This window comes from Serinus canaria, chromosome 2 (genome assembly GCF_022539315.1).
Source record: "Serinus canaria isolate serCan28SL12 chromosome 2, serCan2020, whole genome shotgun sequence".
In the NCBI taxonomy this organism is placed as follows: domain Eukaryota; kingdom Metazoa; phylum Chordata; class Aves; order Passeriformes; family Fringillidae; genus Serinus; species Serinus canaria.
Genome location: NC_066315.1, coordinates 6,299,583 through 6,354,541, shown reverse-complemented (window position 1 = coordinate 6,354,541; position 54,959 = coordinate 6,299,583). Strand labels below are relative to the sequence as shown.

Here is a 54,959-nt window from a genome sequence, read left to right as displayed (position 1 = left end):
TTTCATTTTCTTTTAATTAGATGCAGCTTATGAAAGATTTTAGGAGTCCTTCCAGGATTAGCATTGCTCTTGCCTCATGAAGGCTGCAATTGGCTCCTGAGCAAAATGCACTCTATTAAAAGTTAATATTCAGTCATATGCAGTGCTCTCTGTTGTGACCTCCTGGACATTAATCTGTTAAAAAAACCCCAAAATGGTCCCAGAGAAAGACAAGCATTGAATTGTGATGAGCTTTAAAGGAGGCTTTTCATTCATCTGAAACACATTCAATGCCACAGTGCAGCATGAAGGATAAAGAAACAAAGGCTTTAAAATACACAACAACTAGAGTCCTAGATGTTCCAAGTATTTGGGGGACAAAAGAAAAGAAAATAGAGAACAACCATCCACCCACATTCCCTTGGGAACAACAGCATAAGCCCAGACACCCCCATATCTGGGTTTGTCAACACTCAGTGCACACACAGCCAGGGTAGGTGACTGTCCCACTGGTGTTGGGGTCAGAGCTGTGACATCACAGACACTCTGCTTTCAGTGGTCAGTGGTTCAACTCCCCTGCATGCAGAGCAGCTTTAGAGGGACCCACTGACATCCCTGCCCATCCTCAGTGGAAGCGTGGGACTGTGCACGTACACACAGCTGTACAGGCTGACTCCACATCCAGCCACTCTGTGCAAGCCCACTTCATCTACACACTTCAAACTAATTATTTGTTTATATGGTCTTGTAGATTACTATTTGCTGCTTAAACTGTGGAAGTATACTTAGGATCCCAGTCCTGGGCTGAGCCATGCCTTGTGCTAGGAGTTAAAAGCACAAAAAAACACAGTCTTGTTAATCTGTGCTGTTGTGTGGAACCCTGTTTGTAACCAGTGAGTGTTCAGCTACCTATAGCACATTTTACACAAGTTTGTAATATGCCTACAATGTAAACACTCATCATTTATTGACATTTGATATCCCACTTATGAGCACAATCTCAATGCAAAAAGCTGGTCCCATGTGAAGGCTATTTAAAAAATTCCTCTGTGTGCACAAGCCTAATCTCGCTAAAAACTGGCAGCAGGGAATTGAATTCCATCTATTTTTTGCTTATTTGAAACCTAAGTAGGGTGGCCATGGGCCTAATCCAAACAGTGATGCTGCAGGAACAGGCATTGCGTTGGCAGAGGGGGGACGTGGCTCTCGTTCTCTTCCTTTTCCCTCCCCCTCCTTGCTAAATCTGCACTTGTTCAAAGGACAGAACGTACAGATCCCATATGCTCACTAGTGGCTCGTTGGTGCTTTTTTCCCCTAAAAAAAAAAAAAAAAGAGATTATTGACATTGCTCTAGTATGAAATGGAGTTTATAGTGTATAAAATATAAATGGCCAAAATGCCAGCTCGATGTGAAGTGGATGTGAGATTGTGCAGCAGAGGTTTGAGCTGCACGTCGTTAAACTCTATGGCTGAATGAGCTCTGCTACGTGAACCGAGGAGGCAAGCAATGGATTAAGGAAATTGGAAACTGTTCCACAAAATGCTGAAGATGAAACAAAGATTCAAAGTGAACAAAAGGGACAAGTTATTAATTACAAGAGAGAGAACTAAATGAAACCAGCTCCATCTGGAAAACCAGGAAAACCCTAATAATCAGTGTTACTGTGCTTGGCTAAGCTGCTGCAGAGTAATATTCAGAATAACTCTGAATTACATCTGGCCCCAAAGCAAATAGCTCCTGCCAGAATGCCTGCACACACGAACGTCCTTCCTTTGTAGCTGGATAATGTGCAAATGTGATGGAATATCTCTTTCAAATGAATCCTTGGAAGATATCTGAGGAACTGCAGTGCTTTTGCCTTGTTATACTACTTGGCACATGTACATATAGTGAAGGTAAGGAGGAAACTGCCTACTGATCCACTGTGGGCATGTGTGATGTTATGTTCAAATTAATCTCTCCTCACTGCTTACAGAGGCAAAAGGGCTGCACAGCCACCACCTTCCCTGAGGAATCAAAGAGGTGTTATCCTGCTATTGAGGCTGCCCCACGCTCACACCTTCCTGTGCTTTTTTCCTCTCCTCCTCCAAAGACACCTCTCTGGACCTGGTAGAAACAAATTCACTCCTGGTGTCTGCTAGAGCTGTTTTATTACTTCTTTAAGTAGAAAGTCTGGCTCAACAGTGACCTCTTTGACTGAGTGCAGAAAGGAAATTAAGAGCTTCAAAAGGTCTCTCTGAAGTCTGGCACCAGGAGGAAAGCCCTGGCCATTGTTAAAGCCGAAGCAATGGCAGGGTAAAAATGTAGGGAGAACACAGTGACTGGGCTCTGGAAGAGGTTGTCCAGAGAGGTTGTGGAGCCTCCTTCCCTGGAGATATTCAAAAGCTTTTTGGACACAGTCCTGAATAATGTGCACCAGGGGACCCTGCTTGAGCAGGAAGGTTGGAGCAGATGACCTCCAGTGATTCCTTCCAACCTCACCCATTCTGTGATTCTATGATACTTGGGACCACTGACAGATATTCTGGCTCCCATGCTTCATCTAGTTTGGTTTTGACTTTCTTTTCTTTACACATTTTCTTCAATGTTGTATTGAAGTCAAGGGAAAATTAACTTGAGTGAAAACACATTTGGCCTTGAAATTTTTACAATCCATGGGCTCAAACCCTTGTCCAGGAGTAAATCTGATATAACTGACAAGACCTGAACCAAATAATATCTGCGAAATCTGGTCAGCATAATCAACATTGCAAATGGTGATTTGTTTGGGGTTTTAATTTTAAATAATCTGGTTTATTGGTTAAACTCTGTTAAATCAGCCTTCAGTGGTTGAGGCTCATGTAGCTTGGTGTCTTTTTTTCTTCCAAGAGTCACCCTTCAGTCAGCAGAGGAGGTGCAATAACATCCCACACAATTTGAGCTGTTCCCACATTTACTGGTAGCTGTGGCATAAACCAAACACACAGAGAAAAGAGTGGAAAAGGACAGAAATAAAACAAATATTAATTTTCCATGGAGCACTGAAGGAAGAGCAAGTGGTGTACCAGGTTTTCCATGGGCAGCTGACCATCTTTACATGATTCAGAATGAGACAATTTGTAATCAAGTCAAGCTGTCCTGGTTTAGGCATGTGAACATACGGAGGAATGTACCAGTGTGTTCAGTCAAATTGTCTGTGAAGTAAACATGAAGTCGTACAGAAATTGTTAATGTAAATTCCTGCTTTCAATATGAAGATCTCTAGTGGATTGCAGTAAATCCACATGTCCTGTAGGCATTTGCACCTGCACTCACACAGTCCAAAAAGCACTGAATGCTGCCTCTCAGTCAGAATGGTTTCATGTGCTCCTGATAGGGAGTTTGGGATGGTGAAGAATCAGTCCCTGCTATTCCATGGAAAAAAATGCAATTTAAAAAATATTTGGTTAACTCATTGCAGCAGTTCTGGTATGCTGCCACTCTGTTTGTTTAGCCTGAAATAAACTAAGCCCTTTTCTCATGTAAGTATTTATTGGCAGCCACCAGTGCTGCTCATCATCTGTGATGGGGTAAGGGAGCAGTGCAATTCCTTCTCTGCAAGACACCACACCAGGCAAGGATCGTGGTCAGCACAGGTTTGCTCACGTTTTGGGAGAGGTGCTTGTAAGCTTTGACATTGCTGCCCTGTGATTGTGGTGGTGAGGAGGTGGGTGAATGATCCTGACTCATAGATGGGCAAAACTCTGTGGTTTCAGCTGACCTTACCCTTGCCTTCTTTTTTTTTTTTCTTTTTTTTTTTTTCTTTTTATGAACCAGTGCCACAGAATCCATAAGGCACCTCACAAAACTGAGCCCTCTCTGACACAGAAACACACCCAACATTGAGAGCCTCCTTTAGTTCTGCAGGGCAGGCTGTACAGAAATCCTGCTCTTAAATCAAGTTTTCAGGAAGACAAAGCACAGTGTGGGCCACTCCACACACAGAGCTGACCTGCTCAACTCTGTGAGTGCAACAGCTGCTCCAGCAATTTAAGTGGGAATTAAAACTGCTGAGATTTGCAAAACTTTGTGTGGTTGTCTTTGGTTTTCTTGGCTGGTAATGCAAGAAGAAAACAATAACATTTGAGTCATATGAACCAATAATAATAGTAGTAATAATAATAATAATAATAGGATTTCAAAGGTTTTATTTTGTGTGAGTCTTGCTGTTATTGACTTGCCCTTCGAAATGATTCTTCTGAAAATAATAGAGCCTCTTTTTTTTTCACTGAGGGCTGGGGCCAGATTAATTTGTCATCTCCCTTCTAAAAAGAGAAGAAAAATCCCAGGTAAACACCATTTTGAATTCCGTTTCTGGAACTTATCATTTGTGTTCAGGTCTCTCTATAGAGTTGACAATCAGCCTTTCAAAGGTTTCAGACTTCTCTTCTTAGAACTTATAATTAAATGATATTTAATAGTCAGCTTCCCTGACAATTAAACATTGCACACCCCATCAGAACCAGGGGCTTCCACAACACTGGAAATACTTCTGCTTATACTGAATGATTCTTCTTTTCAACTGCATTAGACAACACAGGTTTGGAAACACACAAAAAATTCTGGTAGGAATCCAAAATTTCTGTAACAACCCCCCAGGCCTGGGATTTGTCTAATAGTTAGCTATTAAAGGGTTCTTTGCCTGGAAAGAAGTACCAGACAGAGTTTCCCTTGTTCTAGTTCTTTGTTTATTTTTTTTTTCCTTTTTCTTTTTCTTTAATTTGGTATTTGACTCCTCAGCACAAACTTGCCGTCAAGATGATGGAAGCTCCAGGGGAGGACAGAGGTTACCAGCTTCTCAAAGCTTGCACTGATTTATTGCAGGAGTTTTTCCCTCCCCAACCTCCCGAGTAAGACAGAATAACAATAGTATGAATAATAGTAACAACAACAATAATAAAAACATTCCAATCAGTGATCTTTCCATTAAGGTTCAAGACAGAGCAGAGCATTTTAGTTTGTATGGAAAAGACCCAAAACTGTGTCAGGAGTTGTCACTCCCAGCCCTTTGCTGTTCTTGCCTTCTGCTGGGTGCAGCAGTGACGGGGACGCTCTGATTTCCCGGCAGCACTGGGTGATTACCCAGCACTGAAGGCAGTCAGTGCAATTAGTGGGAATTAGGGCAGGCCCAGAGCTGTGCCTTGGCTCCTGCAGCCTGTCCCAGAGGGACACCCGCTGCTTTAGGAGCCTGGTGCAGAACTGGCTCATCAAGCAAGCCAGAGAGTTCAATCACATTTATTTAGCATGACTGCACCAATTTAGTGCAGCTGAATAGCTGGCCCACAGCGTGCACATGGTCCTAGATGGTTAAAAGTCACTCTTCACATTTCCCTTCCTGTTCAAGTGCTCCAAGGCTGCATATTTCAGTAGTGCCTCTGGAAAGTAGCTATTGTTTTTTATCTTTTCAGTGGTTTAGTTGTGAAATTCATGCTTGGAGAAGGGGTGGAGGAAAGTCCCAGAACAGCCGACCGAGGTAAATAGCATTTCCTCTGTCCTAATTCTTTTCTTCTGTCACTTCTGTGCCTTTGCAACTCTCTGAGAATCCCTCTCCATGCCTTAAACATCAGATATTTGCTGACACCCTTGTAGAGTGCTGATCAGATGAAAACAGTATGTCAGATTTAAGGCTGGAAGTGAGTCAAGGCCATTTGTCTAAACAGCTTCTCTTTTTCTTCACCAACAGAAAAATCAGAGTAGAAAGCACCTTCCTCATTAACAAAGAGTAATGGACACCAAAGCAAATTTAGAGTGGAGAGAGGAAAAGTATATTCCCTAAGTTAATAACCTTAGCTAATGCAACTGATTTGACTTAATTGAAGTCAGTTGTAGAACTGGGCTCTGAATCTTTCCCTCATTGCATGGCTCAGCCTAACAGGGAACCCAAGGGTTAACAACACAACTACTGGTCCCCTTAGTATATATCTCCATCACCATAAGTAATGCATATTTCGAGCAATTGCATCCAAAATGAACAGATCTGTGAGAGGAGATGGATCACTCACAGAGCAGAACAGGAAGAGCCCTCAGCTGCCTTCCAAAAGCAGGGGATGGTTATTTCCTAGGTCCTAGTGCCTTTCCCAGTGTATCCCAGGCTCAAACACTTAATCAGCATGATTATCATCACACAAATGCTGCCAGAGAGTCTGATTTGTACAGTTATTTCTTTGTTAAATGAATAACCTTTCCAAAACCCCATGATGCTGGAGCCTCTGTCATAATTCTTCTGCATTTTGGATGTCTTTTTCTGCCTGCTTGGGGTTTGGTGTTTGTGTAAAGAGGTGTAATAAGAAAAGTTACTCACAGGAGAGTGTAAGATAAAGCAGGCAGCTCAGCCTGATTGAACCAAGGCCTCATCCTCCTGGGACTGAAGCCTGGCCATGGTGTGAGCAGATGCAGCAGCTCCTATTGCTATTTCAGGGGGAACTGATCTGCTTAGAACAGGGGAGGGATTTTATTCTGGGTGAGCAGATGTTTTGCTGGAGTGGTGTGAGCAGCAGGGAGCTGTGCTGGGTCTGTGTATTTCCTTTGTCCTTGGATCTCAGTGGGTGCATTGCTGCTGCCTTGCAACAGCTTCCTTTGTTGGCATGATCGAGGGCAAATTCTGGGTGAGCCCACCCTGCCTCAGACCCCCAGAAGGTTCCTACTGGTGTGACAACAGTCCAGGCTGAGAGATTTATGGGGGTATCTCAGACACAGCTTCCCAAAGCACCCCTTTGGGAGCAGTGGACAACTCACAACCCGTGGGTGACTTGGCTGAGCCTCCTGGCCTTGGTTTCCTAGCACAGGCTCTCCTTGTCCCTCTTTGGAGGTGGAATGGGGGAGCCCCAGGGCACGCTGGTGCTTTTTGTTCACCCTTTCCCAGAGCTCCACCTCTGCTGCTGGGGCTTCACAAGCCATGTGTAAGTGCCTTCGACTTTTTTCTGTGCCAATTTATTATTGAATGCCACCAGAATGTAGCCCCAAGCCTTCTAAGGAGCCCAGGGCCCTCTCTCTCTCTCCCTTTACGGCCTTAATTCTTGGCTTCTTCTCTGAGTCACAAAATGTCCCTTTCCCTGCAGCCAACTCACTGCTCTTTCTCCTGTTTCTTCTCCATTTCTCTCTCTCTTTCTCTTAAGTAGTTGGCAGGAGGCCCTTTCTTTCCTAACTTCCAGTCATTTTTGCCAGGTGACCCCATGAGTAATCTCCCCCCAACAAATAAGTGAAGGCCCAGTTAAACGACCACTTCTGGCAGGAAGAATATTCCTCCTTTGAACCCCCTCATTATTCTCTCCAGTGGGTCTCTCAGGCAAACAACACAAAATCCGCATCACCCGCATCCCCCGGCCAGACCCGGCTCCGTGGCACACGCACGTGGTTCTTATTTCCCCCCCAGAGAATGGCTCTGGGAAGAAGTTAACCTCTTGAGGCCAGGAAAAAGGCAGCAGAAGATGTAATAGCTTCAGTGATTCCCACACCATATTCCATAAAGTGGCACGGAATTGCCTTTATTTTCCAGAGTCACGCACAACCATTATTTTTATTTTTTTTCGGTCAAGTTTAACCCAACAGACATTTTAAATGTCACGGTTTATACCCTCGATGAATTTCACTTGTGAGTGTTGTTGCTAAGACAGACCATATTGTGGCATCAATGTTTAATCAGGCCATTCCCTCAAACTCAACAGGGAGTTCTGCCTGAGATCTGGTGGTATAAATCATGAAGTTCTGCTGTTAGCAATTTTTATTACTCACTTTATGCCTCTTTGTGAAAATGAAGGGAAGATAAAAGGACAAGGAGAGAGTTTAACTGAAAACTGAAATATTACAACCTTTCAGATGAAATCTGTCTACTCTACATCCGTGAAAGTGCAGCATCAGCCCCCCTTGGAATTCAGATTGTTTTTCCTCCCAGTGCTTAGATGCCTGAGTTTGGTGCTCCTGACACTTGCTCAGCAAGGAGCTGGATGCTTGAGCCCAAAGTCTGGTGCTGGGCCATGTGTGGGTTGGAGTATCAGCAGATTTCTCCTTCACCATCATCTTTCTGACCACGTTATGCCAGTATCTGCTCCATTTTCCAGGACAAAGAACACTGCCCAAATCTCCCAGCCCCACCTAACCCTTTGTTCTGGAAGTGGTTCAAGTCTGCACAGACTGTATCAGTGCATTGTTTTCGTGGGCAGCTGGAAAACCTCAGGAATGAATGGAAACAGACGGTTACAAACCAGCTAAATTGCAATCTCTCCTCTCAGCAAGAGAGGACTCCAGTTAGGGTGCCTTTCCAAAACAAGAGTGGGATGAACACTACTGGGAACTCAGGGGGGAGATAAAAAGGAGAGCAGACACAAAGAAAGATTTATTCACCAGGAGATATGTGGGCTATTATTGAGGAGTGAGGTGACATCCTGACACCTGATTTGTAACGCTGGCATCAGTGCGTGGCACCTTTATGTCCCCCCTCAATACAACATCAGTCACTCTGTGTTTTGCACTTGGATTGTGCCATTGATTTCCATAGGATTTTGCCAGGCACTGGCACTGTGGGCCCAATGATGCTGCTGCTGTCCCAGTTCTATTCAGCCCAAGAGGAACATGAGAGACAGATTGTGCTCACTGGTGAGCCCAGACTCACACAAACAGAGGTGGAGGTTGTAACAGCACAGCTTCCCTGAGCAAACCTAAGTTAGATCAGGCAGAAGTAAAATCCAGTCCTAAGGGAGAGAGTATTTGAGAAGGAAAAGCCACCTATCTTGTGAGATAAATGCACAGAAGAACATGAAGTGCCAACAAAGAATAGGTGCATAATGAGAATATTTCTCTATGAATCCAACTTGAGATATTACAGCCGAGCTGTTCAAGCTTTGGAGGTGCTTGTAAACCTCATGGTGGGCTGAATGTTCACCCTGGTGTCCTTCTCTTTACCAAGGACCACTCTCAGATTTGGTGGAGAAAATGAAGAACAGCATTGGCTCTAACCATGCTCTGGCAGAGCCACAGAGTGGGGCAGAAGCTTTGACATCCCTTGGAATGGTTCTATTTACTCCCACCACCAACTACACCCATCTAAGACCTTCCCTGCGTTTCTCAGACTCCTGGAAGAGCTGGGCACTTCTTGTGGCAGCTGTGTCAGAAGCAGGGGCAGTTTGGCCCTGAAAGCCTCGTACAAAGCTCAGTCAAGGCTGCAGAAGGTTATTCTGTGGTCAGTGGGTTTGGTATCAGTTGTTCCTATAACTTTCTCAGCAATAATGAGGTGTAAGAGATCGTGACTGCTCCCCCCTTACCCAAGGTTTGGCTCTGCTAATAATGAGGCAGACAAACAACTGAGAAATCTTCCAGAGGCCAGATGTGAATGCAATTGTTAAAATACTGCCTGGGTCACTGGCTGCAGCTTCAGCATTTTTGGAAATTTGTTTTTGTACCAGTGTCAAAGGCACTGAGGCTCTCTGCTTGCATCAGTACAAATCTGGATTAATGCAGTTAAAGCCAGCAGAGTTGTATCTGTGCAAAAGCAGTTAAAATGGGCTCAGAATCAGCCTCAGAAAGTTACCCTTGTGTCACTTAGTAAGATATATTTCTTTTGGCTTCCACTTAGATTTGGTCCTTAAGGAGCCTGTCATAAGAGATATATGGTCTGGGCAAGAGGCCAACTTACCGTCTGGAAGAAACAGCAGGGCTCCCATCGAAGTAGGGAGCAGGGTAAAACCAGCTTTTGACTATTATTTTGTAATTTTGTAAATATTTGTAATTTTGAATTATTCAGTAAAGTTCCCACTATGCTGTGACATGATGGAAGGGCCTTGTCATCCATAGACTCTGTGGGGAGAAACCTATTTACAGTGATCTTTGAAACAGCTGCTGTGAGATCTTACACTTCCTGGCATGTCACAGCTCAAAAATTTCTAGGAAATTGCAACTGCTTTCTTAGCCAGGGAGATAAGATGCCTTTGCAGCAGTGCTTTTAAGCCATTGCTTCATCACAGCAGAAAGTTAATGCAATCCTCTCTCTGCCTACTTCAAGTTCACAGCTAAATTCCCATTGCTACCAGGGCCTGACATTGGAGTCAGCTATTAAGAGCCCTTTTGTGCAACATTACCATCACCTAACCGTTCATTAGGTCACTGGATACCAGCTGATTCTCCAGATCCCAGGCTTTCAGACTCCTGGCATTGATCAGGTGAAGTAGTAGTGGGGAGCAGGGATGTACATGGGTTTTGCAGATGGGTGTTCTTGTTAGGAAACTCATAAAACCAAGTACTTTCTGAAAGAAATGTTTTGGAAATAAATTTCAAATCTAGTTAAAAACCAAAAGAATGTTACATATAATTACAGGAGAATCTAGTTCAAAGGACAGTTTCCAAGCATCTTTTGTCCTGCAGGGGAATTTGCTAAATGTTTATACCCAAACTAGATTTCTGAGCACCCTGGGGCATTTTAAAGCAGCATTTTAAGAGGCAGGGAAGAACTGTATTGCCTGTAAAAGAGGCCAGTTGCAGAGGGGTCAGAAGGAGCTGTAATGCTGAGTTCAGCTGTGCACCTTGGGTCTGCAGTCTCAAAATCTGCAGACTACTCTTCCATCCCCACTTCAGAGTGAGGCAACATCTGCTCCATGGTGATAATTGAACCCATGTAAACTTAATTTGCCTTCACCAATGTCAATTTTTACTGCAAAGTGAAGCCACTTAGATGTTGATAATATTTTGGATTAAATCAAACAGGTAGAAGCTACATTTAAATCTACTTAAGGTTAAATTTTATTTACATTGTACCAGTGTAACTGGATTGATTTTTAAATCAAATTTAACTTTAGCAGGGAAATTTTCTTAGAGTAGTTTGCTGAGTGAAGGAACTTGCCTCTGGAGACACCATGTAACATGCTTTTGCTTGTAGTTCTCATTGACTATAATGATGTGGCTGAATCAAAAAAAACAGCCAAGACTGGAACCATGTAGGATGTGCCACTATAAATCTTTCAGGCCCCTGACAGTGGTTTTAAGAGAGTTGGTTGGTTCTTGCAATTTTCCAAAGTGAAGGACAAGGCAATACTTAATAATCAGCAATTTTGAAGTGATTGAGGTTGACAGCCTGAAGCAGAGAATAGATGAGAGAAAAGCCCATGGCAGCTGGAAAGGCCCTTCTTTAGAGAAGGAAGAGGGGCTGGGATGATGCAAGGGGTTAATTCTCTAAGAAAGATAATTTGCATTGCTGCACACTTTATTCATTTGTTTTTGGTAGAGCTCTCTGTGCTGACTTCTTTGGGGTGTTATTGGCTCTGCTTCTTTGACAGAACAAAGAACCTTTGTTGTCCATCAAAGACCATCCAGATACCCAAGGCCCCAGGAGGGGGAGGTGGACATGGAGGAGCTGCCTGTGTTCCTTCCTCCACAAACAACAGCAATAACATTATTGGAAGCATTTGCAGCATTACTGAAATATTTTCAAGGGAAATGTTCTTCAGCATTTAGATCAGTGCAGACAGTGATGTAAATACTGACTTAGTAATTTCTAAGGCCTGGGAGCCTATGTTGTGTTTCTGAAGGCCTGGCAAGTGAGTCTAAGCACAGATAATTTGGGATGAAGAGGATTCACAGAGGATTTTGCACCTGATCATTACTGTCTTGTGTGTGTGGAAAATAAAGTGTCTTCCTGTACTGTGCTGTTGCTGGGTCAGAGATGTGAGAACAGTTTGAAACTTTGGTGGAATGAAGGTATGATGTGCAGATAAAAATCTCAGTTTGTTCTACTTAATTGTGGAGAATTTGGAACCTTCTGATGTTGGACCCCTGTCAGAATCCATGGTGATGGGCAGAGGCATCCCTCTTCCCTTCCAAAATACAGCGCAGCTGATCTAAACTCCGCATCCTTCCTATGCTTCTGATAATTGCCTAAAGACTCTAAACTTGGTTCCAAACTTAGCAACAGCCACTGGATCCTGCAAATAATGTGTTATGAATCCAGCCATAAACATCTAGAAGCTTTCTTCAGGTTTTTTCACTGCCTGGATGTTCTAGGAGCAGCTCATGCATCTGTGTATGAACACATTTGTCTGGATGAAGGAGGATTAACTGCAGGATTTTGGTCCTGAGGAGCAAAATCAAGCAGCAGGTAACTTTCTTTTACTTTCTTCATTGTCCTACAATTAAAAACCCACCACAAGAACACAAATACAATGAAGAAAACACACCCAAAATTCAGGCAGATAAAAACAACTGAAAAAATATTTTAAAAATCCTCAAGAAAATGAATAAATATTCATGAAAATATTTAAAAGCTCAGATGTTTTCATTAGTCACCACAGGAGGGAAATATTAATTTGAAATAATAATATAAAACCTTGAAAAGACTTTAAAAAGAGCAAGGGGAGAAACAGCACACCCTCTGCTCTCGCAGCTGATACATGGCTGAGCTGTGGCCAAGGGTTTCCCCTCTAGCTCAGCCTCCCCTTGAGATTTAAACTGTGTGGGTTTAAAATGTGCAGACCTGCTTCAAACCTAACAAAATATCCCTTCCCTCTGAGTTTTTCCTTTTCTTCACACCACAGAAACACAGGAAAATAAAAAGGAGTGCTAATCTATCCTACAGTTTCCCAAGCAAGGACTCTGGGCAGGGGTTTGTGAGTGGATTTGACAGATGTATGAGCAGATGGTGAGGGACACTCCCTGAGAGCACCCGATTCCCAGGCCTGTATGTCCAAAAAAATATCTTTTCACGGATAATGGGATTTTCAGAGGGAAGAAATACAGAATTCACATCTCACACCAGAACTTCTCGGTCGTTTCTTGAATGCACAAGGGTTGTGTGGAAACGTTTGTCTTCAGAAAAGAGCTGGCTTGGGCCCATAAACCACAGGGCTCGACCTGACCCTCACAAAACCCAAATCTGCAGCCCGACAGCTCCGTCTGGCAAGTTCCTCCACGGCTGCATGGCTATAACTGGCAGCTGAATCGGGATCACCTCCTTGTTTACGTTGGGTGTGACAGATTAGTCCCGTTTGGCCTCTGCCAGAACGTGCTGTGCAAAATAACACATCCCAGGAATTATCCATTGAACGCAGGCATTTCTGTCCTGCCCACACGCTGGGGCACCTCGTGCCAGAGCAGGGCTGGAGCCTCGCTAATGTCAGCGAGCGCCTGCTGAACCCCAATACTGCACCAAGGGTGTCAAATGGAGCCATAGGCCTGGGCATTTGACACAAAAAGGTGCTTTTCTGATCCAATAGGGCAGAAGCTAGGAGAGTAAGTTTTGTGATTTATCTATCCTACCCCTGCCAGCATGTTTTTACCTACAATTTAGAGGCAGCTCCCTTTTCTTGTAGGAGGAATCCGCATCGGACCCTGCTGCTGCCTTGCTGGGAGTTCTCAGCCTCACCACATTACTTTGCCCAGGAGATTCAGCCTTCCTGCATTTAATTACAGCACGGTGGGACAGAACCCTTCAGCCCACGTTGTCAGAGCCCTCGGCCAGGTGGGTCTGTGGCAGCACAAAGCTGGGGCCCACCGCCAGAGCCGTGCCACGGGGGGCAGGGGGTGGATGGGCAAGGGGCTGCACTAATAAGAAAGAGCCCCAAAAGCTCCGGATCGGGGCAAAGCGAGACAGCGGATTTGGGGCTCCTGTGGGGACTCCTGAGGAGAAACGTGGCAGGAGCTCGCCCAGGGAGAGGAGCGAGAAGAGGAACAAAAGGCGATGGCTTCCCTCAACCCAGCTGCCAGCACAAGCCTCTGCGCCCCCCGGGAGGCACTGGAGAAGCCAGGGAGGAAATGCCGGTGCCCTCGGGCGTTCTGAGGGGCGAAGGTGCCGCAGGAAGCGCTGCGTCCCCCGGGACGAGCCCGGGGGCTCCGCCGCGATGCGTGGGTGCTGTCAGGCTGCTCCGGCTGCGGTGCGGTTCTTAACGAGACCCCAGCCGGGAGAGACGCTCCCGCCCCGCCGGGAGACTGAACTGCGGTACGGGCGGCTCAGCCCCGGGGAGGCCGCTGCCCCGGCAAGGCGGGGCAGCACTGCCTGGCACCTCGGGAGAGGAGGATGAGGCGCAGAGCGGCAACACCGGGGAAGCTGCGCGGGCGGGACGAGGCGGCAGCAGCGGGGGGAAGCGGCTCGAACGGAGCGGGAGGAGGGGGAGGTAATGGAGGCAGGGCTGGGCGGGGGGTGAGGGCCCGCCCCGGGGTGGGCTGAGGGGGCACGGCGGGAGCCCTTCCCGCCTCCCCGCAGGGCGGAGGCGGTCGGGGGTACCCTGCGCTCGGCCCGGCGGTGGCTCCGGTGCCCTGGCGGGCTGAGGTTCCCCCTGCCCGGAGCGCGAGTGCGGGATCGCTCCGCCGGAGCCTTGCCCGGGGCGGTGAGTGCCGAGGTGCCGCGGGACCGTGCGGGAGGGATGGCGGCAGCCCGGGGCTTTGGGGGCCGCCTGAGCCCGGGCTCCCCTCTCGGAGGCGTCCTCGGCGTGCCCAAAGTCAGCGCTAAGATTGCTTAAAAAGCAGCAGCCTCAGCGAGGGCACCAGGTAGCGGTACCGCTCAGTGCCCCAAGGGGCTGGAAGAGCCCCAATGCCCATGGAGAGGGCACAGTGGGCAGCGTGTGCGCCCATCTACCGCCGTGGGGCTTGGGATCCTGCGGGGAACCGGGCTCTCAGTGGCTTCGGCTCACCCTGGCTGGTGAAGCGATGCAGCCACGGGGAGATGAAATTATTTAACGCGCTCTCCCCCGTTCGCCCTTTGTGTCTCTGTGCAGAGCCCGGACTGCCGCGCTGATGTTTCGGAGTTGAGGTAATGGCAGAAGTCGGTCTGTGGGGCACGGCCGGAGGTCCGGAGCACGGTCTGCCGTGATCTGCGCCGGGAGCGCCGCGATGGGGAACAGCGGCTCGGCCGTGAAAGTCTGCACGGATCACCAAGGCGGCATCAACTGGCTGAGCCTGAGCCCCGACGGGCAGCGGCTGCTCACGGGCAGCGAGGACGGCACGGCGCGGCTCTGGAGCACCGCCGACAGCCAGTGCCACGGCCACTTCCAAGGTACGGCAGCGGCTTTTCGCCTGGGCTGTGGGTCTGAAGGATGGCGCAGGCCAAACAGCGTGTTCTGGTCTCGTTCAGTCCCTGCCGGGCAGCCAAAATCATGCTGGTTTTGTTTTGGTGTTTATTACAGCAGCGTTAAGCAGGAGCTGTTTCAACGCAAAACAGGTTTCCAGCACTAATGAATGCACGGATCCTTTTATCTCAGAGTGTCCGAAGTTTAACTTATAGCGCTTTCTGGAAGCCCTGTTTTACCCTGTGAAAAAATACTGACTTTTTGTTATTCTCTCTTTTTGTTTTTTTAGTCCTTTTAGTCATCTCATTTCCAGGTGACTGGTTTATTTAGAACCTCTTGACCCAGAAGTGTGGAAAGGAACCTTGCTAAATAGGTTGCTTCTGGTTTCCCTCCTCATCTGACGCACAGAAATGTTAATTGCTGGGCTTTTTCAAATTAAATTAATTTTGCATCTTAAGAAAATTTTATTATCCTTAGACTGGCATGTCAGTAATTGAAAAGAAAAAAACCTGGAGACAGTGGACATGCAAAAGTCTAGATGTGGGCTAAAGATGTTTGTATTCCCACTGATGTTCTTTTCATACAGAAAAAAAGGAAGCTGTTAAATTTGGAATTACTAATGTTTTTTTCTTCCAAAGAAGAAATCACATTGCTGTGATTTCCTTGTTGTTTGTTTGCTTGCTTGCTTCTTTTTCACTATGGAGTATTGTCTTTTTTTCCCACATCCTGCCATGGTTCTAGCTTCTGGAAAACTTGCTGCATTTGCTTTAGGCTTAGAAATCCCTTTAAACTAGAAAGAGAATGTATTGGATAGCATCCATTATTATGGAATCTGCCAGTTTTTGGGGTAAACTCTGAAGAAGGTTGGGCTGGGTGGTTTGTGAACTGCCAGTCAAATCATATAATTGTATGTATTCTATAATTATGCACGCATGCAGTTGTCATGTCAATTTTAATTTTACAAGCTATAATTACTGATAAACCTGTATCTCTAATGCAGTTTCAAGCTCCACCACAGCACAACCAGCAGACTTGTGTGGTGGCTGCTTTTGGCCAGACCAGCACCAGACCTTGTCTGCCACATGGGGTTCTGGCACCCTGTGTGTGGGTCAAGTATTACTGATGGTTAAAATCTGCCTGGCAGACTTTGGTGCAGTAACCAAGATGCTGTTTTGATCTCAGAGCTGGATTACATGATGCTGTGAGAAAAATCCCAGTGATTGAAACCTGATCCATTCAGGCTGCTTTGAAAGTTTCACAAATATGGGAGAATGAGTGTAGTTTTGCTTATAGCCCTGGTGATCTGTTTAATTTTTGGCATCTGATGAAGTTGTTTTAGAGGAAACAAGCCATATGTTTGTAACATGGATTCTGGTTTGCTTTTGAACTACAACAAGGCTTTTAAACTTCAGCAATTGTACTGAAATATGTTTTTTACAGTCAGTGAAACAGTGTTTTATTGGGCAGTCTGCTTTCCCTCAGTTTTTTTTACCATCTCTTTATTTTACAACATTCTGTTTTTCTAATACCTTTGTCCATCTGTCTCTCTTTAATCACAACTGTCCTTCTTTCATTTATTTTTCCTTTTTTTTCTGAAAGAATAGTATTTAAATCACAGTAGGGCCCACCAACTTCCGCCATAACTGTCACTCTTGTAATAGTGACTTAAGTGGAAACAGTTTTGCTCCTAAAGGCTTACAGTCTAAATGTTAAAGCAGAAGAGTGCAAGGTAATATTAGTCCAATGATTAGATAGATAGGTGACAGCAATTTCACACAAGAGATCTTGGATGAAGCTGGAACTTGATTCCTAAGGTGATTTTTACATGTGGTGCCTTTAATATTACAATAGAAAAATGACACATCTTGCTAAGCAGCAGCAAAAACTTGAGGTGGCAATATTGCTTCCTCTTTTTTGGTATTGCTTTGTTTGTCAGTGTGACCAAATTTTTAAAGCAGTGGTTGTGTCTGTTTTTTGTGTCTACTGTAAGTGTAGAATCCCTTTGTACTCTGCATATTGTGTAAACAATTTTGCTCTAATCCTCCCTCCCTTCCTCCCTCCCTTTCTTTTCCTTAAAGGTATACTTATACTTAGAGAATTGTGGGGTTTAGTCATGTGGGGGAAAGTATTGGCTGACTGTTTACCTGGTACATTTTTTTGTTTGCTTTTCATTCTGCCTGGACAATGAAATCAAACTTGTTGGTAAGTCTCAGGTCATTTTTTCAGAGTTTCATGTTTTGATTTACGACTGTGTCCTAACAATCAGTGGGCTGGGTGGAAATGCTGCCTTTTTCTCCCTGCTTTCAAAAGAAGGAAGCAAAAGCATTTTGTAATTCAAAAATACGCTATTTTTTTTACTGGTTTAAAACTTCATTAGTCTATCTCATTACATTTTTGTAAAACTGTTTGATTTACCTGCTTGGTGGAACTGTACTGTTTTACTCTTCAACTTAATCCTGATATCAGTGAAGTGTTCTGCTGTGGCTTGAAATGGTTGTGTTTTACACAAATCTTTAAACGTGAAAAGCACGGCGCTGCATTTAAAACTGGAGTTTTGCTGCATTTGTTTGCATTTTTCTTTAGGTTAAAGTGAAGATCTGGACTGGTCTGTCCTTTCTGCACTCACAGTGACTGATTCCCTTTGTAATTCCTAGGACATGAAAGTTACATCACCTTCTGCCACTTGGAGAACGAGGCTGCCTTCACGTGCAGTGCTGACCACACCATTCGCAAGTGGGACGTGGTGACCGGGCAGTGCTTGGCCATTTACCGAGGCCACACATCCATTGTCAACAGGTGGGCTTCTCCCCTCGTGCTCCTGTCATCTGCTGTCACACACTTTATCATTTCCCTGCAGCTCCCCTTGCTGCACTCATAAAAGGGGCCGTGTAAACCTCCAAGTTCGTGTTCTGTGCTGCAGTGATTAGTTTTTCCAGCAACACTGCTGACACAGATAGGAGAGAAATGAAAGGCACACAGCAGGGGAATGGAATCCAGGGCTAGGAATGAAATTCCAGAAGAAATGATCCAATTGATAACAGATGCTGCTGATAAATAGGTTTAAAAACATCCTGTCGAGCTTTTGTGTCAGCAAGAGGGATAAAGTCAGGGATTTTTCTGTAATTATAATTCCTGTTTGGTCAAATGAAGTTTAATAATAAACTTACTGTGTGTGGCTGATTGGCCTTTCCATTTAAAGTGCCTATTAATATTTGGACTGGATTTAATTAATGGCAAATAGAGCAGTCAAAGATTGGTGTTTTTTTAACATTTCTTTTCTGGTGGGCGTGTGGGCTTTTTAGCTCCTTTCTGAACTCAAAACACATATGATGTGTAGTGAGATTCTGTAAATAGTTAGGAAGGCTGGTTCTGTGTTTTGGCACAGGCCTGATTTTTGCTTGAATCAGCAAATGGGAAATGTGTTCCCCATTCATATGACTTTGTTGCCTGTTTGAAAGGTTCCAGAGGACCAGGCTCAGTTGACAAAGAAGGCAGGTTATGGATGTTTCCTATCTCTGGTTTGGAATTATGAACTGTAGATTTTTTTTCTGGTTTTGTATGTTTGTGTAGCTACAACTCATTATTTTGGAGGCCCAGGAAGCTGAATTCCTGAGGTGTGATCTTTGGTTTGCTCTTCAGTTATGTAATAAGATGTGTGCTCATGCTTTATCTTTTTTGAGATCCTGAGCTAAGTGAAATTAAGTGTATTTTTTTTTCTCTCACTGTCCTTATTTGATGATGGAAAGATGTAACTGTAACTGTAAGTTACAGTTCAGATTCCTGGAATGTTGTTTTGTTGCTTTGTTGTTGTTTTGATTTCAAGCTATTGTCACAGATCTGTTTTTAAATAACTTTTTTATAAAGAAATATTAATGAATAATTAACAAGAATTAGCTAATTAAAAAAAAAACCCAACAAACACAAACCAAACAACAAAACAAACTTCTAGGTATTATATATAACTTGTGAAAGTTCATATTCCTTGCTGGTAGGAATTTTAGCAAAACAAAATGCACAAAGTTACAATGCTGTAGTGTAAAAATATCTGCATCAATGTACTTGAATGAGGGATCTGAATTATAAAGTAGAAGCAGGGAAGTGTTTGATTTTTAAAAATGCCAAAGATGTTATGTTCATGCTACTGTTTTATACTTTGGGGTAATTGGCACTGAAATTGTGACAAAAGATGGTTATGAAAAAAGAACAATACTGTTCACATGCACAACCTTTATTTTTTGCAGAATCCTGGTTGCTAAAGACTATCTCTTCAGTGGCTCCTATGACAGGACAGCCCGCTGCTGGAGCGTGGACAAGGAGAAACAAATCCAGGAATTCCGGGGCCATCGGAACTGTGTCCTGACTCTAGCTCACTATTCCTCCAGGGATGTGCTGGAAGAAGAGGAGGAGGAAGAGGAGGAGGAGGAGAAAGTGAGCAGGGACCTGCTGGTGACAGGGAGCACGGACTGCACTGTGAAGGTCTGGTGGGTGTCCAGCGGGCGCTGCTACCAGACCCTGCTGGGACACACTGGGGCCGTCTTATGCCTTATACTTGATGCACCAAACAGGGAGCTGTTCTCTGGCAGCACAGATTACACCATCAGGACCTGGAATATTGTCACTGGAGAGCAGCTGAAAGTCTTCAAAGAGCACCAAGGATCAGTAATTTGCCTAGAGGTAAGGGCAGAGGCTTCCTTGAGGGCCTTTGGGCACCTGTCTTCGCTCACGTGGGTCTCGGTTGTCTTTTCACTCATGAAGAAGCTCTTCTGAGACAGGTTATAAATGGTGAGCTGAAATACTTATGTAATAACAAAATAATAGTGCTCTCTGGTCTTGAGACACACCCTCTTTCTCTAAAACTCTTAGTGATCTCCTCTTAGCTCCTGGTGGCTGCCCTGGTCTAATTTGTGGCTCAATATCTATTTAAATTCCACTAGGTCATGGAACTCATGGGTAGGTGTGCTGAGGGCACTGTTCATCTGAGTGGGATTGTGTAGTCAGGCTCACCAGACTTTGAAGAAAATAACCTGAGCAAGTAACAGGGTCAGGTAATTTAAAAAGGGGATGGGAAAAACACTCAGTAAACCAGGTAACTTCAAAAAACCCAACCCAAAACTGTGGGCAAAAGGTAATAGGAAAGCATAAAGCTGAAACAAATCCTACATTAAAGACCACACAGAGAAGATGTGAGGAAAAAAAAAAAGTATAAACAGATAGCCAAGACAAGAAAACAGGCAAGAAAAATGGAAAAGAGAAGCAGAGCATGGGAGAGAGAAATCAGGAAATGATGGAGGAGAGAGGGAAAAAAATGCAATGAGATCTGAAAAGCTATACTCTGTTTTTCTATTTGCAGTATTTTTCTGTTGAGTGCTGCCAGCTTTGTTGACATTGCTGGGGAGAGGAGGAGGTCAGGCAGATGAAGCAGGAGGGGAATGATAGTTATCCACAAGCTCATTATCCACCAGAAAATGCTAATAGTGCATTTAAAGAGAGTACATGATGGTCTGTCACTCAGTTTCAGGTCAGCATAAATGTTTATATATGGATGTGTCTGGCTGCAGTTAATGACAGTAGCTTTTTTCCCTGCTCTCCCTGTTTGTGTTTGTTGTCCCTAAGTGTTTTTCCCGTACAGAGGCTACAGGATGTATCTTTAATAGCTGTTTAATAAAAATTACCTTTGTTTCTAAATAAGGTAGTGTCAGCTGACACTACAAGACTATAAACCTGTGAATACTGAAGGAATTCTGTTTTCCTTCACTTTAGAAAAGAAAAGAAAAAAACCCCACACAATATCATATTGCCCTGGAGTAATGTTTGTCTTGCTTGGGTAAATTCTCAGTGTTAAATCTTGTTTTTATGATATTGTGGTAATGTACTCTGAGGATGCTGAAGTAAATCTGTTGCTGTCCTTAGTGTCACGCTATGTTTTGTTGTCTAATTGTAACCCTTCTCCAAGGCACAGACTGGCAACAACAGAGCTTGCCTTAATTTAATTGGGTTCTTGCTAAAATTGTTACACAAAGCTGGCTTGACCCTCTCCCAGAAGCCTGGGAAATTCAATTATGCCCTTTGAATGCTCAGGAATGAGCAATGCCTGTGAGCACAGAGTTAAGCAATGGCTTTAAACAAACAGAACTTCTTGTAGGGGAGAAGAAAAGCAAAACCAATACATCTATTTGGAAAACCTGAACAATTCAGAGTACACAAGACTGCTGCTGCTGCCAAGACTGTGTTGGCAGCAGTCCTGGCCAAATCTTCTGGAGTGACTGGTAGCCCCTCTCTTCTCTCATCACCAGTTAATGTTTGGGGCTGGGAGGGTCCAGCTGAGATACAAACAGCCCCTACAGAGCATTTAGTGTCCAGGCCTCCCAAACTTATCCCAGCTTAAGCAGTCACTGCTGTTGAATAGCTTTAGGCTGTCCATCTTTCCTAATTCCTCCCTCTGCCTTCCTGGGTTCAACACTATCCCTTCTGTTCCACTTGGCTGCCACTCAGCACAGCCCACATGGTATTTTCATTCTTTTAGAAAGTGGTCAATCACCAGAATCTGTACAAAGATGTTTCCACATAAAAGAAACTTCCTGAATAAAGGTGTGGTTTTTATTATTATTTTTGTTTTGTTCTCAGAAAGCTTTTGGGGCCTTTTTTGCCTCAGGCTTCCTAGTGACAGTGTTGGAATCTGTGACAGTGAGCTGGGATTCTATTTTTCAAACCCTGGGTCAGGAAGGACTGGGAGGTAGTTGTGAGTTGCCCACAGTAGCCAGAAGTTTTAATTGCTGACAGTAATTAATTTTCCTCAGTGCAGCAGTGAGCTGCTAATTACATCAGATTTTCATTCTGCTGTCCTGGAGGAGCTGAGTTGGTGCCAGCAATTGAAGGCAGTTACCTGTTCTCTGGGTGGTACAATGCTTGTGTGGGGAGAAAAAAAGGGAAAGAAAAATAAAGACTTCTTTTCATTTTATTTATTAAAATAAAGATCCCTAAGGGAGGATGACCTTTCAAAAAGTTTGAGAAATGCTCAGTGTGATTTCTCATCCTGGACACAGATCAGGAAAAATCTGGATATTGAGACCATATTTTCCCCAACTTTAAAAAGCTGTTACTGATGGGAATGCCCCAGGATGTTCTGAATAGCTGCAAATTAGGTCTGGCCTGTTCCAGTCATCTCCCATTGCTTTACAGTAAACACCAATAGTGTTGCTGTAGCAGTGAATGGAAATTCCTGGAGCTTCTTGAACCATTTTTCTGGGTAGATAGCCATAAAACACACCCATATTTTCCACCCTGCTTCCTGCAGTGGTGGTGTGTGGAAAGCAGAGGGGTGATGCCACAGACAGGTTCAGATTTTGAGCGTTCCCATGTTGCTCTAAGATCCTTCAAAGTGTTGTTGCCAGGTAGTGTAAGTGGAGGAGCCTGGAAACAACTCTCATCTAGCATGGCAGAACCGAAAGTGTTGATGGGCTTTGGGCTTTCCCTTGTGCCCTGTTCTTGATGGCTCTGAGCAGGGGAGTGATGAGGTTGAGCTGTCCTATTCCCCTGGCTGTCCTATTCCCCATCCAGGGGGTCAGGCTGGTGAAGATGACCAGCTGAACCCCCCCTTGTGTGCTCTGCTGCCAAAGGGGTTCTGCAGCTTTTTGTGATCATAGTGCCACTTTTCCCCTCCTTCCACCATTTAAATGGGGCTGAGAGAGGTTTTCCTGGGAGACTTTTTGTCTGCCATGGGAATTGTGTTAGGTGCTTTGGCAGCATTGATTACTTGACTTTCCCAGTCAGGCAAGGTAACTCACAGTGGAGCAGCCAGAACTCTTCACTCTGCTCCTCCTGTGGTGTGTTGATAGCTTGGCAGACAAAGTACAGCAGCTGTTTTGGGAGCTCCCTCTTCGTATAAGAGCCAATAATGAGATTTTATAGGAAGTGATGGGAAAAAGCAAGGGTGGGCTGAGTGTAACCACATAGCTCATGCACATTCTTCCACTTAAAATTTCAGGCCTGGCTAGAGACCAGTATTTGCAATTAATAATCAAATATGCATTTTCATTAATGTGTCTGTCTGCAATAGGCTGAATAACCCTGATTTAAATATTTACTTGTGTGTGTTTTTCAAAATGTCTCTCCTAAGTAGCTTTGCAGACTGTTCACAAGGATTGTTTTGTCCTTTGCTGATTGTTCTGCCTCTGAGTATTTATCAAAATTGTGCTGCCAAAAGCTGGCAGAGAGAAATGATCCAGCTTGGAATTTAGCTTGGATCCTACTGCAAACATTCTTGCAAGAAAACTCCCTTTTGAAGAACATGAACATGAGTGGGCAAGGGCTTGCTTCTGGTTTTTCTGCAAAAGTTCCTTTGTTTGGACCATTCCCTTCAGTTGCCTTTTAAAGCTGACTAGAAGAAAAGAATGCTTTGAACAAAGCCACTGCCTGAACTCTGTTTATGTGCTGAACTGTTGTGATCACGGGGACAGAAATGTTTCCTTGCCACATCAGTTAAATTCAGTGCACATATTTTTTGCAATTTGTGTTTGTATTTGTTGCATCAGAGGATGAAGATGTGAATGGCTGGAATGTGAAGGTGTACAACACCTGTAAGAACAAAACACGGAGCCATCACTTTGCACTGCAGTAAAAAAGTTGAAAAACATTCTCTTAACAGCCAGCCCAGAGAGCTCATTCTAGATAGATTCTCAGGAAAATAAAAAACCCAACAATTTCTTGCCCACAGGGAGTTTGTTAGCTCGTTAAAATGGATGTGGTTTGAATGGGATCCTGAAACTCTTGACTCGGCCCGAGGCTTACATAGTTGTATCTTGACATTGGTCCAGCTTGGTGATTCTTCACTTAGAAGTGGCTGTGAACAGGAGACCCAAATTCCAGATTGTAGGAACACTGACCCCCACAAGAAAAATAAGTTGATAATGGGGTTTGTGGTTGCTCATGTGAACTCATCCTGAAGTTCCTGATGGCCAGTATGACCCTCAGCAAAAGGATGTGTCCAAATCTCTTCAGAGAATCAATTGCCTCTCCTTGGCTCTCCAAAACTTGTTTCTCATAGCAAAGGTTAATTGGGAGGGCAAAGTCCATTCCTATAAGGTTGAAATATCTGCTGAACAGCTCTTTTGCAGATATTTTTTGGCATTTTTACAGGTAGAAGTTGGCTTAAGCTGCTGCATTTATGCAGTTCAGCCAAGCTTGTGAAGCAATAGGGTTGTGATTGTCTTGAAAGACCAACCCTGGACGTGATAATTTGTTCTTTATAAAAATTCTGGTGTGTTTGTCGGCTACAACCAAGGGTTTTTCTTATTAATGAGACCTGTAACTACTAAAGTGTTTACAACTAGTCTTTTGCTACTGCTATTACTCTGCAACTCACAAGCAGTTTGACTGAACTTTTTCAAGGAATAGTTACATCTCCAGTACTTTGGGTTGAGGATTAAGACAAATTTTCTCCATTCACATGTCAGTGTTCCATCTGGTTCAAAGCAAAATTTCTCATGAGAAAAATTAACAATCCAGAATTGCAAATATCAATGCAATGGGTTTTTTCTGCTGTCTGGCTGAGGCTTTAGAACTGGGCATCAATCTGTTGTCAGGTTTTTAATGTTTTTGAAGCTACATGGCTTTGAAATGTCCACTCAGCCCATTGGTATCTGAGCTGCAAATCTGTTCTGTGTCGTCTACTCTGCTGCAGATGTCCTTGCCTGGCCATGGTGTTCTGTCATCAGAAGCTTTGTTGGGCAGTTGGCCAAAGAGAAACAAGTGTTTAAAAGCCAGCCAAGGAAAACGCAGCTTTAGAAATGTCACCTCTTCTCTGGGCAGACACAGACTGGAATATGTAACTGTGTCTGCTAAACATTTTGAAACCACAGAGTGTTGGGCCAGCTTGTGAGGTGCTTTTGCTGGGGGAACAGTAAGTGATGATAATTATTATTTTAAATACAGAGTAAATGCAAATATCTGAAGTGTGGAGGTTAGGCTGGAGTTGTAAGCTAAACCTATCTTTAGTCAAGTGAAAGAGTTATCTCACCTGAGTTATTCTGGCCACAGTTGAGAAGGTTGTCCTTGTTGGGTAAGAGAAATAGTGAGTTTTAAGGCATGATCTATTTCAGATGTGCCTCAGGATGAGATGAATTGTGCCCTAGACCACACTGACTGTAAAGGGGCTATCCTTAGCTGTGGAGATGTGAACCAGTTTAGATGAGATTATGCCTATCATATCACTAAAGACAGATCTGATTTGCAACTTCAACCTGAGCTGAGAGCTCTTGAAGGCTCTCTTCACTAACAGCCATTTCATGCTGGTTTATAAAAACGCCATGGCAATGAGGGGCTGTGTGACAGTCAGAGCCTACCCTGGGTTTTGCTGTTGGCTCTGCTGCAGGCTCAGTCTGTGGCATCTGGTGGATTGTTTAACCTGTTAATACTTCCTTTCCCAGGCCAGACTGAGAACCCTGTGCTACTGTGCTCACCTGCTTAAATTGCTTAAATTAAAGGAAGGAAGGAGAGTGGGTGGGTGCATGGAAGTATTTCATGGGGCAGCACAGAGGCTTTGAATTTAATGGAGATGGTTCATGTACTGACCACCTCACCAGATCTCAGACACTGGGAAGCCAACCCTATCCAGGGCTGCACCAAAACCAGTGCAGGCAGCAGGTCAAGGGAGGTGATTCTTCTCTGTTCTTCTCTTGTGAGACCCCACCTGCAGTGCTGCATCCAGCTCTAGAGTCTTTCAGTACAGGAAAGACATGGATTTGTTGGAGCATGTCCCGAGGAGGCTATGAAGATGATGAAGAGGGATGGAGCATGTCTGCTATGGAGACAAGAGACTCAACAACTCAAGAGAGAGTTGAGTTGTTCAGCCTGGAGAAGACAAGGCTCCAGGGAGACCTTAGAGCCCCTTCCAGTGCCTAAAGGTGCTCCGAGAGAGCTGGGAGGGACTTTGGACAAGGCTGTGGAGTGATGGGACAAGGGGAAATGGCTTTAAACTAAAAGAGGGTAGATTTAAATTAGAAAGAAATTCTTTCCCATGGGGGTGCTGAGGCACTGGCACAGATTCCCTGGAGAAGCTTTGACTGCCCCATCCCTGAAAGTGTTCAAGGCCAGGATGGAAGGGGCTCGGAGCAGCCTGGGATAGTGGAAGGTGTCCCTGCCCATGGCAGGGGTTTTGAACAAGATGAGCTTTAAAGTCCCTTCCAACCTAAACCATTCTATGATTCTAAGGCTCTTAAAGTCCTGATGCTGTTGTCTCGGGGCTTTAGCTGCTCAGAGTGACCCCAAGAAATGTTAGAGAGTCTCTTTTCCCAGCCCGGCACTCGAAGGAGTCAGAGCTCTTCAGTTCTCAGTCTCCAGGTTGTTTATTGTTCCTTATCTATAAAGTATTTTCTCCTGGCCTGCTGAGATCTGTTCAGCAGGACAGTCCAGGGCACTCTGCCTGCCCCCAGGGTGGTGTTATGTCTTTATACTAAAAACTACAAGTACAATGTTTACAATAACTTCCCAATACCTATCACCCATGTCAGACAGTGAGCTGCTACTCTAAACCAATCCAAAAGTGCCAACATCACCCAGAAGATGGAGGCCCAGAAGAAGAAGGAGAAAGGCAGGACATACCCAGATTCCTCCATCTTGCCCCCATTCTAAGAAACCTTAAAATCTACTTTTTCACCCCGTGACAAATTCACTGTCATTCTACTTAAACTTTCATGGCTTCCAGATCTTCATCTAAGGTTGGTAACTTGCTCCACGGGTCATCATCAAAACCACAGGCATTTTGAGCTCTGTGCCAGGGTCTCTGATACCCCTGGCAGGGGTCTTGGCTGCTCAGGACAGCCAGAAGGATGTCCTGGGTTCTGACAGCTGTAAATTGCCTGAGTAAACCTACATAACTTCAAACATTTTTGTATCAAACAAATTAGCAAATGTAGGTAAGCTGCAGCTCTCCTGTTCATTGATACAACCACTTAAATGTAGAAATGAACTGGTATAACCTAATGTACCATTAATGCAGAATGGCATTTACCTGTGGGAGGTTATAATTTAGTGTTTTTCCTTGCTCAGTGGGTGGGTTGATGCTGCTAGCAAGATGTCTAAAAAAGAAATGCAACAACTTGGCCACAAACCACGCAGCAGGATCCCAATTCCAAGCATCCTCTTCCATTTAGCAGGTGCACATGACAATGCTCTTCATGCCTGTTCAGGGAGAGACTGAAATTTAAAAGTCCTTCCTCAGGCTAACTTGTGGTTCATGGTTTTGTTAGTGCTGCTGGCCATTTGTTCTCTCTCCTCATGGAGATGTAGCATTAATGCTGTTGCTAAAAAAGCTTAAAAGTAATAGGAAGTGACATTTCAAAGTACTGCTGCCTTTTTACAGTGGTTTTTGCTTTACAAGCTCCTGGCATTCAGCTGTGAAATCTCTCCCATGGGCCAGGTTCTGCTGGGAGGAAGTGTGCCATGTCCTGCTCCAGCTGAGCTGGTGGCAGCTGTGGCAAGGGAACCTCTTGGTCTGCCTGCACACATTTCTTGTGTGGGTTATCACAGTCCCATCACTGTAGTGCTTCATATCTTAAAAACCTTTTGCTTCACGTTGTAACACAGCTCAGTGCTGTTTTGTACAAAGCTCACCTCTGATGCCTTTTGGGAATGGGGTCATTCCTTTTTGGATTGGGAGTGGAGATGGAAGAGCATGAACAGCATTCCAACCTTACAGATACAGTGTGCAAAGAGTGGGGACCAAATCTAAGGTGGCAGGAAAACCAACCCTTAAAAGTGCTCTGCAAGCAAGACCACAAGTTGATTTGTCATTTGCTGGTTTCCTGGAGATGCTGGAGAAGCACCAGGGGTTTGTGCACTGCTGATCATTCAAACCTTCTGATATGTGTGTCTGGTGGACCAACAAGGTACCATTCATTACTCCTTGGAGAAATTCCAATTCTTGGTGGGGGTCAGGGTTCTCCCTCCTGTCTCTCCATCCCTCTCATACAAAGGTTGCTACAAGTCCATAAAACTTCCTTTGAGCCACAGCTGGGTGTTGGAGTGACTGGCTGTTTTCAGCAGGTGTTGGGCTCTACATAACTATGGCTGTGAAAACCTTCAGTTTGATGTTTTTACACAGACAGAGAATGCCAGATTTTTCTATGCACTATGGATTTTTTCCTTGCTGAGCTTCCAGGCTTTGTGTAGCTTGTTTACTGTGAACTGTTTGGTTTTTAGTCTTGCACAGGTCAGTTATTTTCTCTCTGTCTCTGTTCCCCAGCTGCAATCCTTCCTTTCATCACTCTCTGTCCTGTCTATGGGAACAAACCCCATCCTCCCCACCAGTGAGGTCTCACAAGGTGCAGGATGACTGGTGCAATGAGGGGTAGCACACAGCAGAAGACAATCTGCTTGAAGATGTTTAGAAACCTGTGTTGGGGTAGTTACTTATTTAATCATTCAATAACAGTCTAAAAAGACTTGTGGAAATGCAGATAAAGAACAGTCTCAAGGAAGAGTTAGTGTTTCTGAATACTGACCTTGTGCAGAGTGATCATAGTAAACATAAACCCTGGTTTATAGTGTGTAGGATTTTAATTTTAATTCACCATTTAAAAAATTTTTTGTTACTCAGAATTGTTCTGAATTTTTTTTGTAATTCAAAAGTAGCAGTTGGGTAAGAGTTCTCGTCAAATATGCTTTGCAGAAACAACACTACTGGGGTGCTTTTCAGGCTTTAGTAATATAACTGATTATGGATGTAGGGTTAGCATTGTTAAGCTCCCTGGAATCCTGCCTGCTGGCATAAGCAGATGGGCTAAGCTTTTATGTTCTGAAAGCTGGGGGCTGTTTTTAAGACCCAGAAATCAATGAGAGATGCGACTATGAAGAGCTCAAGGCTGGTTTGCTCACCACTCCTCTGTTTCAAGGTGCAACTTGTTCCTCTGAGTTGGAAAATGTGACTTGGTATGGATCCCTTCAGTGCAGTTCTTTCACAAAGGTGCCTGAGAGGCCTTTGCTGATGTGTTTTTCTCTGCCCTCAGCTGGTGAATCGTCACCTGTACTCGGGGAGCGCGGACAGGACGGTGAAGTGCTGGTTTGTAGACACTGGGGAGCGGATCCAGACCTACAAGGCTCACAAACACAGCGTTAGCACTTTGAAATACCACGCTGGCATCTGTAAGTTGCATTTCCTGTGTTCTCCAGCCCTCTCCAGTCTCCTTTTCCATGTTTGTGTTTGATGGAAGGTTGTTAATGGAGAATAATTTTGAATGCTTGTGAAGTTGTCACTTTTTTTCAACTCCAACATGTTTATGTTCAGTACCAAACTTCTGCACCACTCCATGTCGGAAGCTTAGGTCATCCCTCCATTTTTTACCTCCCTCTTCTCACAAATGAAGAGGCAGTTGTTTTGTTTCTGTCACCAAGGGATGTGGCTTAAATCCTGAGCTGTCTGCTTGTTTGTGTAGCTGTGGTTTAACCTCAACTAGTCTGGTGTCTGTCACCTGCTTCTGCTGCGTGCTGGGGACAGCAAGTGCTGCTGCTGGGCACTGTGCCTCTGCTGCTGGACACTGCTGCAGCCCTGTGCCTCTGCTGCCTTGTAGGCTCTGTGTAACACCCTGTCCTAACCCAGAATCACACCTCAGATGCTCACTGCTCCTTTTTAACTGTTAAGCTTCCTGTAGAGGCTCTGATCATATCCTAGACTCATTTCCCACAAGTTCTTTGCCTGTTATCTGTTATTATTCATGGATTTGTTCCCCAAATCACTTTCCTCTAGTAACCAAGCCTTACTAATGCTCAGGACTCAGCTCTCCTACCTTCAGTCCTCCTGTTTAGGTGGCTTCTGTCCATCAGTGTCTGTTGCTGACACAACAGTATATGCTGACCACCAATCCTCCCTCTTTAAATCCTTCTCTGTGCTGGCTTTCCTTCTGCATGTCTGGGTTTGGGTTGCCAGACAGCACCTCTGTTTTGATCAGTGAACCTCTCTGTGTCATCCTGGTCTTATCCTGCTTCTAGTATTTGACTTGATGTACCTTCACTTGCTTCCCAAAAAAGAACTTCTTCTCTCCTCTCCTACCCTGAAGGAGATGGCCATGGCTGTGTTAAGCTAACCTAGACATTCACAGCTCTTCCCTGATTTTGATTTCTTCACTTCAGCTTGGAAGTGTACACGTCACACTAAATGAGTGGTTGCTATCTGGGCCTTGATCTCTCTTTTGGCAGCTCCTCAGTGTGATGGTGATAAATAGCTGACAGATGCAAGATGGTGCACGTTAGCGGAGTTGTACCTGCACAGTTTAGTAGCAGTTGTCTGGCACCATGCTTGCCTGACTACATTTATAACCCAGTAACTGAACTGATTTCTTATTTTTGTTTGGAAAAGTAGCATGTAACCAGGCCCAGGGGTAGAATTTTAGCCAGGAAACTTTGTTTTGGTCTTCCTTTCAGCATGAGTCCTACATCACTGCTTTTCTGCAGTAAAATATTTATTCATAATTTATGGTTATTTCAGCTCTCCTCACTTCCATGGCAGAATTACCCCATTCTTCCCTACCTGCAGGTTGTAATTTCTGCTGGTTTCAGCTTCCACAGTTGGCTAGAAGACTGAAATGGAAGGGGAGAGGGTCTGAAACTACACTGCACCTTCAAGTTATTATTGCCCCAAGATGCAGGCAGGTAGAGAAGGGAAATGAACAGGCAATTTTATTCCAGGATGATCACTTGTAGACAAGTACTGATGATTGTGTGTGTGTGTTTTCCCCCTTTTAATTATAAAGACAGAAACCAAAGCACTGATTTTGTCAAGACTAGCCAAAGGCCAGTGATCTGTGCTAAGCTGATGTTTGCCTGATCCTGAGCTGAACATGCATGTCTGGGTGGGAGACTGGGATTGTCTCCATCATTAATGACACCTCCAGACCTGCAGTTGTTCCATGTCAGGTACATGTCATTGATTCCCTGACTTCTGGAACTCTGGCTGGGCCCTCCCAGGAGGCTCCCCTGTCAGGTGAGACCCTTCTGGAGTGGCCTTGTGTCAGGAAAGACATGCACTGGATCTTTTTGGTCTCCAGGTTCTCCTTTATTGTTATCTTATCCAGAGTTTGCACGCTGTCCACACCAGGCTCTGCACGCTGGAAAAGCACTGCAAGAATGGCCAACAATCTTTTGTTCCAAGGCCTTTAGAGCTAAACTATCCAATTGAGAACTGACACCTGGATTATTTCCCTTTTAACCCAATAACTGATCCCACAGAGCTGCAATGTGGACTTTTCTGCCCAATTACAAAATGCCACCCAAACTCAAGAAGAAGAAGGAAGAAGCACGAGGAAGAAGCCCAGGATGACACCCTGTGCCCTCCATCTTCCTTCCATCCACAACATACTAAAAATCCTAAAACCTTAATTTCCCACCCAGTGACACACCTGCACTGCTCTCTATAATCTATTTCACACTTTTGTGGATTCCAGTCTATCTTGGAGTCTGGGAAACTTTCTCCATGAATGAGGGTCAGAGTCAGTGCTGCCCTGAGGGTCAGGGCACCCCAGAGCAGACAGAGAAATATTCCCAGTGCCCTGGGTTCCCACAGTTCAGTGTTGATCCTGCTCTTCATGTATCCTGTAGACACTTGACCAAACTGTAAAGAAAAGGAAGTTTTAGCCCAAACAAAAGTTTCATTATCTGATGCCACTTCCATCAGCTCTGCAGCTTTCTCTCTCTTCCCCCTCATTCTACCACCTTGTCCCTGCCGTACACATACATTATTTTTCCACAACACTCTTTTTTTGAATTAAAATGCAGACAATATTGCTGCATTTAGTCAGACCTGCAAAGAACATCCTGATAGTGTGATAGGAGACTTCACAGAGTTATTTAAGATCTTGTTTTAAATCAAATGCAAAAATATTAAAAGTGTGAAACAGGGAGTATCAAATTGTTTCACTTGGAGGGTAGGAAAAAAAGTTCTGGAAAAAAATTGGGAACTTGTTTGAATGCATTATATGCACTTTAATTAATGAAAGAGGAAATTTCCCCCTAAGAATTAATTTATATACTATGATTGCTTGCATTATTGTAGTGCACTTATCACTGATTTCCACAGTAACTAATAGTTTTGTTAGAATTATAATTATAAAGACATGTTAACTGGATACCAGTGTTGAGACTAGTGTAGCTTAAAATACAATCTGTTCACCTGGGACAGATCAGAACTGCCTCTCAAAAATGTGGAAAAAATTATTTAAATTATGTTTGTTATGGTTTATGTCACATTTGCACCAGTACAAGAACATGAAAGAACATCTCAGCCATGAAATGGTAATTTTCTGTTAGAAGATCTTAATTCTGCTGCTTTCTCTCTGATCAGAGCCCAGAGGCTCATTGCCCCAAAGGGTTTGTGGTCTAAATAAGAAAGCAGAGTAGAAGAAAGAGAGGAAAAATACATGTCTGTTTCCAAAATCACTTTATAGTATACAGGGAGTCCAAAAAGATGTGAAAACTAAGCATTAAATCATCAGAATGTGTTTCCAGTTGCTTTCTTCAGCCTGCTTATGTAATTAATAGCATGGGGAATATTACAGCTGGTTCTCAATCTAATTTATTTAATGATATGTTGATTACTTTTCTCTTAAAGTATGTGCACAGATGTTTAAAATTTAATGTGATTTATATTTTTTTTCATGTTGCAAAAGCTCCAGGGGAACGTTTCAGAACTGTTCTCCCAAGGGTCCATGAAAATTAAGTAAAAAATGAAAATTAATTTTATTTTGTTGTTGTTTATTTCACAGGTGGTATATATAAGTATATATTTAAATGCTAAATCTGTGTTAGATCAACAGCTCTTTGAAATTCAGAGGTGGAGAGAGACTTCCTAAATCCAGAGTGACAGTTCAAAAGACATAAGGGATGTCTGTCAAAAGGGAAGTTCTGATGAACTGCCAGTTTACTTCAGTTTACAGCTGAAGTAAACTGGCAGCTGCATAGTGAAAACAGCTCTTAATTGCTTCCTACCCTCTGCATGTCTGTAACAGAATTAAATTTCCATTCACTGGGAAAAACTCAGTACCTGTTCCCTGCTTTACTTTGTTGCTGCTCATTTGCAGAGTGGGACATGATGCTTTTTCAGGACTCTGCTGGAAACTGAATTATAGTGGCCCATATAAAGTGACATTGATTTTCCACATCCAGATGTTTCTTGGAGGTGCACCCAGGAGGTGCCCAGCTCCCTGCTGTTTCATTTGAATTTAAAAAGCTCGTGGCAGTACATAGTTCTCTCATCTGTTATTATAGTCCTGAATTTACAACCGTGATAATTTTTTCACCCCTCTTTAGAGATTCAGTTCCTGACTTCTCCTAAAACAAAAGGAATCTGTTGGCTTCAGGCACACCAGTTTTGTAAAAATCTTCCCATGCTAGTGGCTTTTACAAAGACATGAAATACAGGGAGCAGTGAATATATTGCTTTTTGCAGCTCTGAAATATTTATGTCTAGAAAAACTTGAGGAGTTTGGGTTAACTGAAGGGAAGAGTTTATCAAGAGAGTTTGTAAGCCTTTAAAGCACATTAATGGGCTCATGTTTGGGCATATTGCTAAGTACAAAATCTAAATATTAACACTGCCTTACAGTTCCTGGATGCAGCAGTCTGGGGATCTGATGTGAAGATCCTGAAGTGTTGAGAAATTGTTCTTTAAACATGTAAGGTGCTCTAAGGAAACCTGATGAATAGCCAAAATTCCTGGTCATGCTCAATTTAGTTACCCCAGCCTTGCCCCTCTTACAGCAGCAGAAGTAATGGTAACAGTGGAGTACTGAATGGAAAGCTGTAAATAACTCTGGTAAAACAAATGGAAGGTTGAGTGGAAATCCTTAAAATCAGACTTGAGATAAATTGCCTAGAATTATTATAGGCAGGGAAATAGCTGTGGAAGAGGAGAGCAGAAATAGATACTTGAAATATGTGCAGAGTGAAATGCTGGTGTGTGTAGGAGCTTCAGGTTTAAATCAGTTCAGTGTTTCAAAAAACACAACTCAAAACAAGCATGCTGGGGTCAGCAAAATGATCTGGTTTGTCTGAGGAGAGAATTAAAATGATATGTCATGCCCCCCTGGGAGCTGGTTTTAGGTACATTTTTGAACTTGTATGAACTGTCCTCATGTGGCTGCTCACATCTGGCTGTGCTGTGTGGTTGTGTGTCAGTGTTCACAGGAAGTGGTGATGCCTGTGCAAGAGCTTTCAATTCCAGGAGTGGAGTCCTGCAGAAAATCTTCCGGGGACACAAGTTCATCATCAACTGTATCCAGGTCAGGAAGGGGTTTCTTGGTAGGGTTTCTTCCTTTTGATTTCTCCCTCATTTGTTTTGTGGGAACTGGTGGCTGACTGTTCTGTGTGTCTTGGACTGGATGTTGTTCTAGCATAATACTTGAATATTCTGTATGTAATTTTAGAAAAGCTTGTAAATAATCATAAGGATAAGTGAAACCACGGAACGAGTCCCCAGGGACAGCCCCATGTCTGGGATTGGGGTTTTTTCAGGTCAGGTTGGATAAGCAGCCATGAGAACTGAGACAGATGAACTGATGCTGTGTGGGGCACAGAAAGGACTCCAGTCTCATGAGACCCTTTCCATTACAAGACACTAATGATAAGTGTTTGCAGTGCTCTAAGGGGAAAAGGAGTTCCTGCCTTATGCAGGCAGAATAATTATAGCATTGTCCCCCAAATCACCCGGGGGCATGGCATCCCCAAATGGTCTGAAGCAGCTCAGTAGTGATATCTGACCCACATCCTGCCAGGAAAATGGGAGTTTCTGCCACTGGCTTAAAACTGAAAGTTAATGTTGTTTGCAGAATGTCTAGGCTCAAGTGAGACTGGCATTTAATAGTTACAAGAGGAGGAATTAGTAATCCTTGGTGGCCATGCAAAGATCATGGAATCATAGAGGGGTTTGCATTGGAAGGGACCTCATTCCAGCCCCTCCTGCCATGGGCAGGGACATTTTCCACTAGATCAGGTTGCTCAGTGCCCCTTCCAACCTGGCCTTGAACACTTCCATGGATGGGGCAGCCACTCTAAGATCTGCATCTCCCTGCACTGGGACTGTAAGTGCACAGTGTAAGCTGTGTGCAGGATGAAGATTTTCATTAACAATGGGAGACATTGTTGGTAAGTCTGGCAGGCTGACAGTCCAAAGAAAAAGAGAGAAGATAAAATTCCTTTTGGAGTTGATCCCAAGCACATGAAGTTGTAAATACAGTTTTCTCTTGAATTAGCAAGTGGCTGGAGGATCTTAAACTGCAACCTCCTGGTACTGGGCAGTTGTGCAACTGGTGGGCATCTGGATGTGTTCGGGCAGTACCTGATAGAACCACCCTGGGCAGCCCCAAGTATTGACAAGACCAAAGCTTGGCTTTGTCTTGTTCTGCTTTGTAATTGAATTTCCAACTGTACAGGGGCAAAAAAACCCGGGGAGAGAGAGAACTGAGAAGTGGCAACCCTAAGGTGATCTTAGGTATAATCATGAGGGCTGGATGAGAAGTCTGGTGCTTGTGTGGTACTTCATGTAAGCCAGGGAGATGCTCACTGTCACAGCACAGACAGGCAACCACAGGGCACCTGTGGGATGGACAGACTGATACAGGGACAGGAAGATCACCAAGACTGATGTCTGGCTTCCAGGGCAGGACACGGGCAATTGGAAACATTACCAATAGCAGCAAATGGTTCATCAAGGAAATGAAACCACAGCAGTGAATCCAGGTTAAATTACTGCAGGTTTTGAAGAGCAGTGGAGTTTGAAATAGCAATTGTACCTATAATTTAGTGCAAAGGAAGAAGGGAAGTGAGAAAGAAAGCATTCCTGAACCCCTGCTGCCCACTGATGATGATTTTGGTGTCTCCTTAAGTTCCACACCAAAACCAGCAGTCTGAACACAGTTCCAGCAGAAATTGCCAGCCACAGCCTGCTCTGACATTGGGTTTAGTTCTCCATTGCTTTTCTAGAGGGTCTGGGTTATTAATAACTCTTGCTGTTTATGGCTCTGTGAAGTGGCTGAGAAATGAGTCCTGACTTGGTAATGTCTCATCCCACTGCAGCAGCTTTTGTGATAATTTATACTGGCTCTTGCAAGGAGCTCAGGCCTTAAGTGTTGGGATCAAGCTGTGTTTGCTCTGATTCTTGACAGTTTGATTGTGCTGTGACCCTGTTGTTCCAGATCCACAACGAGCTGCTCTACACAGCTTCCCACGATGGCACACTGCGCATCTGGGACATCCGGGGGATATGCAAGAGAAACAAGCGGCGCTTGAAGAAGGAGAGGTCAGTGCAGGGCAGGAGCTCCCAGAAGGGGAGTCTGTCTCGTCTCTTCAACAATAAAGTTGGCTGTATGATACAGCAGGAGAATGGGGAACACGAGGCTGTTGAACTGATGTGACTGTCCAGAGCAGGCTTTATGTCAGTGACCAAAGCTGAACCTTTTATTTTCTGCACCACTGTGTCCATGTAAACCAGAACTTGGAAAGAGATGGGAAGTGGCTTTGCCTGAACCTCTGTGTGAGTAGCCAGGATTTTCCGTGGCTGCCAGATGGACTCAGGTCACATCCTGTGGCTGTGATGACTCAGCTGAGCAGCTCTGGGGTCAGGAGGGGAGGCAGTGTGGTTCAGGTGAGGTAGCAATGTGAAAGTTCCAATTAGGAACTTTCCTTACCACTGTGGCAGCTCCCTAGGCACAGAAGTGTTTCACCTCTGGCTGCCTGGTGTCTATTGAGGTGTTTTCCGAATCCTGTTGCCAATCCCCCTGGCCCCTGTCCAGCCCAGTGTGGCAGTGAAAGGTGGCCTTGAATTCCATCTTCACAGCTGACCTTTGGGTCAGTCGTTGGCTGACAAGGCCAATGCCAGGAGAGTTTGGCTCTGCAGCAGGACTTTAAAGCAGACTGGACATCTCTGGAAAGCTGGGAGTAGTAGCACAGAAATTAATCTAATTGTTTTTTTTTTAACAAAACATAAGCTACAGAGCAAGCTAAACCTCAGCCCTTTAGTGCTAAGGTCACCTGTTTGCTGACCTTGTGTTGTCTTTCCTCCTCCCAAAGCTGTGTCTTGCTAGATTGCCAGTAGCACTGGATAAGCAGTCAAACTCAAGAGTTTTCCCAGTCTTTTTGCAGGTTCATCCTTTTCTGATAACCACTGAGCCATGAATTAACAAGGGTTCTTATATTTTTCTATTTGCAGATATAACTCTTTGTAGAACCAGTACAAAAATATCTAACCACATGTTTTTATTTTTATGGCTTTATTTATTCTGTACTACAGCAAGATAAAAATGCTGTAATCCTTTTTTAGAATGGATTAATAAACATGTGGCATCTCCAGTCAATTGACTGTCTAGTTTTTATTTTTGCTCATATATGGGGAAGGGTGTGGCCTGATTACAGAAGCACAGAAGAATGGATGGAACAGGGGGAAAAACCCCCACATACACTTTTGGAACATTTCTTTCCTTTCCCTGAATGCTGGGGTTGGAGCTGGGTGTGTGTGAAGCTGTCCTGCCTCCCACCAGGCACCAAAGTGCCAGAGCTCAGTTCCCCTATCAGGGGAAGGGGGACCAGACACAAAAGCACAGACTCAAGGGAAAGCAGAGATGACAAAGAGCTACAAGCCCTGACTCAGCACTGCCCTGATGGCACCAAACCTTAACACTGTGGCAGTGGGTCAGACCCATCAGAGACCCCGCTCTCCTCTCCTGCTAAGCAGCCTTGGTAGTTCTTACCTGCCAGGTTTCCACATCTAGTAGGAAACAGCATTCCAATTTTGTGAAATACCTACCAAGAGACTAATTTGGGAGGCCATCTGCATCGTGCAGACTTAATTCCAATGTAAACCTCTCAGGCTGGTCATTGTGGCTCAGTGGCACATGTCTACAAGCTGGTGCTGGCTTGCCATACAGCTGTTTGTATTTTGCTTCTGAGGACAACACTAAGTAGGAGGCCTTTAGGAGCTGGATGGAGTTCCTCAGAGCTCCTGGGCTGTATTTTGTGTTTAAAACTTCACACGCAGTACGTGAGACACAAGAGCCTATCCGGCCACACAGCAGCTGCACATGCAGTCAGCAGAGATCTCAAAAAGTGGAATTAATGAGTCATTACCACTTCTGCCTGTTGCTAAACATATCACAGTGCCTCCAAATGCATGGTCAAAATTAACTTCCAGCTTTCAGCCACTGCCTCCTGCTCTACTGATCACTTACAACTGCTCTGGCAGAGTTACATCATTGATGAATGGCTGCTCTGACAAGCACTGCATGTTATGATGCTAATTTTAAATTCCCCAAGGACAAACCTTCCCTTCTGAAGTTGTCGATGCCAGTTTGCTGTGCAAGCCACTTCAAAGAGGAGAACTGCTGCATGTGCAGCTCAATGCTGCCTTCAGTGCATGCCCAGGGGCTGGCCAATGCCAGGAGGTTTCAGAAGGGAGGAGTAAATTTGTATTTCCACCTCCTTCTTGTTAAAACTACACCCATGACTTGCATGTTTTAAATTCTAAATTCTTTTCTCTATTCTGTTTTCGCTCTGCATTTTGTCCAGGGTTCTTCAGTGCTGGCCTGTAAAGAAAACAGAATATAATGGGCGCTGGGGCTGGTTTTCCCTCAGAAGCTCATACTGCTGGCTTTGGAAATCCTTCAGCTTTCAGGGTAGAGATACCAAGCCATTCAATTTTTACAGCACTTGCCTTGATAGAGAAGAATGAAATACAAATAATTCTTGAAGAGTGTAATCACTGCCTGGTTTTTGCTGTGTTTGGCTGAGGGGATCAGTACAGAACCCAAGCCTGTGCTGCAGCCCGTTGATTCCCTGCGCTGGAGCTGAGCAGTCATTCCGCAGGCCAAGGCCCTGCTCCCTGCAGAGCACAGCAGTTCACGCCCTCATTTCCCGGCCGCCAAGTGCCGGCTGAGGAGACACTGTCAGCACACGGAGGGTCGATGTTCTGGCTGGAAGCGGAGAGCGCGGCCGCTTCCCTGCTCCCACTGGCTCCAGACGGGGCCTGGGCTCCCTCTACCGAGAGCGCGGAGCCATGGAAAACGAATAAACCACGTCCAAGCAAAGCTGCCAGGCAGAGGAACGTCTGTTCCCGGCGTAGAGGAGTGCTCACACGGCAGGAAAAGCGATGTTACAAAACCACAGAAACCCCCAAATGCTTCTTCAGAACGCCGGAGCTGGACACAACTACTGAAATAGCACTTTACCAAACTCTGTTCAACAGCTGATTGCAGAATATCTGTAATCCCCCAGAAATCCATCAACCTTAAGCCACACACCTGCAGAGGTTACACAGAGCTGAGGGAAAGTGGCTATTTAGTTATAAAAGGAAATTCCAGTAATCACTCCCCCAGTCCCAGGATAGGCCCTACTAGGTAGTTCCCACTTTTTAAACAAAGCACAGAGGTCTCTCACCGAAGGCAGAAGCAGCACAGAGTTACCTTTATTGCCTGTGTAACACCTGTAGGAAGGGACAAGCAGAACACGGTATAAACCCATGCACAACAGATACATTAATGTCTCTTAGAAATCTTTCAGAAGAAAACTTGGAAAGCTGATACACCTCTACAGCCTCATGAGCTAAGGTTTCTCGTTTACAAACTCATATTTTTCTTTTAAAGCTGGTATTTTAAAATGGTATAGAAATGCTTCTTTACTGAGTTATTTCACAATAAAAATATAGTTTAGTTCTATTAAATTTTCTTCTGAAAATAAATGTTTCTATTTTTCTATGACAATAAATTACAATGTATCACAAATGTTGGCTTTAAGCAGTTACAAATAAGCAGGAATTAAGTATTCCAACTATAGTCTGATAGAATTCAAGGCCCTTAGTAAGAGATAAACTGAAGGTGCATTTATAATCCAAACTCAATTTGACAAGGTAAATACATATAACTGAAGTAGATTTAATGGGATTTAGTGCTGCGGTACTTGTATATAGGATAAGTATTCATGAATTATCTGCTCCTCTTCCTCAAGTGTTAAATCCAGATAATCCTCTTCATGTTCAGGAATATCCTCTAGGATTTCATTGACTGCATCAGTCTCCATGTCTTCATCTGTTGGTGAACTAGAGGAACCTTCCAATAAAAAGCAGCAGCAGTGAATTCACCAATGAAAGGAGCTGGTGCTCTCCCTGTTTCACCAGTGTGGCTGCTCTGCCAGCCCCTTCCTGCACAACCCCCTCTTACAATTACTCTGCAAAGGACAGGGCAGGATGGCCATTTCTCCTTACTATTTAAACATGGTGTGGGAAAGCCTTTAATTATACAGCAGGGATCAATACAGCTCTGACAAATAATGAGAAAAAAAATATATGCAAGGATCTTCTTTTTAAGTAGAAAGTTCTCAATTATGGTTCTATCCTGTAAGGGATAGGATGAAGGAGAATGGAGGCAGGTCAGCCACCTGCAGAGCACAGGTCTGGAATAAACTCCTTAGCCCTGTTCAGAACACCCTGAGTGTCACCTTTTCTTCTGGGCTGCACCTGCCTGCAGCTGGTACCTGTCTCCTCTGGTTCCTTTGTGGCTGTCACTGCAGAGAACAACAGCTGCCTTCCTGTAACTGTGTTCCCAATAAAAACAGCCTGAGGCATTACTGCAGCCCTGTGCCATGATTTCAGCAGAAATTGCTTAACTATTTCCTACAAAAGCCAGAACAGCCTTCCCTTCCCACCCTGCTGGATGCAACATTCTCACCTGCAGACTCTGTGAGCAGGTCCTTGGAAGAAGTGGATTCCTCTGATGGACTGGACCCTTCTGAGGACAGCAGCAGTGAAGGGGGAAGAACTCCCCCATAATGAGCAAGGGTTTGGGAAGCCACGTGGATGTTCCCTTTAAAGACCTTTAAAGCTTGCTCTGCCGACTCACGGCTGAAACCCATGTACGTCAGCTGCAGGGGGGAAAAAGGAATAATACAGGAAATCTGGGGAAATCCAAGCTCATCTGACACCAGGGTCTGACAAGAATCTGAATCTGCAGCTGACAGTCATCCTCTCACACAGAGAAAAAAAAAGCACTGCATGCCAGGAATTCCAGGACACTGACTCTGGTTTACTGGAACAGTTAACAACAGGGCAGTGACCTATTAAAGGCATGGGGATGTTGAGCAGGATCAAGAGGCTCTTGTCCTGTACCAGACCAATTTTTTTTTTCTGTTTTCAAAAGGAAACTTCAAAACAATCCAGTGTATCAGGGGGGTGCATGTGTTTATCCTAGGCAATACAGTTTTCTTGCCTGACATCAATTACACAGCCACCCTAACTACAGACAAGCTTGTCAGACAGCCTGTCATGAGAAATACACATTCCAGCTCTTTCCCTTTTGCTCTGCAGAGTTTAGAGACTTGAATAAATTTCTCTTTTGCTGTCTTTTTGGGGATAGAGCATTACAGTGCACACACTTTCCCTCCACACCCATGCATGGCAGGTTGGTGCAATGGGCAGGAGGTACACACAAATTACGTTAGCCCCAGTGACTTCAGCATGAAGAGTGAGTGGATGCCAGACCGTGGAGTGTGACAGCCTGAGTGACATGGGTCCAAGAATACTTGTACAGCTTTACTTCAGGAAAATCTGCTGTCTTTGCAAGCACAACTCAGAAACAAGTCAACCAACTCACAAGAAAGCAAGTGGTCTAGCTTGCTTACTTGCTCAATACTTTCTTGGGAAACCTGAAACTGATCCATGGCCACAGAATCATCATCATCATCTTCCAAGAGTAACTCAGGATTGTCAAGAATAAACTGCAAGAAAACAGAGAGAGATCAGAATAGAGCAACAGAGCTACAACAGTCCTCAGCACAGCTGTGTATGCAGCCCAATGGTTGATATAAGCAAACCTCAGCCAACTTAAGTGACATCTGATTTATTGGGTCAGGAAGTGCAAATTCAGTCATTACAGCTCAGAAAAGGTAGCTATGAACTAAAAAATGTAGACTACAGAAAATAAGAATCTGCTAAACAATAAAAATAGAAAAAACCAACCACATTTCTTTTGTACAACACTACTTCTACAGAAAAATCAATTACCTTAAAGGCTTGGTCTAGGTTTCCTCGTGTCTTTTGAAGAGCTATCTGAGCAGCTCTCTCTGAGTAGCCCATACTTTTCAGGGTATTGATGTCCTCCAGTCGCCGCCGCCTTTTAGCTCTCTCCTCCCTCCTGATCTGCGCCTTTTCCTGCAAGAGCACAGACACTGCAAGCTCACTGTGCATGGGAATGCTCTAACACATAGCCTGTGCATGAAGGGTTTCTTGGATTTTTTTTGCTTCAAGTTTGAATCTCTAGAGGAAAAGTTTTTTGTTTTTGGTTTTGTTTTTTTTTTTTTTGTAAATACAGACTGTGCTGCCAGACACTCGTTCCTAAATAAAGCTGCATTCCCATGAGCCAGCCCTGTCGCCACACTTCCGCTCTGCAGATCAGATCTGGTGCCATCACAGTTATTCCAGGCCCTGTGTGGTAAGTGACAAACGCATTTGGCAGATGGGCCCACAGACAAGACTTGCCAAGGACAGACAGTCAGAACCAGGCAGGGAGCCAGGGAGTTCTGTTCAGTCTTCCCTCAGCCAGTTGGCTTTTCTGTCCACACTTCACTGTCTGAAGTCTAGAAGTGCCTCCTCGGCTTACCAAACATCACTTCAGATCTGGACAGCACTATCTTCACTCACTCTAGCACAAAAAAATATTTTCCCTCCTGGATCTTCCAAGTACAAGACCACAATAGGGGGCAGCCAAGCCAGGGAGTGACAGCTTGGTCCTGGTGGTTTATTCCCATATCACTGCTGAGAAGCAAACACTGGTGCAAAACCTTCCCATGTGCTTCTGTGGTACAACCACAGGCCTTTGGCACTCTTGTCCCATCTGTTTTGAGACAGAGCTTCCTCTGTTAGTGCATTAAGTTTTGGTTTCCAACTTATGCCAACACGTCCAACTGTCAGCTACACCAACAGTGCCAGAGCAAGACAACCAAGGTCCTTAACTCAGCACCACACTGCCCTGGCCACACAACACACATCTCATGGACACCCCAACTCAGGTGATCTGTGATTTAATGCTTTCACTGCCCTCACCTCTCTCCTGTTGGTGATTAGATTGGCAGCATGCTCCACATTGCCGTGGCAGGCTCGCAGGGCAAGGCGAGCTTCCTGCTCCGAGAAGCCCAGGAGTGACAGGCGATCCACTTTATCAGGATCTATGGACAGCTCTCCGTACAAAGAGGATGCCTGGATAAGGGAAGGACAAAATGACACCACTTACACTGTTAAAATACAAAGAAAAAATGCCTCCCCGTTTCTCTGAGTAAGCAAAGAACAGGTTCCAGATGGAAGCCAAACTGAGGGGCTGGAGTGAAGGACTCCAGAGTTTTATCTAAAGGTAAAAGAAGGTCTTACCTTCTGAATGTACTCCGCAGCCTCCTTTTCTCTGCCACTGTGGTAGTGCCCAATCCCTTGAAGGAGGTAAAGCCGTAGAAATAAAACCTTCTCCCGACCATAGCTTCCCTAAGGAATTGTTTAAAGAAGGAGAGGGGACCATGTAGATAGAATCATGTGTTAGAACACCCGTTCATTTCAATAGAACACTCTACACATTTAGAGAAGACACAGTCTGGGCTTTGTGACACTCAGTGGGCAGATAAAGCACCACACCTAACCCCCTGATGATGTCTGTGCATATAAAGACAGGTTTGCCATGACCTCTCTGCCAGGCCAAATCTTTCTCTTGTGCTAACAATTACAGAACCAGGAAACAGGCTGATAATACAGAGGAAAACTTTAAGTTTCTAAAAGCCAGTCTTGCAATACTTGAACAGTGACTGAATACATGTAGAAAAAAAATCCCACCCTTGTTAAGTCAAACCCAGCATACTTTGATGTCAATAAGCCTCTCATGGTTCTCTCCATAGCACCTCTGGAAGCATCTTTGTGCTGTGGACAGCTTTTTCTCTGCATCATCCAGGCAGTCCAGCTGCTCCAGACGGAAGTAGCACCACACTATATCCAGCTGCAGCACTGCGTAATTATCAACCGTGTTCAGCAGCTCCGTACTACACTCACTGGAAAATAAAACAATGAATTTTTTTTTTCTGGGAGAGGGTTGTTTATTTCCCCTCCCCCCCACCACTTCTTAACATTCACAAAACAACATCAGAAGTGTGCTCATGTTGGAGAAAGCACACTCTTCATATCTGAGGCAGGAAACTGATGCCAGGGGAACAGGAATCAAAGGCTGATCCTCCATTCCATTCACTGACACTGATTCCAGGACTGATCCCAATGCTCTATCTTAAAGCATTACAGTAACAAAATGAGCTGTGGCTACTGTTTAATATGGCATCTCTAAAAGCACAGTGGAATTAAACCCTGTGTAATCTTTGGGAGGACTGAGAAACTGCCTCAGTGCACATGGACATGCTCAGAACTGTGCCAGTCTCCTTGCACACCCACAAAGATGAGAAACAGACAGGGACAGTATTACTTTTGGGATCTCAAAGGAACAATTTAGGGCTCTGACAGCTGATAGAAAATGAATTTACTTGCAGAAGCCCTGGTATGGTTACTGACCTCAGCTATCTGCTCCACCTTTTACAAGAAATTATTACTTCACAAGAGCAACTGCAAATGAATATCCGTAACTGTCTCTCAAGCTAATGCAATTTATAACCTGGTACATGAATATTGACAGTTTCTGTTTATGTTGTTATAAAAGATTAACTTGCCCAGTGGCAGTATCTGTTTCAGCTGTTCTACATGAAGCCACCTGTCACTGCAAGTCAGAGCTTTATCTGCTGTTTCCCATCTGCAAGAGGGAGTGTGGAGCAACCCCAGGCAAAACTGGCCCTGATTTATATGCAGAGAGAGAGGCTGTGCTGTTCCTTTATGGGCTGACAGTAAAGACAGACACAAGGACTCAAAATGTTCTTACCAGAAGTGTTTATCAGCATCCAACAAATATGGCAGTGCTATTTCATATTCTTTCTTCTTCATTAATGCTCTTCCCTTCTCATGGTAACCCATAGCCAGCACAAGTGCCTAGAAAAACAGATTGAGACTTTTGACTGCACCTCCCCAAATCAAAAAGCTAAAGGAAATATCCAAGTAATCCATCAGAGTCCTTGTTCTTCCTAGAAAAACACCACTGTATCAGTTCTGTAAGACCAGTGCTATCTCACACTGCTTCACACTTTTCTCCCATCTGATAATGTCAGATATTGTCTAGTTAAAAGCAATGGATGTTACTGGCACAGGAAATGCTGGACCAAGCTCACTTTAAGTATGCAACTTCAGAGAGATTTTCAAGGTGATACAAAGCTCAGCATTTTTCTGGGTGCTGCACTTCCTATCAGCACCAAACTTGTTTTGCTTTGCTATCACAACTATCTTGCAAAACCTAAGAATTCAACTCCTGAAAAGCCTCAGAACTGAAAACTAAATTTTGAATGTGTCAGGAAAACACTCCTACAGTGTAACAAATGAAAATGTAATAATAATTCTGGATAGAAACAACCTGCAATATTTCCTCTGATCCTTGATCAATACTGATGAAATCTCATTTCACTTGAACACTGGATGCTTTAAGTCTTCAGGTGAATTATTACATTCAGCACTTCATCAGAACAGCACGCAGACTCATCAAGTTTATAAATGGAAATAAGGCCTAAGAAACAAATTACTTTCATGCCTTTCTAGGACACCCAAAATTTATAATAGCAACAAAATTAAAGCTTGTCTTCAACCGCAAAGTAAGATATGGAGCACACAGGGGTTAGTGCCAGATTAGACCTACAACGAAATCTTGAATCAGAGGTTGTCTCCAGATGACTGAAATATTCTCACCTATAGAGTTCTACTTCAATTGTATTTCAAGATTATTTGCATTAAACAAGTATCTAGTGGGCCCAGGGTTACATTCCCAAAAAATCTGGCTGTAATTCAATCCCATATTTTAAATGTTCCACAGCTTTAAAGAGCAATCTTAGTGGCATTGTAAGATGCTTTTACCTACTTTTTTAGCTTGAGGAGGAATCTGAATTGACCTTCCAGTTTGATTAGCTATATCTAGGTACGGGACAGAGTCTGGATCCAAGTACTCCTCTGAAAGATATAAAAAAGTTTAAAATTTAAACACCACCTTTAACAGAGCAACTCTGCTGCCATAAGTATATTTTAGTAACATTGTTAAACAAAACAGCATATAACAAAAACCCCCAGAATTACATATAAAGGCTGCATGTCTGTTTTTCTGGACATACCAACAGTGGCTCTGGCCAGGTAAACATGAGGAACTTCAAGAAAGGTCACTGTGGAAAAGGCCTTGTGAATGCAGAAATTTAGACACAATATCAAAAGTTCCATGAATTACAAAGAAGTATTTTTGCAGAAGACAAAACACCTACGTTTTACACAACATAGCATTTGAAATGATTTATCAACTAAAGCTAGAATATTTTAAAAATACAACTGAGCACAGTTGATAATAGCTGGAAAAAAATACAGCTCAGTATTTTCCCTCCCCATGTCTTTAATGCTTGTTATCAAACTACCAATTTTGTTTTCACTTCCATTTGATTTACAATGAAAAGACTTATTTTCCTGTAGACAAATGACAGTTAAGGAGAAGTTTGCTGAGATTAAAAGCTTCTGCCCTGTGGTTTCTCTCACGTGAAACAAAAGGAAACCCTCACTGCACTTCTCACAGAACCTCCAGCCTGGGAGCCCATTACAGACTCTGCTCTTTACTCTGGCATTGGCTGTAACTGACAGTGGCAAAAAACAAAAAGAGACCCAAATCAGGATTCAAAATCTGAGGTCTAAACCACCCCTTAAGTCCAAAAAAGGCAAACACTTCTGTCATGTGTTCAAAATCTGATATTGTGGTAAGAAATCAGAAGTCACCAGCTTTGAAGCTTTGTTTGGGTGTTTCTGCATTTGGCAGGAATTCGTGACCTGCTCAGCTTCACAGCTCCTGGCTTGTGGATTTGTGAAACAATGGAATAGAGAAGTGATTTAAACGCACCACCAAGCACTGCAGCTCACAAACACAACCTCATTTTGAAGAATTATTACTGTTAAATTAACTAGATCCCTTTAATTTAATCCACAGTTGCCAGGAATCAGCATCCCAAGGGAATGAGAACACCACAGCCGTGTTGCAGATGACAGTGACAAATGAGCTGCTCTGCACAATGAAACCATGGTTACACACAGCCATAGCTAAACTACAAAAAAAAATGTGTTTAATGACTTAAACACATTATGCACTGTACTTTTGTCTACAATAAATGTAAGCTTCTCACAAGTCAACAGTCCCTTAACTGCCAAGTGCTAATTAAACAATTGATTCATATTATATCCTTCTCAAAGTGCCAAAGTTTTTTGTAGCATTCTAGTTGTGTAAAAATGGTGGAAAAAAACAGTTTTAACCAACTTAAAATCCAGTTTTCAAGCAGGTAAAAACCCATACAAGTGGGAACTGAAATTCAGCCATGGTATAGGCACTCTTCCATGCTGAAAGGCCTGTGAGATTGTAATTTTGGGTGCACAAAAATTAATGAACAGCCACCTCCCCCCCAATCCAACAAGCCCACTTACCTCTCTCTGCCAGAATTTCCAAACCCTTCTTAGTTCTCTGCATCTTGTCATTTATTTCTTTTTCTTTCTTACACTGAAGCTCTTCCTCCTGAACTTTTCTTTTGGTTTCCTCATCACTCTGTTCCAGTTGAAGCACCATCACTTTGGCATTGTGTGTGACACCCTGATCTTCAAGGGTTTTACCTGCAAAACAGAGTGTGATTAATACAATTCAACTACTGAACTACTGAAATTGCAAGACTTGAGAACTCACTCAAAGCCCCTGAAAATTACTGACACAGTCAACAAAATTCAGACTCAGTCTTGCATCTTAAAAATGCTTTTGAAGTGACTGGTATGTTTCATTCCTTGTTTTTTTCAAAACATTTAAAAAAATACCATTATTTCTATTTCAGTTTATTGATCTTCAGGCAAAAACTGCAATAAGAACATGTCCAGGATCATACATCACCAGAGTACAGACAGAGAAACTGGGAACTGAATCCAAGTTCCTTCTGTCAGTTCTGTGGTTCTAATTCTGATATATTCCAGGGCCATCAGCAAAGAAAAAGCTCTATCATCACTTCCCACATGTCTGACAGGTTGAGCATGGGCAAAACATTACAAAAAGTCTTTGAAAATGCTCTTATACAATAAGGCTTTTTGAAGAAACTTAGAGATTCTCTTAAATGTGCATTTTTAGTGTTTCAACACTAGAAAAGGGAATTTTCTGCATTCATTACAGTATTCCATTAATTGATCTAATTCTATTTAAGAATTTGGATTATTATAATTTAATACATTGCCCATGAAGCAGAAACCAAAAAATACAACAGCTGTTTTTTTGGAAATTTCTGAAATTAATAAGAGTTGCAAGGCAAATTTTCTTCTGAGAAGCAGAAAACAAGAAAATTATCATAAAAGTATCTTTAACTAGAGATACATACCCAGATCAAGCTGCTTCTTATTTATGATTATTTTGACAGCATTTTCTTGTAATGCATATTCCTGTGCTATCCTGTGAAATGAATAATTTCATCCATGAACATAAATTTTTAAGATAATACAATATTGTTGATTCAATAGCAATAAAACCTAAAAACTAGTATTTATAAATGGCTTAAAATTTCTGCTAAAAAAGGCTGCTAGAAGTAAAATAACACCATCAGAGAGCTTTATGTACTTTATAAAGAACACCTGGGATACAAAAAGGGAAAAAGCAAAACAGAAGAGAATCTGATTTTTTTTAGGCTTAGAAACACAAAAGAAAGAGAAAGTCATGTTCACTGTTCAGAGGATCTGCCTGGTTACAGACTTGGAACACTGGTACTTGCTGGGGATTTACACAGAACTATCTTCTTCCTGTTTTCCATCTGTTAAACCACAGCTGTTCCCATGAAGAACTGCCCTACAGGGACACTGGACATCCTGTTCAGAGAATACATGCTAAGAAAAAGCTTAAATCAAACAAAAAGTGGGTTTGTTTGCATTTTTTAAAAGTGCTCTGTTACAGGGTGGTGTCTCATGAGAGGCGCACAAAGGGTGATTGCACTTACTGGGATCTGAGCTCTTTGCCTGTGATGAACAGACTGGTCTCCAGTGGGATTTTCCTGCTCTGTAGTAATTATATTGGGTGGAGAAAAGAAAGAGGGAAAGAAAGGCATGATATGAAGACACTTTGGACATTTTCTTAATTAATTGTTCCACAATAACATTTCTTTTCCAAATAACCATCATATTTAGAACGTTATGGCTGGACATACATAGTAATAATTTCCAGTTCTGTACTTGCTACATAGTGCTAAAAATAAGCATTATAAGAGCAGGATATTCAGAATTAAATAAATCTAAATTCAGAGCCAAACAATTTAAATTAATTTAATTATGCACCTCCAATCTTAACTGTGCTTTGCAATTATGCCACTCACCTGTGACTGGCTAGGTTATGATTAATTCCTATTAGTGTCTCTGGTCCCAGATTAGATAAACTGGAATTTTAAATTAGTTCATTCCCCTATTTGCCCAGCAGCATTATAAAGTAGAATTATGAAACTATTTGGTTGTTTTAACTGCATGGCAACCACTTAAAACTCTCTACCCTTTAGCCCAGGTAATTATTTTTCACTACAGGAGTATTTTATGCATGAAAATAGAAGTTGGAACCTGACTCTAAAAGGGCAAAACTTAATTCAGTTCTCTGTTGGAGAAGATTTTTGGAGCCAGCTCTAGAAGGCTGAGCTTTGGAATGGGCTGCCCAGGGAGGTGGTGGAATCTCCATTCCTGGAAGTGTTCAAGAAACATCTGGAAGAGGCACTGAGTGCCATGGTTCAGTTGACCAGGTGGTGGTTGGTAGAGATTGGGCTCAATGATCTTGGAGGTGTTTTCCAACCTTAACGATTCTGTGACTCTGTAATTCTAGGAATCTATGAAGGGAACAGGTGAGTGACATCACAACAGAAAATCCTGTTTCTCCTTTCCAATTTCAAGTGACATCAACATGCTGAATCAACTTCAGGTATTCTACAGCTAAAAAAACACATCTGCTCTTTATTGCTAATACAAGCAGTTCCATCAGATGGAATCAAACTGAAATAGACACTTAAATCTAATTTACTTTTCTTAATTGAAAGATTATTTGCCATTAAATCCTAAAGGGAAAAATCACTAATCTCTTCAATATTATATTCCTTTGCCATGATATTCCCATAGACCTGGGAAACTAAAATATGTAATTTCCCCCTCTCCATTTTTTCTGTACCTGACATGGAACACTCATACAAAATACCTGAAAAAGCTGCAGTAAAAAAAAAACTCAAATAAACCTACTCAAACCTCAAAGTAAAGCTATTTATGCAGACTTTTCTGCAGTGTTACTCACTTTTCTACGAGGCAGATATATATCAAGTCTTGCAATCCCAGTCACTTTAAAATTCTCATTTCCTGTCCCACGCTCAATTGCTTTACACCGTATTTCTTCCAGCATATTCTCTGTATCATTCTTATTGATATTCAGCTTGGATGAATATTTTTGTACAAGTTCCTGAAAAAATGACAAGAAAAACTGGGAAAATGCACCAGCAGTATGACACGGAAGATGTATGACATCAACTCAGAGAAGATATTTACCTTCATCTCTTCACCAGCTTCTTTTTTTTCATTTGTATATGGTGGTTTCCATAGCTGAATTTTGTCCTCTCTTAAGCAGCTTGTCAGTTTTGCTATCAAATACTTCTTTTGTGCCATTCTTTTAAAGCAAAAGCACAGTTGGAAGGGAAAAGAGAGAAAAATAAACAATCCTTCAATATGGCATTCCTGTAGTAGATATTCTGCTTTTCAAGAAGTCTAAGTGACATTCTGGAATTCTGCAATAAATGATGAGTATTAAATTCATTCCATGCATTTTGGTGGGGAGGGGAAACTGAGGCCAAACTATGAGAAAAAATGGGGGAAAAAATAATTGAAAAGAGGGTGAAATTTGGGTCAGAGTAAGGATAACTTACAAGGCCCCTGCCATTTCAAGAAAAATTAAACCTCTTCCTATCCCGTCATGTGAACTGGAATTGCAGTCAAAACATCAAAATTGACAATTCAGTTGTTCTGCCCTGCTCTGGATCCACCAATTCTGATTCAGCTCAGACAAAGCAGGAAACTCTGAGTTAATCAGCATGACCCTGGGAAAAAACCAAGCATGACCCTGGGAAAATCCCAAAAAGCAGGGAAGACACACAGAGGGCACAGAAAGCTGGGTGCAGAGATCTCAACAGAAAAAAAAAACCAAACTCCAGGTGCATGATAAAGCATGTTGTGGCTCTTGGACACTGGGAATCATATGGAAAAGGTCCTTTAAATTAGACAGAAAAGCATTGAAAATGTTGGCATACATGCACTAAGGTGGCCATGAAATTCAATTAATCAGTTTCACTTTTCTTTCAGAGTAGTTTCCATCTTTCATTCTTGTTTATTGGCACACAGCTCTCAGGAGAAAAGGGAAGAGTTTCAAAAACTGCTCCTGGCTCTGAAAAACACTATTTGAGGGCGGGGGAAAAGCAGGCAAATATTCAGTTTATGACAAGTTTACCAGTCAGCTTTACCTCAAGCCCAGCTTTACTGAACTACAAAGAATTCCCTGCAAGCTGCACTGACAACTGTTTCCCCTAAACAGGAGTCAGAGGGATGAACTGGACAAGTGGATGGTTTAACAACCCTTCCAGCTGCATTGCTGTAATTTGTACAGTGTCTGTCAAAACCAGCAGAGAAAAACACACATTCTTTTTCCTGCTGGGATGCCTCTGCTATTATTTGAGAGCCAAAGCAAACAATGGCATTTACAAAGCTAAAAGTGACAAAACCACTCAATTTTCAAAACATGGCACTGTAGCTATTAATGCAGCTTTCCCCCTTTCCCAAAACACACCAGGGAATTCTCATTAACAGCCTGTAACCATTTTAAGTTATGCTGAAGACCCACAATTTTTATAGCCACAATTCTGCTTAACATTTGCAAAAAAATGTTACTCATGGTTTTGGGTCACTCAGATAAAATTTTAAATTGTAATCTATACTTAAGACTAAGAATTGCAAATACAGGTGACATTTATAAACTGGTCATTCATCTGTTTATCAATACTGGAGCTTGGTAAGTTTGTGATTTCTAATTAAACTATCAAAACAGAAAGCACCACTGCAGTCTCCAATTAAACTTATTCCTACTAACACTCTATTTAAAAAATAAAACTTTTGCTTTCACAAACATGAAACCTATGATTTTATATGTAACATTTGTAACACTTACAATAAATTCCATCACGCCACCACTAAATTACATTAGAATCCATAGCAAAAACATTCGTGACTTACTCTTCCATCAGCTATGAAACGCCACAAGAGCTCCCGAGGCAATTTCACTTTCGGTACGAGTTTAAAGGGACTTTCTCAAAACTCACTGGAGTAAACAATGGGGGTATTTCCCCAGAAACGCTCTGAATGCAAGACTCAGCTTTTGTAAATAAAATGTCACCCTCTTAGGCCAGTTTTACGTGACATGACACAAGGGGAGAAGTGAGATGCGTGACCTAAGATGCAGCAACCAGGTTCAAAAGGCAAATTGTTGACGGAAGGAGCAGGGGGTTGTCAGGATGGGTGGATAATAAAGCAGGACACATCAATTTCCCCTACGAAGGAGGCAGGCACAGCTCTGACACACTTCACCGCGGCTGACCGAGGGGAAGCACTGGAACAGCGTCAAGAGCAGACCCTCAGGGACGGCAGCCCCATCCCTGCGGGCCTCGGCATCCTCATCCCTCCCCGGGAGCACTTCCAGCGCCTCCCGTGCCGGGACAGCGCCGCTACCGCCAGTCCCCCGCCGGCACCGCGGCGCTGCCAGGACAGCCCCGGCCCCGGGCACCCACCTGCGCCCAGCGGGCTCGGCAAAGCCGCCGCCGGGGGAAGCTCGGGGGCCGACGCAGCTGCTCCCGGAGCTGCTTCCCGGCAGGGAGGGAGGCGAGGGCCGCGGTCCCTGAGGGAGATGATCGGCAGCGGCTCCTACGGCAGCCCGGAAGGCCCAGGGAGACGGGCGTGACGTGGGTGAAGCCGCGCCCCGCCCGCCATGTCCGCCCTGCCCTCACTCGGAGGCGCTGGGGCGTGGCCGCTGCCGGGCGCGCAGCGTGGCGGAATTCCCTTCGGTCGGGTGTTCTGTGGTGGTTGGTTTCTGCGTGCCACCAAGCCTAGTGAAAAAGAAAGGAATCGCGGAATCACAGCATCAGTTAGGCTGGAAGAGAGCGCTGAGGTCATCTCAGAGCTCTAAGTCTGACATATGGCAGAACGCCACCATGGCAGGCAGACCATGGCGCTGAGGGCCATGTCCCTCCTTTTCATTAAAATCTCCAGGGACTGGGACTTCACCTCCTCCTTGGGCTGCCATTCCAGTGTCTAATCTTCCTTTCCATGAGGAAATTCCTCCAAATATCCAACCAAAGCTCCCCTGGCACAGCTTAAGGCCCTGTCCTGTCATCCTGTCCCTGAGGAGGTTTACCCCATCCATGTGTACGAGAGGTGGCAAGAGCATGGACCAGGCTCTCCTTGGTGGCACCCAGCAACAGGACAAGAGCCAGCAGGCAGAAATTGGTGCACAGGAAATTCTGTCTGATCATGAGGAAAAACTACTTCCCTGAGCAGTTTGCCCAGAGAGGCTGAGGAGTTTCCCTCACTGGGGACATTCCAGAACCATCTGGACACAATCGTGTCCCACATGCTCCAGGATGGCCCTGCTGGAGCAGGGAGGTGGGACCAGATGACTGCTGTGGCCTCTTCCAACCTGAGCCATTCTGTGGTTCTGTGAGACATTACTCCTGAAACAGCAACTTACAAGTTCTTAGTGACATTAAAAGTTCTAAGTGACATCCAGATGTTAGAAAAATAAATTAATTACTGGTAGAATTGCCATGTTAAGGTTTAGGGCTTGACATGTTTTAATGATCTCAGACCTTGGGGAAGGTTAACAGAGCTTGGGAAGAAGGAACTACTACTGATAGTGTACTCAAAGAACACAGAATTTACAAGCCACAAGGACATTTGGCAGAACTGCCAAGATAAGGGAGAAACAAGTAAAACACACTCAGTAACTGTGCTGAAATCAGCTCTAACTGGGTAAAAGGTGATTCTGGCAGGGAAACATCACAACAACTGACCCAAGAAACCCACAGACTCAAAAGATGAGAAAGTGCTTATTAGCATAAGGAGTGAGAGAATCATTAACCAGTAGAAGATGGAATACTAATTAAGAAAAGAACTATCTTGTAGCAGATCAGTAGTATTGGCTTTGTTTGCTAAAATGTATAAATAGTAAAAAGTAAATAGTAATAGTAAAAAAGCAAATAGTAAAAGGTTTTGATAATGGGTGTGCTTGATTTGTGGAAGACCACCAGCACCCAAGCTTGTACAGCTCTGAAGTAAATAATGTCTCTCTCAAGTGTGTAATTATTGGCTTGTTGCACACTGGTTAATGTGACAACAGCAGGACCTTCTGGTGGAAGAGCATCTGCTGGCTCATCCCTGGGATATGATGGGGGTCCCCAAGGCTGCCTGAGGGACTGTCCCTCAGACCCAGGAAAGGCTGGGTCTGGGTTGGGGGTGAGTGTTCTGCAGCCACCCCTCACCTGCCACCTCTGTGTGTGTGAGGCAGAGGTGTGCAGGTTGGGGGGTTTTTCTGTAATTTTTGAAGGCAGCAGTGTTGCAGGTGAGATTTAGCGTGGGAGTTTGTATTTTTCCATCACTGGGGGTGGGCAGGATCTTTCCTGGTTTGTGGGCCTGTCAGAAGTTCACCTGGGTTGAGAGACTGGGCTGGAAGAGCACATGAGGGGTGTGGAAAACCTGGTGCTAAACACCACCTCAGGTTGAGGCAGTGCTCCAGTGTCACTTTTAG

The 54,959-nt window shown here is 43.8% G+C and overlaps 2 protein-coding genes across 8 annotated transcripts; one reads left to right on the top strand and one right to left on the bottom strand.

Annotated features, from left to right (window-relative positions):
- The first annotated feature begins 13,995 nt into the window (after positions 1-13,995).
- Positions 13,996-39,239, top strand: WDR86 (WD repeat domain 86). 4 transcript variants are annotated; one of them, XM_018909171.3, is made up of 9 exons: positions 14,176-14,301; positions 14,689-14,966; positions 17,634-17,775; positions 19,221-19,460; positions 19,545-19,653; positions 28,983-29,118; positions 34,141-34,244; positions 36,156-36,259; positions 38,521-39,239. In XM_018909171.3, exons 2-9 carry the CDS (start codon positions 14,804-14,806, stop codon positions 38,681-38,683), a joined length of 1,161 nt encoding a protein of 386 aa, XP_018764716.2. In that variant the 5' UTR covers positions 14,176-14,301; positions 14,689-14,803; the 3' UTR covers positions 38,684-39,239. The 4 variants fall into 4 exon arrangements, with proteins under 4 accessions (XP_050827655.1, XP_018764716.2, XP_030085336.1 ...); XM_050971698.1 differs by lacking the exon at positions 14,176-14,301 and adding an exon at positions 13,996-14,088 and having other exon boundaries at positions 19,221-19,653; XM_030229476.2 differs by having other exon boundaries at positions 19,221-19,653.
- Positions 39,240-39,392: 153 nt separating this feature from the next.
- Positions 39,393-53,126, bottom strand: NUB1 (negative regulator of ubiquitin like proteins 1). Of its 4 annotated transcripts, XM_050971695.1 has the most exons (16): positions 52,948-53,126; positions 51,421-51,564; positions 50,666-50,783; positions 50,418-50,579; positions 49,096-49,154; positions 48,487-48,557; positions 47,561-47,743; positions 45,975-46,063; positions 44,895-45,001; positions 43,839-44,025; positions 43,364-43,471; positions 43,043-43,195; positions 42,005-42,151; positions 41,623-41,718; positions 40,674-40,866; positions 39,393-40,055 (listed from the first exon to the last, which is right to left on the bottom strand). In XM_050971695.1, exons 3-16 carry the CDS (start codon positions 50,780-50,782, stop codon positions 39,892-39,894), a joined length of 1,836 nt encoding a protein of 611 aa, XP_050827652.1. In that variant the 5' UTR covers position 50,783; positions 51,421-51,564; positions 52,948-53,126; the 3' UTR covers positions 39,393-39,891. The 4 variants fall into 4 exon arrangements, with proteins under 4 accessions (XP_050827652.1, XP_009084040.1, XP_050827653.1 ...); XM_009085792.4 differs by lacking the exon at positions 51,421-51,564; XM_050971696.1 differs by lacking the exons at positions 51,421-51,564; positions 52,948-53,126 and adding an exon at positions 52,397-52,882 and having other exon boundaries at positions 43,364-43,422; positions 43,841-44,025.
- Between the last annotated feature and the right edge of the window lie 1,833 nt (positions 53,127-54,959).

Excerpts from the sequence above, each read along its gene's own strand:
- WDR86 (XM_050971698.1), top strand. The coding sequence starts at position 14,804 with ATGGGGAACAGCGGCTCGGCCGTGAAAGTCTGCACGGATCACCAAGGC. Across the intron at positions 19,654-28,982 it reads GATCAGTAATTTGCCTAGAG|CTGGTGAATCGTCACCTGTA; the intron begins GTAAGGGCAGAG and ends CTCTGCCCTCAG. Across the intron at positions 34,245-36,155 it reads TCATCATCAACTGTATCCAG|ATCCACAACGAGCTGCTCTA; the intron begins GTCAGGAAGGGG and ends CTGTTGTTCCAG.
- NUB1 (XM_018909168.3), bottom strand. Across the intron at positions 49,155-50,417 it reads TATATCTGCCTCGTAGAAAA|AGCAGGAAAATCCCACTGGA; the intron begins GTGAGTAACACT and ends TAATTACTACAG. Across the intron at positions 43,196-43,363 it reads CTGCGGAGTACATTCAGAAG|GCATCCTCTTTGTACGGAGA; the intron begins GTAAGACCTTCT and ends TCCCTTATCCAG.